Source organism: Balaenoptera acutorostrata, chromosome 3 (assembly GCF_949987535.1).
Source record: "Balaenoptera acutorostrata chromosome 3, mBalAcu1.1, whole genome shotgun sequence".
Classification (NCBI taxonomy): domain Eukaryota; kingdom Metazoa; phylum Chordata; class Mammalia; order Artiodactyla; family Balaenopteridae; genus Balaenoptera; species Balaenoptera acutorostrata.
The window spans coordinates 102,139,042-102,211,130 of NC_080066.1; the positions used below are offsets into that span (position 1 = coordinate 102,139,042).

General features: G+C 41.0%; 2 protein-coding genes across 3 annotated transcripts; one reads left to right on the top strand and one right to left on the bottom strand.

The window, feature by feature from the left end:
- The first annotated feature begins 7,436 nt into the window (after positions 1-7,436).
- Positions 7,437-20,035, top strand: GREM1 (gremlin 1, DAN family BMP antagonist). 2 transcript variants are annotated; one of them, XM_057541911.1, is made up of 2 exons: positions 7,437-7,582; positions 16,142-20,035. In XM_057541911.1, the coding sequence occupies exon 2, from the start codon at positions 16,143-16,145 to the stop codon at positions 16,695-16,697; it is 555 nt and encodes a 184-aa protein (XP_057397894.1). In that variant the 5' UTR covers positions 7,437-7,582; position 16,142; the 3' UTR covers positions 16,698-20,035. The 2 variants fall into 2 exon arrangements, with proteins under 2 accessions (XP_057397894.1, XP_028021809.1); XM_028166008.2 differs by lacking the exon at positions 7,437-7,582 and adding an exon at positions 11,562-11,644.
- Positions 20,036-66,280: 46,245 nt separating this feature from the next.
- Positions 66,281-68,836, bottom strand: LOC130707598 (nucleolin-like). The gene has a single exon (XM_057542904.1). It carries the CDS (start codon positions 68,699-68,701, stop codon positions 66,572-66,574), a length of 2,130 nt encoding a protein of 709 aa, XP_057398887.1. The 5' UTR covers positions 68,702-68,836; the 3' UTR covers positions 66,281-66,571.
- Between the last annotated feature and the right edge of the window lie 3,253 nt (positions 68,837-72,089).

The following is a 72,089-nucleotide window of genomic DNA, read 5'->3' on the forward strand; positions in this document are numbered from 1 at the left end:
ATAGTCTTTAAGAGCCTGTGCTCAGCCCTGCACTTCCCTACAACATGGTGGGCCTGTGGGCAGGTAGACACATGCCCCTGGGAGATCCTGAGATCCCCTCACCACTCAGGCTGATGGGGCAACCGGTCACCAGGAAACCTCTGGGAGATCATCTGCAAGCCAGTACCTGGGGACACACTGCCATGTTGTCCAGTCCAAAGTATGTCCTCTGTATTTTTCTCTTTCTTGTCACACAGACAAGTAACATGGAATCTAGAAACCAACATTATAGGCCAGGCTGCCTAATCTCCTTGGAAGTTTCCTGCTCCTGCCATGGCCTTCAATATAGGGGAAATGCAGTTTGGAGATGTCCTTTCACATTCTGGATGTGAGGATAAAGGAATTTCTCTTCCCATTGGTTTCTTCCTTCTCTGATCCTCTTTCCAAAGGCACCACATTTCTCTAGAGAGTGTGTCCCAAATACCTTATGTCTACGAAGCTTTACAAACATCAATAGACAAACGGTTAGTTTATATAAAGCACACATGTATTACTCTGACATAAGCAGCGAGGAGCCCACAGTTTACATTTTTTGTCTTTCTTTTAAAAAGGAATGAGAAATCATATTCCAGATGATCCAACCTTTTAAGCTAGGGAGGGAAGGAGTGAAGAAGTTACCATGACTTAAAAGAGATTTAAATTTGAACGCTTTGTGAGCCAAGTGCAAACTGACATATGAGCTTCTATTGATCTTTAGATGGGAAAAGTAGGTCTTGAATTTAGTTTCCTACCTCCAGCTTGGCGCTTCTCTGCCCTGAGCAGACCCCCAGACACTGAGCTTATTGATGAGCTCCTAATTTTAAAAACAGACTGATACTGTCTGGCACTAATAACAATCATAATTGCAGTAAAGCAGTTTTCATACGAAACCCCAAGAAGACAGGGCATATCTGAGTTTTCAATGACCACGTGTTCAGAATTTTTTATAAGTAAAGTCATGTAGAATCTAACTCATATTTCTCATATATATGTTCATATCTTACATAACCAATGTCTTGACAATACCAGCTATTGAATTATTTAAATCGCTTGGTATTTAGGGTGCTGTTTTTTGGAGTGATCATGGTGTTTGAATACCAGCTCTGACACAGTGTGCAGTGTAGACTCTTAACTACACAGTGTATGGTGTGGAAGGTAAGTGGAGGGGGCCTAGGAATCAGCCGGCTGTGAATATTTCCTCTGCCTCATACAGCTGTGTGCCCTTGAGACAGTTACACAACCTCTCTGGACACCGGTTTCCTCACTTTCAAAGAGAGCAAATAATAGAAGCAACTTCAGAGGACTGTAATAAAGATTAAATTAGATCATGTATGTAAAGCCTAGTGTTCGGTACATGTTAAGTAGTTAATAAAAGTCAACTTTAAGATATACACACACATACACACACTTTATATCACTGGAAGTAAATCCATATATGTATATATGTATTGTGTGTGTGTGTGTGTGTGTGTTGTATATGTGTAAACAGTGGTTTGGGGGAGGTTGTGAGCTTATGGAAAATTTCTTTGTATTTTCTCTATTTTCCAAGTTTTCTAGGATGAGTTTATAATATACTTGTAATGTTATAAACTCTTTTTTTTTTCAATGTAATGAACCAGAACAAGTGACTTATTAGGACAGTTATAGCAAGAGCAAAATCAGGTATATGTTTCCATGCCTTAAAAAAAGATAAATCTTAAAACATAGTTCCTAGTAAATAGCAGAGATCTTGAGGGAACAAAGGCTGCAAGTGAATTAAATGAGCCAAAAGTAAAAGAAGGAACAGGGCAGTGCAAGACAATGGGGTAAAACCCGGAGAACTTCAGTTTAATAAGCACCTTCAGTAGATCTTCTCCAAGGCGCCAGCATTTAAAATTTGCAGTAGAATGAGCTTTTCTTGGGAAGTGTACCCAAAAAAAGATTTAGAAAATGAAGACCCACAGCAGTTCAAACAGTAAGGGAAAGCAGGAAATCAATAACTGATTAAAATCCCGTCCAGTTTTTTCCAAGAGGGAGGTCACGTCAAAGAGCTCAAAACAAATAGAAACTTTTCAGACTTAACAAGTCACCTAGTCTGCACACAAAGATGGGAGCCTAATTTTCAGCAGGTTCCGTTATATTCTGGCACCGGGGATGTGAATTTTTGCTGAGATACATTTCTGTCTCTGCCTTTGTCTTGTTTCACTCCCATGTCTCTGCCGGCAGACCTCGGCCGGGGAGCTTCAGCCTCTCCTGTTACATGTTCAGGCATCTTCTGGCCTCTTTTTCTCAAGTTCTGTCACTGCAGTGAAAACATCCTGAGGGTTGTAAGTTTTGGTTTAAACTGATTCTTAGGACACAGGCAGAAGAGCGCCAGAAGGGTTTTCTGTTCTGCTTGAGCCCCTCTGTGGGGTATTTATACCATTCACCGGTTTTACCAAAAATAGAAGTCACTGTGCCATTTACTGGAATGGGATTGCTTCTTTTCATTTCTTTTTCTTTACTTTCCCTTTCTTTTCTTTCTCTCCCTCCCCCTCCTCCCTTCCTTCCTCTGTTTCTTTCTCCCTTTCTCCATGCCTCCCTCCCTCCCTTTCTTCCTTTCCCCTCTGCAAGTACTCATTTAGTAGCTTTATCAACCACCTACTATGTGGCATCCATTGTGTTATGCATTGTGAAATTAAGACTCATAAGACACGACCCATGCTGATATTATACTTTCACTGTCTTGGTTGAGCTCCCAATTGAACTCTAATATCCATACAGACACCACTGTTTATTACGTGTCTGTTACATGTCTGGCACTTTCATGGAGCTTATTTTACTTAGTTCCATCATCCACCCAGAGGTAGGTATTATTCCCATTCTTGTAACACAGATGATTGAATTTAGGTAGAGGCTTTAAATATCTAACCCAGGGACACTCGGTTCCTATGAGGAGGAGTCGGGACATTCTGATTTTTCTGATTCCCAGTTCAGTGTGTTTTCCACTGTGCCTACATATTGACTGGGAAGGACTTTTATGCTTTCGCCTTTTATATACTGCACTGCACGTGTAATGTGCACAATAAATACTTGTTTAGAATTAGGTCCAAACTGTATTAAAATGTGCATGCTTCAGCCTTTCATATGCTTGCATCTGGCAGCATTGTTCAGAATTTTCACACGCATTTTTTTATATACAGACAACTGGTAAACGTTTTACTGCTTATGTGTAGAGAGCAAGGTGACTAGTCAGGAGTTGACCCTCAGACAGATCTGCAGACATACAGACCCCAGTAAGGGCTTGTATGTGTTCTGAAAGCCTGCCTACCTTGATTAGAGCTGGTTACAGAGCACACTCAGGAAGGAAAACTCCTCAGCGCCCAAATGAGCATCAAAATCACTCTTGAAATCACGATAGAAAGATCAGATCCTTTTTTTTTTAACTTTGAGAAATTTTTAAAAATAACCAAAATGTAAAGAGAATAATCTAACAAATATCCACATACCCCCACCCAGAGAGGAAAATTGTCAACATTTTGTCATATTAGTTTCAAGATTTTTTTAAAAATAAAATTTTCAAAAGCATTATAAAATTGCAATCTCTTTTGTCTTCTATCCCCAGTCCAACCCCATCCCCTACTCCATGCTGGTGGGCACCGTCAAGGGTCTGGTTTCCAATCCACTATTTATGTATTTACATGAACACATATGTCTCCATAAACAATTTATACTATTGTTTTATATGTTTATTATAAAATATACATAATGGTGTCATACTGCTTGTATCATTTTACAACTTGCTTTTTTTTTTCAAATATCACTAAGTTTTTGAGCTGTGTGTTGAAACAGAAGACTCTAGTCCATTCCTTTTAGTAACTGTATAGCATTTTATTATATAAATAAAATAATTTCTTATGCCTTCTCCTACTCCTGTTAATTGGCACTAAGATTGTTATAAACAAACCACAATAGAAGTGCTCACACAAGTTTCTATCCTTCATACATGCGCTCAAATTCTTATAAGGTGTTTGCCTAGAAGTGGAATGGCTAGATGGTATACTAGGTACATGTTTAATTTTATCACATTTTGACAAATTACTCTCTGAAATGGTTGTATCAATTCACAGTCTCATTGTCAATGCATTTAATTACCTGCTTCTCCATACTCTTTTCAATGCTGGATACGGACAGACTTAAATCTTTGCTAATCTGCTTGATAAGCAAGGGTACCTTCTTATTTCTGTTTGCATTTCACTATTTACTAGTATAATCTAGCACCTTTTCATGTTTATTGGCTATTCAGGTTTCTTCTTCTGTGAAATACCTGGTTATGTGCTTTGCCAACTCCTACAGAGTTATTTGAGGAGTTTTTTTCTTGTTAATTTATAAGAGGAATCCATTTTGGATACGAATCATTTAACTGTTATTTGACCATTGCAAATATCTTTTTCTTTAATCATTGTCAAGTTCATTATCACATTTTTTTTTTTTAAAGAGGGCCATACAAGGTCAGTTCCAAATGGGTAAAGATCTTTATTCTTTTTTTAAGTCAATGCAAGATGGCATACATGGTCTCTGCAATTGAGGGAACAGGCATAAATAGGTTTTGCAGATCTAAGCAAAAACTTCCCTACAAAGGCCTTCAAATTTCTTCTCCAGATCTTGAGAGTAGCCCCCTTTTAGCATCTTGTGAGTTAGATGGAGAGAAACACTTTTTATATTTAGATAGGAGAGCAAAACAAGAGAAACGGACTTTCGTTTTACAAGCCAGTAGCACCAACACTTCTCACAAGAGCCTCAAATTAATTTGAAAGTGGTTTCTGTAAGTGAAATTTATAATTTAGTGATTATTGTTTAGGCATCTCAGATTTCAAATTTTAAGTTTGCCTACATGGAGTCATTCTACTTCTTCCCTCTCTTACTAAGAGCAGGTTTCAATTATGTAATTATGGTTAAAGAGGTCTGAAGAGTTTTTACTCTTATGCCTTCATCCTGAGTGGATAATGGTTTGCAATGACTGGTTGAGAGCTGTGGAAACACAAATGTGAGGCAGAAAGCTTGATAAATATTTACCAACATACTAGACTATAAACGGCGAGACGAGGGCCCGTCTTTACCATCTGCATGATAGTTATATCCCCAGCCTTGGCTCAGCTGATAATCTTACCGAGTGAGCATGTGCTGAATATTCCCAATCTACAGCTAGTTATTGAATCCCAATTCTGTGTTAGATACTTCTGTATTCTATATACTCGTGTAATCAAAGTGACCAAGATTGACAAAGTGCCCACCTTCATGAAGCTTACATTCTAGTGGCAGGGAGAGATAAGTGACAATGAAGAAAAAAGATGCAGTGAAATGGGGCAGGAGTTGTGGGCTGGTGGGATGGGGGTCAGGATGTTTCTATTGTAGGGAGTGTGGTCTGAGAAGCCTCCTGAGGAGGGATCCTAATGATGAACAACATTTACTAGATAGAGATGGTGAGAAAAAGATGGGATATATAAAACCACAGGGTCGGGGCTCTTAAACAATTACTTCCAATGTAGGAGGTAAGCTCTTGTCTCCTTGTATTTTTATTTGGAGCAGTTCATGTGAGTTTTGGAAAAAAAACATGACTAAAGCGTTGATTTTAGATTAGAAGGAGTTAATGAATTTGTAAAATATGCTTCCTTTTCTTTGGCGGAATAGTTTACACAGGGAGAGAACAGCTGGCTCCTAGGACTTGGTGGTGCACTTTGGCTGGGCTGTTAACTGCGTAAGTATTTTGTGTATCTCTGACTGTGTATCTCTCCTGCAGCCCACTTGACCAAGATAAGTCTTTGAACCCTACTGAATGTTTGCATCTCGCAGGCAACTACAAACTATGGCTCACGGGATGATTTAACAAAAAATTATTGAAAACATTTAAAGTGCAGCACTGAGTTCATGGATAGAAACCACTGTTTGCACAAACAAAACATTCAGATGATGAAGATTCTCTAGATATTGATTTAATGCAGGCTTCCTTCTTGTTTGATTTATTTTGAAAAATCGATTTCAAGTTCCTAGCAGTATCTAGTAGAAGTTCAGTATTTCTTGCCCCCTCCCCCTAATGCCTGCCTAGAGAGAAAAACAAAAACAAAAACAAAACAGAAAAACACACTGTTCGGGGGTTTTGTTTTGTTTTCTTAAGCCAAATACTTAAATCACGAATGTCTCATAAGTACCTTTTGATGGCTTTCATTGCCTTGTTTATTTTGCTGTGGTCAGTACAAACACCTTCAAATTTCCTTCTGTAACAGATGTTTTTCAAAGTCATCATTTGACCTCGCTGATGGAGCTGGTCTGCAGACCTTGCAGCCGAGTTGATTTTTGCATGGGCGCTAACTTCGACACACAAAACTTTACAGCCTCTTTGAGGAACCAATTTCCAAGCTAAGAGAACAAATTAAAGTGTTCGCTCATCTCTCAAAAATATTTCTGCGCTTGGTATGTTCCCACTCTTATCGGGTTCTCAGGAATGAACACAGAATGTGACATGGGTTTTTCACATACGTTAAGTTCTTGTCTTCCATTTCTGGGAAGTTATTTCCTCGTCTGAGGTTTTGTTTTCTTGATTTATTAAACTTTAACATGCTACGGAAAACCTCTTCTCTCCCAGCGACTGTTCTCTCCCTTTTAAAAACGGCTCAGGAATGGAAAGCTTGACTTTCCATTTTAGATTTTTTAGGGTCCTTTTAGTTTTCTGCCCCCCGTTACTCCCTTCTGTACACTCACACCCGAGGCCGCCGGCATCTGAGCTGAAAGAACCCGTGGCGGGCGAGGACAGGAGGGTGTCATGTTGGCGACAGGCTCCTGCTGGCGGCCGGCGAGCCCGCCGGGGTTAACGGGGGCGCAGGGGTCAGCGCCCTCGAAGTTGGGGGCCTCGGGCGGAGCCGCACCAGAGCCGCGGCGACCGCTCAACCAGAGCGCCCTGCAGTCCAGCTCCCTCCACGGGAAAAGGATCGCCTAATTGGTCGCGATCCCACGGAGGTCTTGCTCTTCCCGGAGCAGTCTCCGGGACCGAGAGCGTCGCCGGGCCGACGCAGGCGGAGCGGAGCCGGCGAGAGGAAAAGCCCAGGCCTGGGGCAGAGGAGGAATGAGGGGCCGGGAGCCGGGGGGATTTCCTCCCGCGCTTCCCCCTCCAACGGGAGCGGAAAATGTGATTTGCTGTGCATTCCAGGCGCGGTTCCCTGGGGTGACCTCTCCCAGCCGGCCCGGGCGGGGGGAGCAGACAAAGAGGCGAGGCAGGCGGAGAGGGGACCCCGCGGGGAGGCAGGAGGGGTGCGGGGGGCGGGGGCAGTACCGGGAAAGGGGGCGGATAGCGGGTCCCGCGGCGGCGGCGGCGCCTGGCCAATGGAGAGGCGCGGCCCCGGGCGCCGCGCTCCGCCGCCGGCATTTAAACGGGAGACGGAGCGATGCCCCGCACTCGGTGCGCCCTCCGCGGACCGGGCGACCTCGTGTGCAGCAAGAGCGGCGCTCTCCGTCCCGCTGACCCCGCGCCGAGCCCGGGCGGCTCGTGCCGCGGCAGCACACCGCGCCACGCGTCGAGAGCGCAGGCCCCGAAGGCCCGCAGCATTGACAGGTGAGCGCGGAGGCGCGGGCGTGCGTGCGTGTGTGTGTGTGTGTGTGTGTGTGTGTGTGTGTAAGGGTCGGCAAACGACTGCCGCGTCCCGCACCGTGCAGACTTGCCGTAGGCCGAGGCCCCGCGATCCCTGGGGTGAACCCTGAAGAACCATCGCGGGGTCTTTCGTGCCAGGGTCTTGGCTGCCATGACCTCACCTTGCGCGGTCTGCAGGGCAAGACTGGGAAAGAGGATGTCAAAAGCAAGAGCCCCGCATCCCACTTCCACCTCCCGGAGCTCCGCTAATACGCTCCTGGTGTGTTCGGCAGCCGCGCTTGCCAGTCGCGCCCGCTGGGTGAGGGCGCAGAGTCCGTGAGTCCAGAGCGCAGGAGAAGAGGGATAACGGGAGAGCGGGAGCCGTGAGGCGCTGCGGGGACCTGCAGCTCGACCGCAAACGCCGGGGCAGGTTGCAATGAGAAGTTCCCATTTGTTTGAGGCGGGGCGCTGGGTCTGGGGACTTCGGGGCGCGCACGTCGGAGGGCCGTGAGGGATCCTGCCGTGAGGTGGTGGAGCCTGAGAATCAGCGATGCATTTGCCTATCCCCAAGATGGAGACTCGTGCACCAGCGGAGCTGCGGAGTTCCGCCGTGGCGGAAACCCAAGGGTCAGGTAACTGGACAGCTGCAGTGAGATGCGCGGTCCCGGACGCCTAGTCCCGCGAGTCCGCGGTGCTCACATAGCAAACACCGCACACACTGACTGCGCGCTCGTGCGCGCTGTTTCCTCTTCTAGGCTTCTCCCTGCCCCATGCGCTTCTCGGCTGAACCGCGGACGTCCGGGCGATGGGCAGTGACAACCTGCCGGGTCCCACTTGTGCGGGTACCCCTTAATTTGTGTCCGAGAGGCCCCTGCCTGCACCTCGCCGCGCCTTCCTAGAGACGGACTAGGCGGGACAGGCGGCGGGAGGCTGGTCCCCGGGCTTGGACGCCCAGGTCATCCCTCGTCCTCCCCCGCCACTTTGCTGACCCCTCTGCAGCTCACGGAGCAAGGCCGGGGGGCGGTGGGGTGTCGGGGCCGTCACCTTGCCGGCCGGAGTTATTTGTAGATTTCTGGCTTAGGAAGAACAGACGCGCCACCGCTCTGGCTTGGCATTGTCTTCGGATCCCAGCTCTGCCTTGGGGGCGCCCCAGCCTGGCGTTTCCCCGCGCAGGGCTCTGGTGACGGCCCCCCGGGCGAGGCAGGGGGCAGACAGGAGCCTCTCCAGTGAAGCCCTTCCAGCGCGCCCAGAGCTGGCTCGAAGGGGTTCCCCGGTCAAATCTGGGTGCTGCTTTCTCCTCTTTTAGACAGAAATATAGCCTCGAAGTTAGGGGTTAAAAATCTCTTCTTAAATGTTACAAGGGCAGAGAGGCGACCATCGGTAGGTAATTGGATCTCCCGCTGGAAAGAGCAGATCCAAGCGGTGTGCGCGTCTGTTTATGTTCCCCTTCGAGATGGTGCCAGGACACGAGTTGATTAAAACAATCTATTGTGTTAAGTGGGTCACCAGGGATTTAAGCTGTCCCAGGGACCCCAGAGTAGTGGCTTCCCTTTGGCTGTACACACAAGTTAAATAAATAGCGGAGAAGAGGTTAAGATAACCCTGAACCCAGGGTGAGGAGTCTTCTTTCACCCCAGGGCTTTCCACTTTCCAGCACCCTCTTTTTCTTTCTTTCTTTCTTTCCTCCTTTCTTTCTTTCTTTCTTTCTTTCTTTCTTTCTTTCTTTCTTTCTTTCTTCCTTCCTTCCTTCCTTCCTTCCTTCCTTCCTTGCTTCCTTCCTTCCTTCCTTCCCTTCTTTCTCTCTCTCTCTGCCTCTCTTTCTGGGATGCAGCACTTGAAAGGATGGACTTTTCAAAGCAAGGAGGAAAAGAAGAATATTAAAAAAAAAACTACAGATTCTCATCTCCTCCCCGGCACACTGCATCCTACAGTAGTAGGTGATTTGATTACCATCACTGGGTAAATTGCACACTCCAAATTGTTAGTATTAACCAATTATTTAAGGGCTCTTTAGAACTTAGTTGCTGTGTGTAGGGATGTGTGTGTGTGTTTAACCCCCAGGTCGTTGTAGGAATTAAAGTGTTTTGTAAACTTTGTAATTTCACAGGTTTCCTATTTTCTTAAAAGTTCGTTTTGAGTGAAATGTGTTGGTAACCCATGCACGATCTATGGGAAATCCAAGTTGGCTAACATAGACTTATGTGAATGGTTACACAGGGGAGAATAGAAACCTATCACATGCTCACCTCTCTGAATGAGAGCTGCCTGCCTTGTCTTCTGAACTGAAGCCCTAATCTTAAGGTTTAAGTGTGAAAAGTGATACAATGCCACGAAATTTTATGCCACAAACCCTGCTCCCAAGAAATGCTTGTCAGCAGCAAAGCTGTGGAGCAGCAAAGCTGTGCAGAATAGAGCGTGTAGGACAGACGGGAAAACCTAAACCTTTTATGTAAAAGGAGTGGGGGAGGTAGGGGAGGTGACTGTAGCATCCAACTGAAAGCACAAATCAGGCCAGTGTTATCAGCCTATGTCTTACATCTGCAAGGAATTGTCTTTAGTTTTAACATATGCTCTTAGAAATACAAAGTACAACAATAATTCCTGGGACCAGAAAGGTTTTTTTTTTTCTTTACATGTGAACAAAATAGAGAATTATTTGAGTCACAATATTGTTCAAATTTGATTGCATTAGAAACAAGTCCATGTGTCCCTTATTAAATACCATGCTGAGTGTCCATAGAATAGAGGTTAAGGACATGTGTTTGGGGGCTAGGGAGAATGGGGCACAAACCCTGGCTTTCCCGTGAGGGGCTGTGTGACCTTGGACAAATTCCTAACTTTTCAGAGTCTGGATTCCCTGATCGGTAAAAGGAAGATGATATTATCTACCTCATATTTTGTTGTGAAAAATCAATTATAAAATTCAGTCAGAATTGAGCATAATGCCTGGCATAGGGTTTAAAAAATAGAGGTGGCTCTTAGTGGTGGTATTGGGAGAGGCAGTAACATTATAGGACATCAGCGTGTACCACAAGGTGGTTCTGAAATGAAATCACAAATCCCACTCACACAGGGACCAACACACATCTTTCACTACGATATAGAACCTATGACTTGACCGACTCTCAATAGTGCCGCTCAGTGAACATTTAACATTTATTACTTTCTAACTTGTGTCCTGTTGACCACAAGAATTGTATACCATCATTAACTTCACCAAAAAATCTTCGGATGAGCCTAGAGAGCTCCTGAGATACTTAACTACTAAGTGGTCTCCTCCCTGCCCTATATGATGTTGGGCCCCAGCCTGACTTAGCCTGAATGGTCTCCAGAATAGGGAGGTTACAGTTAGGGTACTTGCAATACATACAGGATGAGACTTTGTCCTCTACTAGTTTGCCTTTGGTGCAAATTGTCTGAAAACAAAAAAAAAAATCAACGCAGTATATTCTTAAGAGCTTCTCTGCTCAATTTCTAAAATTTGACTATCTTTTTAAAAATTAAAGATCCAATTTAAAAACAACCTTTGCCCTTCTCAAAGATTTAGTTCTGAGAAATAGGAATAGGGTCTTCTAAAACCTGGCCTGCACTTAGAGCCTGTGCTGTCACTTCCATTATTTTTTTAATACCGGGGAATAATTTGATGTCATGCCTGTTGAATAGCTTTCTAAAATTCAGTTCATCAGGAGGAATTGATCAGCCACAGACATCTGGCTTGCTGATCCTTGTCTCCTCACTGTTTATCCCACTCAGCACTCCATTTAACTGAATACAAGCAGGTTGGTTAGCTAAAATGAGAAATACGGCAAGAAGAGTGCTGAAAGGAGCTGGCCTAAACTTTCCCAAAGACATCGAGAATATTAGAAACAGGTTACACATAACACTTTTATTTCTGATCCCCCAGAATTACATGATTGTGTTCTTACAGCCTGGCGAAGATTGGAATAAATCACCATGACCTGCACAGGACAGAGGTGGCTGATATGGCTTATCTTTGTGCAGATGTTTGCTGTTGATCACTTGGGGCAACCTGAAGGAAAGCATCAGGTAGAGGAGACATGCTTTGAGAGTATCTATGTCCTCTGGGACAAATGGATTAGAGGGGAGAACAGTGGTAAAGGAAAAAAAAAAGGTAGGGGTGGGTGGGTCTTGCTGGTGGGAGACAGTTGCAGAGAAACTCATCATGAAAATATGATCACATTAGTTGGAGAAGCAGAAATACATTAAGGGGAAGTTGAGGTAGCATTTGAAAAGAATATTGTCTGCAAAGGAGAATAAAGGGAGGTCTTTGTGGGTGTCTGATGCACTCTGGGTCCATGAGATGCAGCTTTAATTTAATAATGTGAGTGGGTCATTTCATGAATGCAAATTACCAGAAATGTTTTCAGCTCTTGTTTGGATATGGATGATAATTCATAAGACCTAAATCTGGATTAGCCTTTGGATTCATTTTTGATAACGAGGCACTCTGCTAGGTGTTGATGGGAAAAAGAATTATCCTCAAGGAATTTACATTTTCTTGGTTTCCTCCACGTCTGTGATATTTACAGAGTGCAAATTATTTGGTGGCAATACAATTGGGGTTTCAAGAACACAACCGCCCTGTTTCGTTCAATGAGTGATCAAGATCATTTTGGTGTGGAGGAGGTTGGGTGATTGACCACAGTGACTTGACAGAGCCCTGGTTCTAGTACCAGTTACAGGTCTCATCCTCCTTCCTCTGACTTGTGTGGGATATGCAAGAGTCCTTCAGAGCACTTTGTTCTCTAAGAAGCTGAGGTCTCTGTTGACTGAGATTCCTAAGGTTGTTTTTTCCCTCTCTCCAAATAACCAGTTATAAGATTTAAGAACTCAAAAGCTGAAGATATTTAAAGAGTAGGGCTTTTTGAAAATGAAAAGCCATTTCATAATATTTTTCACACCTAATAAATTTTGAGAAAAATTTACTTTTCTTAAAAAGTCTGTCACTCTAGACCCCTTTTTCTCATGGGGTTTGCACACTCCCGTAGGAACAGGAAGTCAGTCCAAATTAAAACAGAAAAGCACAGTTGACTAATTTTGAATGTACTGCTTTATTGTTGGTTTCTTCCAGAGTGAATACAATGACTTTTTTTTTTAACATCTTTATTGGAGTATAATTGCTTTACAGTGGTGTGTTAGTTTCTGCTTTATAACAAAGTGAATCAGTTATACATATACATATGTTCCCATATCTCTTCCCTCTTGCGTCTCCCTTCCTCCCACCCTCCCTATCCCACCCCTCTAGGTGGTCACAGAGCACCGAGCTGATCTCCCTGTGCTATGTGGCTGCTTCCCACTAGCCATCTATTTTACATTTGGTAGTGTATATATGTCCATGCCACTCTCTCTCTAAAAAAAAAAAAAAAAAAAATGGTTCTGAAGAACCTAGGGACAGGACTGGAAAAAAGATGCAGACATAGAGAATGGACTTGAGGACACGGGGAGGGGGAAGGGTAAGCTGGGACGAAGAGAATACAATGGCTTTAATTGGAAATATAAACCCTATGGTGTTCTCCATGGGACCAGGTAAAAAGAAGTGGGTATTTGGAGTTTTTTTGGAAAAAGGAAGAGAAGTATTAAGAAGCTCCCTAGGCTAGACTCTGCTGATCTTCAGCATGTGTGAAGGCATTTTAAATGCAAAGAACAGAAACTCTGTTGGTCAGTGTGTTCCATGACAATCATTCATTGAACAAAAGAGCATCTACTCTGCCAGGCATGGAGGAAGAGGTGATGAATAAGCCCTTATGACTCTCAGACTCGGTATTTATTTAATGACGGATGGGAAATGCCAGATAGGGAAAGCTGAGTATAAAGAAGGTCCTAAGTGGTGTAGAGAAAGAAAATTGCATTTTTTTGGATAGATGTTTGTGGGTATGGCTGGCCCCATGACTTGAACCTCTCCCATGCAGTCAATATACCTTCCCAGTCAAGTCTCAGATTGGCCTCTGTGATGTTGGCTCTGCAATCTTGCTCTGGAGGCTTGGATTGTTCTGGAGGCCATTTTTAGGAGGGATGGGGAAGATGGTGGATGGAGGCCTAGGGCTGTCTTATGTGTTCCTCTTGGAAATGGGCAGAGACTGAATTTTAGTTTAGATCCTGGCCCGGAATTGAATAAAAACAGAAACTTGTGAAAGCTTCTTGAATTCACAATATGTTTGCCCAGGAGACTGGACTGTCCTGGCTCAAGTTGTCCTGCTCTCTGGAGAAAATCAGCAGTGTTTTATAACTGGGCTTTCCTCATGAGCGATGTTTTAAAGACAAAACAAGGAAATTAATTTTTTGCTGTTGTTGAGGCAAAAAAATGCTCTGTTTAAAGAACAAAGATGCTGTAACATAAACTGACAAAAGCCAGGGAGTCTACAGTCAGAGCAGGAGCTAAATGTCACATTATCAGCTCCAAACTTGAACTTGCCCAAAAGTATTAGGTTAATGTTTAAAAGATGGTGCCATTTAAGGATATTTTGAATTTAATATTTAATTATCTTAATTTGACATTATCCTTAGGGTTGCATGGTCTTTACTCACAGGGGCTGCCCTTTAGAGAATGTAGATTCCACCCTGCCTTTGTCTTTGAAAGGTAACTGCCCCAGCTACTAATACCAACTTGGATTGTTCCTTGGGGACCACGGTGAGGTTACTATTAAATTGCATTTAGTGGTTATCATGTGTCACACTGCTGGACAGAAGGGAGCAGGGACCTGGGTGCTTCACAGCTGTGTCCTCGGGTTCGGAACTGTGGTGGGCGTGGAAGACAGGGGAAACCTCTGGATTCAGGTCAGACTTGGTGTGATGGCCTGAGGAGGGAGGCTGTGAATTTGAAACTGCACTCATTGAGAAGAAAATCCCTCCACATTTTCACAACTCCCTCTGTGCCCCGTGGCTGCAGGTGCTACAGGTCTTGCTGCTCAAAGCTTGTTAGAAAGGCAGACCTACTGAATGATAATCTGCATTTTAACAATATCCCCAGGTGACTGTCTGCACACTCAGGTTTGAGAAGCGCTGTCCCAGGAGAATCTTAAGACTCTGATGCTTCTCTCTTGCACCCTCTTTCGAAAAATAAGCTCCTCCTCCTCCTCTATCTGCCCCACCTTCCCTGAATATCCTGCTTTAGAATAGTCCTCCTTTCTCTGATTTACATTCCTCACTCCTTTCACTTTGTTCTCTCTCCATCCTTGCTTTCCGGTTTTTTTGTCAGTTTTCCCTTTGCCTCCACTCCCCTTATTTAATTTTTTTTGGCCATTGTTCATATGCCATTGTTCCTACTGACCCATATCTAACTCCAGACCCATCCACAATAATTCATTATCATTAACTTATTCAGCATGTCTGTGGCCCTTGCTAATGTAAATATTTGCACATACCTGTTCTCTTGTGTCCATTTTCTACCTTCTAAATTTTATATACACACACACACACACATATGTGAAGGACGTATTTCATTATTTTAAAAGTAGAACAGTGTGTATCATAGTATTAAGAATGATATAATGAATAACTGTGCCCAGTTTAAAAATGAGAATGAGTGATCCAGGAATCTTATGAATTACGTGATCTTTCTGGTAAAGTAATTTGTTCTGTCTGCAGTACCACCATATTTAGTTAGTTCTCTAATTGCTTTCAGTTTTACATCAGTTTTGATCTGAACAACATATCTGGGGATATGAGGTGTTTGTATCTTTGCTTAAATAAAGTCATTTATTGAAAAGTAAAGTGAAATTTTCTCAAGGTCAGAAAGCAAGCTGTTATCCTAGGACTTCGACTAGAAGCTGAGTCTTGACTTTTCGTCTAGTGCTTTTCCTGTGAAGGATTCTCCCTCCGTCTGGTCTCCACACATCTCCTTCCGATGCCTGATAACACCGAACATCTCATAAGCATCCAACCAAGCGAACTCAGGAAGGGCTCAGGCCAGTCAGGGAGAAAGAGTGAGACCCTTTCCTGTCAGATGAGCCCTCTGGCTGGCGAGGCTACTTCATCTATTTACATAGTAGGAACTTACCAAGTATTGTCAAGTACGAGAATGAATAACTATATATAAAATAAACAACAAGGACCCCAACTACATTCAATATCTTGTAATAACCTATAATGGAAAAGAATCTGAAAAAGAATAAATATATATAACTGTATCACTGTGCTGTACACCTGAAACGAACACATTATAAATCAACTATACTTCAATTAAAAGAAAAAAAGAATGAATCCAGTTCAGTGACCATAGTACAAAGTCAAACGTAGTTGGTGTCAGAGGCCAGGAAGCAATTCCCCTGGGAGGACAAGTGACAGAGTTCACATCTTGGCTTATTCACTGGCTGACCCTGGGCAAGCTATTCCATGGCTTAATGGCCCAGAGGGTAACGAGAATAACAGTACCTAATGCACGGAGACACCGTGAGAGGAAATGAAATCGTTTACGTCAAGTGTTTAGCAAGTGCCTGATAAAACATTAGCTGTTTTACGAATGTTTTCCTGAATTCTCTCTTCCATTTTTCATGCCTCTCCTCTCTGTGTCTCCCCCCCCTTTAGCATGAGCCGTACGGCCTACACTGTGGGAGCCCTGCTTCTCCTCTTGGGGACCCTGCTGCCGGCTGCTGAAGGGAAGAAGAAGGGGTCCCAAGGGGCCATCCCCCCGCCAGACAAGGCCCAGCACAATGACTCGGAACAGACTCAGTCTCCCCAGCAGCCTGGCTCCAGGAACCGGGGGCGGGGCCAGGGGCGGGGCACTGCCGTGCCTGGGGAGGAAGTGCTGGAGTCCAGCCAGGAGGCCCTGCATGTGACCGAGCGCAAATACCTAAAGCGAGACTGGTGCAAAACCCAGCCGCTGAAGCAGACCATCCACGAGGAGGGCTGCAACAGCCGCACCATCATCAACCGTTTCTGCTACGGCCAGTGCAACTCCTTCTACATCCCCAGGCACATCCGGAAGGAGGAAGGCTCCTTTCAGTCTTGCTCCTTCTGCAAGCCCAAGAAGTTCACCACCATGATGGTCACGCTCAACTGCCCCGAACTACAGCCACCCACCAAGAAGAAGAGGGTCACTCGTGTCAAGCAGTGTCGTTGCATATCCATCGATTTGGATTAAGCCGGCCCTACCCAGCCTGTCCTTGGGGTGCAGCCCCCAGAACCAGACCTAAATCAACCTGATTCTTACTTGGCTTAAATCTAGAGGCGAGAAGAACCACCAGCTGCCTCCTGCCAGGAGCCTGCTAGTGCGTAGTTTGTGTGCATGAGTGTGCGTGGGTCCCTGTGGGTGTTTGCAGACACCAGAGGAAACACAGTCTCTGCTAGAGGACACTTCCTATTATGTAAACGTATCTGCTTCCATGCGGGATGGTACAGAAAGCCCACACCACCTGAGGCACATTCGGAGGGGCAGGGTTGTGGTCGGGTTCTGCCTTGGTCTTCCATGTGCCCTCCTGGGGACCAGAACCTCCCTTCAGAATGAATGTTAATGGAAGAGGCTACTCTGAGGGCAAGAGACCTGTTTTAGTGCTGCCTTGGCCTTAGAAAGGATATTTCAACCCGTGCTTGCTTTCCCCCTTCCTCTTCCCTGTCACAGACCATCCCTTCTTAGGATCTCAGTGACTATTTCCGTCTAATCCCCTACCTGCCAGAGGTTCTAAAGTAACTCGCTTGACCACAGATGCAAATGTTTCCTATTTGGGGAAGACCTTTCAGACTCTCTCGGGGAGGCTGGTAGGGCAGGAAGGTTAGAGGATTGAGAGAAGGGAGAGATCGCAGGTGAGCACAAGTTGGCCCAGCAAAATTCAGGAGGGAGATGTGCAGAGCCTGGAAAGGCCAACCCCCAAACACAGTGAGACCCATGCTTTAGCAAGTTTTTTCCTGGTATTTAAAGAACCCAAGGGAACAGAGGAGAAATGAAATTGCCAAAAAAAATCATTAACTTTGTGAGTCACTGTGACTGTCGAAATTAGCTGTAACCCAATACCAAACTTAAAACATAAACATTGACCACTCCTATTTTCAGAACCAAGGGAGTGAGCGAAACCAAAACAGCCCCTTCTGCTTTGCCCCTCAGATGGACAAAAGATGTAGTTCAGAAACCCCCCCACAGGAATAGGAAAAAGACAAAACCCTTATAAGCAGAAGGTCTTATTATCTTTCCTTTCGGCTGGGGTATAAACCTCTTTCCCAGTTCATTATTCCTGTGTCATGTTTCTGAGAGCCACAACCCTGTATTGTAAAGATTTTGCCTCTGCTGAATGTACCTGACAGTGAAGGACCAGGCTAAGATAAGAGAGTTTAGGCCTGCTCCTTTTTAGAAAGAAGTATATTTGGGGTCTTTTTGTTTTAACCATCTATAAGAGATTGAGCTGGAGAGTAAGGAAAGGAAGGAGATTGCCTCTGGCTAAGGAGTAGTCAAAAGTCAGGGAGGACATGTAAGGGATACACCAGCCCTTCTTCCTTTGCCCTTGAAGGGTCTAATGGGAACCCCCAGTTAAGAAATCAGAGTATTTGTGTGCATTAGCTGTCCTACAGCTGGTAGGATTTATGTAACATTGTAACCATTTGGAAACTACTGTTCCCTGATTAAACTTAGGTTATTTGCAATGCGTATTTAGTATTTATCTGATGGCCAAAGCACAGGGTGGGTGAACCTTCCTGCATTTTGGATTTGGACAACTTGCTCTCTTCAAGCCTGAGGTTTTATATGTAAACCACCCCACACCCCCGATACTCTTTTTGCCTTGCATCCTCTCAGTCTCACCAGCCAAGTCATGTGGAACATGAGAAACAAACACCATAGACTTGTGTTTCAGTTGCCCATGAAGGCTCCAGCATTCAAAGAACCAGTGCAACTAAAGAGGCTGCTTTTATTTTATTTTTGTTTTGGTCCAGTGCTCTCCCTACTAACAAATAAATAGGAACCATACTTTGAGGCAGAAGTCATCTTGAACACCCGAAATATTGGGTCTAGTTTTAAAACTTTGAAATTCACTACTGATGATTCTACACTAGGCAAATTTGTGCAAACACATAGTCTGTGCATGTCACATACACCGTACGCCCCTGCCCTAAATCCTTGTGTCATCCACGCCCTCCCAACAATAAAACACAGAATGGATTTAATTAAGCATGCAAATGCTAAGCTAGAATTTTGAGGGTGGGGGAGAGGAAAAAGGGGAAGGAGCTGAAAATATAAAACCACACTAGAGAGGAAGAATGACACTCAGAACCAGCAGACACCGAATCTCTCTTGTTCTAACTCTGCCACAAGCATGCAGTTTTGTTAAAAAGAGATGACTTCAGTTGGCAGCAGGAATCTTCTTTTAGTAGCTTGTACCACAGTCTTGCATGTAAGTTGGATTTGGCTTAAGTAAAGAGAATTTCCTCAAAATGAGCTTCACTGGGATAATCAGCAGCATAACTGCCCTAAAAGCACAGCACTAGCCAAAGAGGGAAATGTCTGCTTTTCTTATTGTGCCTACATTAAGACTAGCCCAAGTCCCGTGTGTCTTCCAACATTTATTGAAAGTGCCATATCTGTTACATATTGTATTGGAGTCACCGATGATGTAATGATATGTTTTTTTCATTACTATAGTAGAATTTTTTATGGCAAGATATTTGTGATCTAGATCTTTCCTATTAAAATAATGCCAAACACCAAATATGAATTTTATGATGTACACTTTGTGCTTGGCATTAAAAGAGAAAAACACATCCTGCAAGTCTGTAAGTTGTTTTTTGTTATTGTAGTTCTGCAAAGTTAAAAATGTAAGTGAAAAATCTGGAGGAAAGGATAATTTCCACTGTGTGGAATGTGAATAGTTAATCAAAAAGTTATGGTTATTTAATGTAATTATTAACTCAAATCCTTTGGTCACTGTGATTTCAAGCATGTTTTTTTCTCCTTTATATGACTTCCTCTGAGTTGAGCAAAGAAGAGGCTGGCGCATTGTATATTGTTGGAGGATTTTATCAGAGGGAAACAAAATCTTGACACATCTGAACGTGTGTTACAGAGTCAAGACCTGAGCTTTTATTTTTTTAATTGAATGTTCCTTAAAGGTTAACTGAGGCAATTTAAGAAAGATCTTAAATGTTATTTTGGAAGAATTAAAATGTGTGTATACAAACAAATAGCAGATAATAATGAATAGTTCACAAGTTCCTTTAAGGAGAAAATCTAAAATAAAAAATGTATGTACAGAACATTTATAAATCACCAGTTAATGCTGAAGAGTGAAAGTAGTTCTACTGATTTGTCATTCTCAATATATTTAATATCAACTGCATTATGTATTATGTCTGCTTTGATCATTTAAAACAACAAATTTATGAAGACTATGATTGGGGTCCTTTGCTGTCTATGAGGATGAGAGGGGATGTGATAGTCTCATAAAAGCTAATTGGGTTGAAAGCAACGTTTTATGAATCCGTAACTAGAATTTAATTCCACCCCAATAATGTTCTATATAACCTTTCCCAAAGAGCAATCAATAAATTGAACCTCTTCTCTGTTTGCATGTGTGTGTGTGTGTGTGTGTGTGTGTGTTTCACTGGTAATGTTCACAGGGCAGGGCTGGGGCAGGGATTCACTTGTCATGGGAAGGGAGGTAGAAAACAGATCATGAGATCTCTTGTGATCTGAAAGGAAATTTATTTTCTCCACTCAGACCTTCCAGGTCCCACTTGATTTCAGGAGGACACTTCAGGCCATGGCAATTAGAGGCAGGGGAAATCTGGTGAGCAGTGGAAAGTACCAGCCTCTTCCCCAGAGCTAGAAAGAAGTTAGAATGCTTCTGAGAAACCTTCAGATAGTGGAAGAATTGTCACACTGGAAAGATAATAGCTTTATTTTGAGGTGTTCTAGGGAAAAGGGGGAGAAAGATTTGGGCTCAATAGAAGAGCTTAATGATGAGAGTGATTCGGCAATGCAATGAGTTGCCTTTGAGATGATCAACTCCCTGTCCTTGGAAATATTAAAACGTATGCTAGATATCATTTGATAGGGATTTGCAGTATTGTGACTTATTGTCCTGGATATGCAATTGAATGAGTGGATTTCTGAGGTCCCTTTCTACTCAGATGTACAATACAGGGTTTATACTAGGTATTGGTACTCTGCCAGTGATAATGAAAGTGCCAGCAACTATATATAGAGTGCTTATGCCAGACACTGTCAAGGATTTTATTTTGTTTTCCACTTAATTTTCATAGTGACTCAACGATATGTATACCATTATCATCACTGCTAGGAGGTAGTGAACTCATAAGTCTTACTGCAGTAGCTGTGAGCTTCAACACTATGGAAAATTGTGAGATTTTCATCTTATCAGTTTGTTCTTTTTAAGGATAGAATGCAGCAGTCTAAAAATAGATCCAACTCTTGCTTATTTCATCTAATGATGAAGGGCACCCTGAGTTTGTAGATGGCGTCATCAGGAGCCCCAGCTCTGAAGCATTCAAAGCCTCTTTGCCACCTCTCTTTCTGTCATGGCCTCCTTGGACTTGGAGGGGAAAGAAGGCAGCAAGGACCAAGGACACAGTGCCCTCAGAAAAGCCACACTCACACCTAGGAGGTAATGGCTGGACAGGGTTTGAAAAGGTAGTGGGATTGGAAACAAATGCGTTCTAGGTGTCAAAAAAAGTATGTAATAAGACATCAGCAAAAATGTGGGAGTGAGGAGTTTTGAAAATGTTTTCCTCCATAAAAGCAATGAGAAACTGGCAAAAATGTTTCGAACTCTGGAAATTAACCTAAGGCTTGCAGCAGTCTGAGAAGCATTTATTGAAGAAAAAGCTGAATCTCTGTAACAACAGTGAGCACTGTTGATACTGTAACTTGCCCTATTCTCATCGCCCTCTCCAGTTCCATAGAAGACTTGAAAACCAACAGCTGGCAACTATAGTGAATACCAGCAATCTGGCAGCCACTGGAACAGGTAGAATGGGATTGGAGTTCTTTCAAAGCCAAATACCAGAGAATTGTAATTATTTGACCTGTCAGGCCCTGAAGGCCCCCCCCCCTCTGCCCTTTGCAAAGGTATCTTTACTTGACCTAATTGGAAACTGCCAAGTGTGAAAAGCCCTGTTGAAAACAGAGGCAATTGATTATTTTTGTGGCTGCCTGAGGCAGTAGATAGCAGTTGGGGCAAGCCATAGGCTAAACAAAAAGCTTAAAAGGAGACTACAGAATGAAATTTTGGGGGGGAACTTTGAAAAGCTTCAACATATTACTGGGAATCTAGAAAGCCAAATCAGGTATAGGGCTGTGTCCATGCCCAGGGCTTTCAATATGATCAGGAAGAATCTGAGAAGGCCCTACGCTCTTACCTCAGGCTGACCTTGAGGCTCTGCATAGGCAGAAAGCAAAGGCTAAGGCAGAGTTGTCGACTGCTTGGCTGAGTGTTGAAGGTGTGCCCCAACATGAACACAGAGCCCCTCAGCAAAGACTGGAAGACTTACTCGTTCCAAGTGTTTAAGGAAATTACTGTTCAACTATTAGCTGACCACTAAGCTAGCCAAGCAGAGACTTCAGTGGCCACGTACAACAAAAAATACAGACTTTACATAATTAGTTCAGAAAAGTTGCCAAACAAAAAAACAAATAGCAACAAACAGCAGCAACAACAAATCCTAGGGAGAGGGAGAGAGGCTGATTTTAAGAGTCACCACATCATATTACTTAAAATGCCCACCTTTCAACAGAACATTGAGACATGCCAAAAAAAAAAAAAATCCAAGAAAGTATGGCCCATACACAGGAAAAACAAACAAACAAACAAACAAAAAACAAAGAAGCTGTCCCCTAGGAAGCCCAGACATTAGACAGACAAAAACTTCAAGTCTACGGTTTAAATATGTTCAAGAACTAAGAAAAACCATTTCTAAAGAATTTAAAAAAATAGAATAAAATCTCACCAAATCCTGAATATCAGTAAAGAGTAGAAATCATAAAAAAGAGCCAAATAGAAATTTTAAAGTTGAAAAGTATTGTAAGTGAAATAAAAATTGTACTGGAGGGGCTGAACAGCAGATTTGAGCAGGTAAAAGAAAATTGAGAAACCTTTACCTAGACTGATGAGAGACAGAGAGAGAGAGGGAGAGAGAGAGAGAAGAGGGAGAGAAGAAAACAATAAAATCAGGAATAAAAAAGGGAACAGTACTATGAAACTTACAAAAATAAAAAGGACTATAAGAATACCATAAACAATTGTATGCCAACAAGTTAGAAACTTTGATAAAACGGACAAATTCCTAGTCTTTTAAGCCTTACTCCTCTCTCTTCCTCTTCTGTCCCACATCTGAGCAAGCTGATAAGAAAGCCCAGGTTCTCTTCCATTTACCACTGATGAGATGATTGAACTATACAAGGGCCCCTCTCCTCCAGGTGGGAACCCTCATCCCAGCATCATTTGTTAACCATCATAAAAACTGCAAGTCAGTTTCCTTTCCCTGCTCTCTTAAGCCATTTTCAGACCAGGTTGGGAGGCCTGCCCTGCTCTCCACAGAAAGCCTCATTATGTGAGTAATAAATCTTTTCATATACTCTTGGGGTGTTTGTGGTGTCATCCGTCTGAACCAAACTTTGGGTAAGGGTCTACTCTGTTTATACAGGTGTTCACAACACCTAGAAACACACAAACTCCTGAAACTGACTCAAGAGAAAACAGATATTTGAATAGAACTATCACAAATAAAGAGATTGAATTCATATTCAAAAAGCTTTGCACAAAGAAAACCCTAAGACCATATGGCTTCACTGGTGAATTTTACCAAATATTTAAAGAATTAATACCAATTCTTTATAACCTCTTCTAAGAAAATAGAAACACTTTCTACCTCATCCTTTGAGACCAGTATTACCATGAAAACCAAAACCAGACAAAACATCATAAAAGAAAACTATAGACAAATATCACTTATAAACATAGATGCAGAAGTCCTCAGCAAAATACTGAGTAACTGAATCCAGCAACATATACAAAGGATTATACACCATGCTCAAGTGAGATTTGCCCAGGAATGTTAGGTTAGTTTAATCATAAATCAATGCAATATGACATATTAATAGAATATAGGAAAAAACCACAATCATATGGAAAAATCACTTGACAAAATCCAACACCCTTTCATGATACAATCACTCAACACACTAGAAATAAAAGGGCATTTCCACAACCTGAAAAAGGGCATGTATGAAAAACCAACAACTAACATTACTTAAAGGTGAAAGAAAGGCTGAAAACTTTCCCCATTAAGATATCTTTACCACTTCTTTTCAATATTGTACTGGAGGCTCTAGCAGGGTAATTAGGCAAGTAAGGGAAAATAAAGTCATCCAGACTAAAAAGGAAGAAGTAAAACTATTTCTATTTTCAGATGACATGATCTTATATGTAGAAATCCTAAGGAATTCACAAAAAAAGTATTAGTGCTGTCTTAGTCTATTCAGGCTACTATAACAAAATACCACAGATTAGGTAGCTTATGAACATCAAACGTAACTTCTCACAGTTTGGGAGGCTGGGAACCCAAGATCAGGGTGCTACATTGGTCAGCTGAGGGCTTGCTTTCAGGTCCTAGACTTCTCGTGTGTCCTCACATGGTGAAAGGGGCTAGGGATATTTCTGGAGCCCCTTTTATAAGGCACTAATCTCATTCATGAGGGTCCCACCCTCATGAATTAAGCACCTCCCAAAGGCCCCACCTACTAATTCCATTATCTTTGGTGAGGTTAGGATTTCAATGTACGAATTTGGGGGGACACAAACATTCAGACCATAGCAAAAGCTAATATCAAAGTTGCAGGATACAAGATCAATATTCAAAAATTAATTGTACTCTATACACTAGCAGTGAAAAATCTGAAACAGAATTTTAAAAAATTCCATTTGCAATAGCATCAAAAGAACAAAATACACAGGAATAAATTTAACAAAGGAAGTATAATAAAACTATAAAACACTGTTTGAAGAATTTAAGGAACACCTAAATAAACAGAAAGACACTTTGTGTTCATGAATTAGAAGAATTAATATTGCTCTACAGATTTCACACAATCTCTATCAAAATCCTTAACTGGCTTCTTTGCAGAAATTAACAAGCTAATCCTAAGATTTATATGAAAATGCAAGGGACCCAGAATAGCCAAAATATTCTTGAAAAAGGACAAAGTTAAAGGACTCACACTTCCTGATTTCAAAATTTACAATAAAGAATTGCTGTAGGGGCTTCCCTGGTGGCGCAGTGGTTGAGAATCTGCCTGCCAGTGCAGGGGACATGGGTTCGAGCCCTGGTCTGGGAAGATCCCACATGCCGCGGAGCAACTAGGCCTGTGAGCCACAATTACTGAGCCTGCGCGTCTGGAGCCTGTGCTCCGCAACAAGAGAGGCCGCGATAATGAGAGGCCCGCGCACCACGATGAAGAGTGGCCCCCACTTGCCACAACTAGAGAAAGCCCTCGCACAGAAACGAAGACCCAACACAGCCATAAATAAATAAATTAATTAAATAAATAAAAATAAAATAAAATAAAATAAAAGAATTGCTATAAGGCGAACACTCTTTTAACGGCCATTAGGTTAAGAAATATAATTTTTCCAGTCTCTCCAGAAGCTCTTCTATGCCCCAGCTCAATTTTACCATTTTTTCACACCATAATAATAATCACTCTCCTAACTTTTACAGTAATTTCTTTGCATATCTTTAGTTTTGTCACCAAATTGTGAATCCCTAAACTCTACAGTTTAGTCTGGTTGCAAACATTTAAGTGGGAAAAGATAAAAGCCTAAATTACAGCAGTGCTAAACCCCTTCCTATGATCTTAATGGTGATTACCAAGTAGAGGATTACCAATGTTCACTTCCTGTTGCACCAACAAGTTTACTGGGAAAAAAGGTTAAAATAATTGGATGTATCAAGGTATTTAAAATAATTATTCTCCCAGAAAAATGATACAGATGAACTTATTTGCAATGCAGAAATAGAGACACAGATGTAGAGAACAAACGTATGGATACCAAGGGGGGAATGGGGGGTGGGATGAATTGGGAGATTGGGGTTGACATACATATACTACTATGTATAAAACAGATAATGAGAACCTACCGTAGCACAGGGAACTCTACTCAATGCTCTGTGGTGACCTAAATGGTATGGAAATCCAAAAAAGAGGGGATATATGTATACGTATAGCTGATTCACTTTGCGGTACAGCAGAAGCTAACACAACATTGTAAAGCAACTATACTCCAATAAAAATTAATAAAAAACAAAAACAAACAAAAAATAATAAAATAATTATTCTCACTGTTCCCTATCATCATAAAAACAAGGCTTAGATTCTGATGCTCACAAAAGTACTCTACCGTCTTCCATGCTTATGATCAAAACCACCTTCTCTATCCTATTTATCACTAAACGCATGTAGCATGAGTCCATTGGAAATGAGCTTCACTGCCATCCAGACAATCCATTACACAACTGTCAATACTGATCCCTTGAATGTAGAAGTTTATACTATGCACAATGACAGCAGAAGTTTAAATATGGGAATAGCTTTTAAGTAGATACCTATTGTTTGTTACTTCTTTCATCTCTTTTCCTTAATTTTTTTTAGAACTATCCTTCCCTCATTCCATGTGGCGCCATCCAGGCTTCTAATCACTGTATCTTTTTTCCCTGATCCCTCTCTAGGCATAGGGGTGACATAAGGCCACAGCAGAAAATCAGAATACTCATTCCACTTGGCCACCATGATTGGCTTTAGAAATGGGCTTGAAACTCAAGCTGAGTCCGTAGACTCTTCCTTAAGATTTGAATATGAGGGCTGGGAGATCTATTTCCTCTTCTAGGATCACAAGTCATAATAAGCCTGTAGAACAAAATCTGTTGACAGCCATCTTTCCCAAGTGTATGGATAAAACTTTCTGAAGAATGAAGCTTCTACACAGAAAAGTAGAGCCAAAAGATGAACAAAATGTCTTGATGACAGATTTTCTTTCCCCTGGATCAAGCTATGCTGGAAGTTAGGCCAACCTCTGAGTCATTTCATATTAGTTATATATTGCTCTGTAACAAATTATGCCAAAACTTAGTAACTTAAAACAACAAACATTTACTATCTCACACATGTTCAGATAGGGATCTGGGAGTGACTAAGCTGGGTGTATCTGGCTCAAAATCTTTCATGAGTTTGCAGTCAAGGTGTCAGCAGGGGCTACAGTCATCTAAAGGCTGGCCGGTGCTGGAGAATCCACCTCCAATATGGCTCACCCCCATGGCTGTTGGCTGGAGGCCTCAGCTCCTCACAATGTGGACTTCTCTTCATGACATGGGAGCTGGCTTCCTTCAGCAAAATAATCTAAGAGAAAGCAACAGGGAAGCCACCATACCTTTCATGACATAGCCTCCAAAGTCACATACCTTTACTTTTATTTTATTCTATTAGTCAGAAACAAGTCACTAAGTTTGCCCACATTCAAGAGGAGGGTTTTTAGGCTTCAACTTTTCAAGGGAGAAGTATCAAAGAGTTTAAAAACCAGCACACTTGCAGTTACATAAATAAATAAATTCCTCTTTTTGGCTTAGATTGTATTGGACATATGTCACTTAAAACCCAAAGAGTCCTGATCAACATCTATATCTGCATCACTAAGAAAGTTTTAGATTTTATAATCTATTGCTTTTACTCTAGTGAATTGATCTCTCATGATCTATTGCAATCAGAGCAGTGTTACTTTTGCTGTCTTACATATGTATCATCAGTAGCAACAAAACTAGTCTACAGAAGGTGAGACCTTAACATATATCAGAGGTAACTTACTTTCTAGCAGGCCCAGAGCATGGCCTTCTTGATAGGATCCAATATTTAGTGCCATGGAGCGACCTGTTACACTGCCTTTCAATTCCTCTCCAAATCTCAAACTCAGGTATCCTCTTTGCAGATCAAAATTTTGAAATCAATTTTCATTTAGAAGAACAAAAGGCCTAATTAGCACTTGTTCACCTTGAAGTTTTCAATTTAAGGGCCCAGAAAGAGAATATTAATGTTGAAGATTCTAAATATTACATTTTTGAAAATTTATGCCAGTAGAGCGAAGTAAAGGATGCTTTGAACAGAAGGGACCGTAAACCATGGAAAAGAAATTGTCCCTTGAATTACATTTACAAACTAGTTGACTAGAAAAATTATTATAAATTTTAAAAATTAATTCTTGTTTTTATTAAATATATCAGTGAGTGTTCTTGGTTATAAACAACAGAATCCAGTCTAGGTAGTTTAATCAGAAAAAAGTATATTAAAAGTTATTAGATAGCTCACAGAACCTCTTGAGAGGGGGCAAGAATCTTGTTTGGATGTTACATAAGAATATAAAATCCAGAAATGAGCTAGCCATGGACAATGTCCAACACACCATGGGGCTATTGTAGGAAAACCCCACTGGTTTGCCTACTATTCACTTTTTATGTCACTAGGGACACATGTAGAAACTGCAACCCAGCTGCCCAAGAACCCAAGGACTCCCTCTCTGGGCTTGACAGAAGTTATGAGTCTCTATGAATGGTTGCTGACTCAGGTTGGTTGCTTCTGCCTACAAGTCTAGTGTAGTGTGTCTGCTCATTGGGACCTAGGGCAAATTATTAACTTCCTGGGAGTCTGGGAAGTACAAGTGTTTAGCTTTCTATGCTCTATAGTACAGTAGGCAATCTAAAAGGATACTGGAATAGGTGTCAAAGTAATTCATAAACACAGGGGTGGAAAAAAACCCAGATTTTAAAGGCTTCTAATGAAAGACATCAGTCTCTTGTCCCATCTCTCCTACCTGACTCTCCTCAGTCTCATCTTCAGGATCAACTGTTTTCAATTCTTTTTGTCTGTTTCTTCTGCCATTGCATCCATTTTTCCCGTTTCTTATTTTATTTTTATGTATTGTCTGTCAACAAAGTGTTGTGGGAAAGAATCCTTAGCTCATTCATTGTTCACTTTGCTCACTCTATCCTATCAATACAATTATATCACAAATTTTGTTTACATCAATAATCAGAGTTCACATTGTTATGACAATTATTATTTATTGCTGAATTACTTTTCCTTGTCCAACTTTTTGATCCTAGAATTATTTGATCATTTTTCATTCACTAGGTATTCATATATATATGTGTATATATTCTTATCCTTATTTTTATATACTCCATTAGTTTTTTATATGTCTATAATACTGATTTTTAGGTGTTCAAATATTCCAAAGAGGGACTTCCCTGGTGGTGCAGTGGTAAAGAATCTGCCTGCCAGTGCAGGGGACAGGGGTTCGAGCCCTGGTCCGGGAAGATCCCACATGCCATGGAGCAACTAAGCCCGTGCGCCACAACTACTGAGCCCACGTGCCACAACTACTGAAGCCCGCGTGCCTAGAGCCCGTGCTCTGCAAAAAGAGAAGCCACCACAATGAGAGGCCCTTGCACTGCAACGAAGAGTAGCCCCCGCTCGCTGCAACAAGAGAAAGCCCATGCAGCAATGAAGACCCAACACAGCCAGAAAGGAAGAAAGAAAGAAAGGAAGAAAATAAAAATATTCCATAGAATACATTAGTTCCATTTTGTTCACTGAAGAACTCCCTTTCAGGACTCTCTACTTAACATTCTTAAGTGTGGACTGGTTATTCTTTATTTGAGAGTTCTCTGAGTGCTTGTACATTTTTAAATGTCTCTGGTTTCTCCTCCCTTGATTTATAGAGTTAATGAGCATAAAATTTTAAGGCCCTCAGAATTTTTAAGGCATTCCTCCATTGTGTTCTATGTTCTGCCATGCTTTTAAGAAGCTCAAAGGAATTCTAATTTTTCTCTCTGGAAACTATTAGGGATTTCATCTCTTGTGTTCTAAAAATTCACAATGATGTGCTTTGATGTTGAGTTTCTTCTTAATTTTTTTTTAAATTTTATTTTTATTTATTTATTTTTGGCTTTGTTGCTGCACGCAGGCTTTCTCTAGTTGCGGCGAGCGGGGGCTACTCTTTGTTGCGGTGCATGGGCTTCTCATTGTGGTGGCTTCTTTTGTTGTGGAGCATGGGCTCTAGGCATGAGGGCTTCAGTAGTTGTGGCACGTGGGCTCAGAAGTTGCAACGCGGGCTTTAGAGCGCAGGCTCAGTTGTTGTGGCACATGGGCTTAGTTGCTCCACAGCATGTGGGATCTTCCCAGACCAGGGATCAAACCCATGTCCCCTGCATTGGCAGGCAGATTCTTAACCACTGCACCACCAGGGAAATCCCTCTTCTTAATTTTGATAGGCATTCCATAAATCCTTTTAATCTACAGAATCATGTCCTTCAGTTTTGGGACATTTTCCTGTATTATTTCTTTATAAATTTCTCCATGTCTTTTCTCTGGTCTCTCTTTCTAGAAATACTATTCGTCAGATATTAGACATCCTAGACCAATCCTCTTAGTTTCTTATATTTTCACTTCTATTTCCAAAGCTTTTTTAGTGATTTCCTGAATGCACTATTACAACTCTTCTGTGGGAAGCAGATTTGTAAGTGGCCCCTACCATGTTTTAAGTCATTCCCCCAGGAAAACCATATTCAGATCTTTACATGGTACCCTCTTCTTCAGTGTGGCTGGGTCCTGGAACTTGATTCTAATCAATGGAATATGACAAGGGGAATGGGATCCATGTGATCATCATGTGAATGTGATTGCATAAAAGTGTAGCTCCCATCTTTCTAGGATCTTTCTCTTTCTCCATTGGTGGCTTTGACGAGGCAAGCTGCCATGAATCCTACAGCTGCAAGGAAATGAATTTTGCAGACTACTTGAAGGAGCTTAGAATTGGATCCTTCCCTGGTCAAGCTTCTGATAAGAACCTAGTTCTGGCTGATACATTTATTATTGTCTTGTGAGACCCTCAGCAGAGGACAGAGCTAAGCTGTGCCCAGACTCCTGACCCACAGAACCTGTGAGTTAATAAATGTGTGTTGCTTTTATGCCATTGAGTTTTTGGTAATTTGTTTTGCAGCATAAAAAATATATTTTTTCCTATGAGTTTTAATTTGGGTTATTATATTCATCATCTCTAAAGGCTCTCTTTTGCTTGTTGTCCTTCTCTCTCTCTCTTTTTAAGAAATATCCTGTTTCTGTTTCATGGATGTGATATCTTTTTCCTTTGTCAATTTTTTTCCTCTTCTCTCTATTGTCTCTGTTTAACTCTGCCTTTTGGGGTGTGTGTGTGTGTGTGTGTGTGTGTGTGTGTGTGTGTGTGTTTAATTTCTGGCTTTTCTAAGATGTTGGGGATCCTTAGTGGTGTTTCATATTTAAGAGTGACACTCTGATAAGCTGATGAGAAGATCTGTGTGTGGGAAGGATCATTAAATTGGTATCCTTAACTGTGAAGAAATCTACTGGTGAGGCAACCTTTACGTTGGGGGAACTCCCAGTTGTCAGTATTTAATGATCTTTTCTCTGGGGCCATTCAGTTTTCCCAAAGAAGGCCCTACTACCATCCTTTTTGGACACTACTAGTCTTCTGTGAGGGTGGGAGAAAAAGGATGGGTGTGTTCTTTGTTTAGCATGACGACTTTCATTTATTTCTCTTCTTTTTAGCTCTATGGCTCATTCCAGTCTTTAGTTGTCCTGAATTCAGAGGTTTCCAGGTTATTTTCTTAAAAGAATAAGCCTTTTTTAATGGTCAAGTTAGGTTATGTGAGGTTACAGTTGCCTGGTGTAACCTGGTGTTCCAGTTATCTCTTTTTGTAGGAAAAACCACTCTAAGGCTTAGTGGCTTACTTTTTAAACTTATTATCTCTTATAGTTCTATGAGTTGACTGAATTCAGCTGAGCAATTCTTAATTGGGGTAGAGGTTTCTCATGCTGGCCAGATAGCACTTGGGGCTGGAATCATCTGAAGGCTCAAGTGGGGTAAATGCCGCCAAATGACTCACTAAGATGTTTGGCAGTGGATGCTGGCTACAGCTGGAAGCTTAGTTTCAAATGATCCCTTCATTAGTCTTAGGCATCTGAGAACATAGCGGCTGGGTTCCAAGAGCAAGTGTTCCAAGAAAAAGAAGGAGCAAGCTGACAGTTTCCTAAGGTTGGGCCTGAAAACCTATATAGTGTCACTCCCACCATATTCAATTGGTCACACTAGACTTGCCCAGATTCAGGCAAGGGGATGACCCTACCTCTGGATGAATGAAGTGTCAAATAATTTGTGACCATCTTTAACCTACCACACCTGACTTTCCTGGCTGGGAAAGGACATGGGGGTTCAGCCCTTCTGCGTATAGACTTAGACTCAATCTCCTTGTGTCCAGCTTTGCAACTCACTGTGACATCTCTCTTCTGCTGCATCTTGCTTCTGAGCCTTGATTCTCTCAGGATTTTTAAGTCAGTTTGAAGTTTCTTCCATTGTACTGTCAATGTTCACTGTCCTGTCTGCCGCCCATTTCCTAAAAATTTTACTGAAATCACTCAATTGCTATTGTTATTTTTTCTCATTCTTTGGTCTTGTATGTTCATAGTCTTTATAGTTTTTGCTTTCATTTTAGTGGGGTTCCACAAGAAAGAAACGATAAATCATGTGGTACATTTTTCTGAGTCCAACAAAAATTTATACCCCTTGTTACTTGATAACAAGTTGACTTTGTAGAGTGCTTTAAAATTTTATTTAAAAAATTTTTTTAAAATAAATTTATTTATTTATTTGGCTGCATTGGGTCTTCATTGCTGCATGTGGGCTTTCTCTAGTTACGGTGAGCAGGGGCTACTCTTCGTTGCAGTGCACGGGCTTCTCATTGTGGTGGCTTCTCTTGTTGTGGAGCATGGGCTCTAGGCACATGGGCTTCAGTAGTTGTGGCACGTGGGCTCAGTAATGGTGGCTGGCAGGCTCTAGAGTGCAGGCTCAGTAGTTGTGGTGCATGGACTTAGTTGCTCCGCGGCATGTGGGATTTTCCCGGACCAAGGCTTGAACCCATGTCCCCTGCATTGGCAGGCGGATTCTTAACCACTGCACCACCAGGGAAGTCCCTGCTTTAAAATTTTAAAATGCACTTTTGCATACATCATTTTGTCTGATCCTCATTAATTTTGAAAGAAAGGCAGGAAAGATATTTAAATGATCTCTGTTTTAGAGGTGAACAAGCTGAAATCGGAGACACAAAATGATTTGTACAATGTTGCACATGTGATTTGCTTTCATTTAAATCCTCTAGGGAAATATTCTGGAATTAAGTCTAAAGGACAAGGACAAGTCAAAGAAAATAAAACTTGTCTTTCTTTTTATTTGAGGGGGAGGATGCTGTGCATGGAATTCAGAAAAACTACAATTTGTATGGCATTGGAGCGGCCACGTCACAATCTGGAATTTTTATATAAATGGGTAGTGGTGGTGGGGTGGGTCAGGAACCTATTTAGTAACAAACTAGGAAGATTTTGACGACCTAACTCAGCTTCCTACTCAGGCTACGCTGGTGATTCTGTTCACTTGATCCACATGCTGGGATGTGAGAATTTTTTCCCACATCCCTTTGCAGGAGCCCATTCTGGCTGTTCTTAGGGTAGTGACTGCGTTTCAAAGAGGAAGACCCTATAATATCTCCCAGGCATACTACAAAGGAAATATAAGTCAGCAGACAGTTGGATCTGGATCTGGGCCAGGATAACTCGACTCTTCTTGTAGAAGGTGCCATGGGATGTCTAGTGATGGCAGGTGATGGAAGAAGTGGGTCCCCTCAGCTTTACGTCTTGTCTGAAAGACGATAACCATGCTAATAAATTTAGTGCCACATTCTTTACAGTGTGCTCATCCGACCCCTAGAATAAGGCCATAAACCATAATGGGGTCCATGATGCTTTCAATTATTAGACATTCATTTCTGCTCTTCAATTTTTTTCTCTGCTGCCCAAATTTGGCTTTATTGATGTGCTTTCTGGAGGCATGGGAGAGGGCAGGGGTGGAAAAAAGAGTCCACTTTTTAGAAATCTGAGAGAAATTATATGTCTATCAATATAAAACCTAGGCTCCCTTATGGGGGAAGGCATAACATTTTGTCATTGTATCCACAATAAATACATAGATATAGCATAATGAACAGAGCCTATTTGTGGGCATTCCTGAGTCTTTTCAGAGCCATAGGCTATTTTATGTTATCAACACTCTAATTAAGAGAAGCATTACATTTTTCTTTTGGTAGATAGAAGTTAGGATTTGTGTAACCCTATGTCTCAGGCTTTTCTGAGAGCAGGAAGGCATCCAGAAAAGAGTTTATGGGATGTGGCACTGAGCCCCAGAGAGAGGCTGACTTTGTTAGGAAAAAAGGAAAAAGAACAGAAGTCGGTGTTAAAAAGAAGACACTTTATTTGGGTTTCTTGCCCTGACACTCAGCCCTGAAAAATTCCCTTTCCAGTTGTCTGAAGCATGGCTGGAAAGGTTAGTTTCTTCCTTGCTGGTCTCTCCCTCTACATTTTATTAAACATTTCAACTCTTCACTGCCTTTCTAGACACATTATCAAAACTTGAAGACCAGACCCATAACAAGATCTCACCTCTGATGCTCACTCATGATTCAAAGGAAACTGGGCACTACTCTCAAAACGGAATTAAAGAATCTTTAATGTTAATGAAATACTAAATGTAAAAATTGTAATTCCAGCTCCCTTCGGAAATTGAAGACCCTTAGACATCCTACTCTGAGAGCTTGTCATGCAATAAAATTAAAATTTCCCCATCCATTCTTACCTCTCACCCAAGATTCTGTTTGTGAATGACAGTCTTTCATGAGCAAAAAAACTCCAAAAAGTAAAAAACAAAACACAAACAAAAAAACAGGCATACTTAGTGAAAAATGAAGAAAAATTATGGAAGAGAATCATGTCTCTTGGAGAAGATTATCAGGCTAGGATTATGCCAAATTTCTTGGTGATTCTCTTTTTTTAACTTTTGGTTGGCTGAGAACATTTCACCTGAAAGATTGGCGTAGGGGAGAATAGATGAGAAGAGAAGGCTTAGGTAATAAGTGAAGACAAAATTTTGGTTTGGTTTGTAAGTTTCCAGAAGGCCCTTAATGGATAAGACTAAAATTAGTAGAATGAAATTGGGTGGAAGGGAAATATACAAAGGACTGAGTAATATCAAGCAATCTGTGGGGATCCTTCAGTAGAAACCTTGTCCATTATATTGGAAAGTGACTGAACCATGTTAGTAGTGAAGAATGCTGCTGGGAGCTTTGTGTGATGTCCCCAGTACAGAATTCCTATTGCCATTTCTGCAGTTGTCTCTAGACTCTAGGGGGGTAAGGAACAGGTGAGGAGAGAGAGGGTGGTGTTGAGGCACGGGGCAACTGGAAAATGTTCTTAATTGTGGTGCTTACTTCTTTGCTTGCTCCCCTCTGAAACAATCTGGGGGAAAAATACCCTGCATTTGTCTTATTTACTCATGACCAGAAATGAAATTAGAGCCATGTACTGACTGAAGTGTGAAGAGTTCCTAGTTTTGAATATTAATGATGGCCTTTAAATTGCTGTAATTCCCTCATCAATGCTACAAGGAAGATCTTATTCATGTAATTTAGAACCAAATCATGTATAGAATTTAGACAGACACTAAGTAAATTGCTAGACAAAGAGCACAGTTGACATTTCTTTCAAAACTGTTATTATGAAAAATTTATGGTATGACAAATCTATGCTTTTATAACCAAAATGGAGGGAAAATAAGCACATAAGTTTTCAACTAAACATTCTGTGACTCAGTTCTAAACTGTGATAGGGCAAAACAGATTCGAATAATCTAACATGGATGTACATCCTCAATTTTGAAGTTAGCTTTGCAAATCCGAAAGTTCTAGCTTTGGGGGAGGGGGCTGGGCCACGTGATGACAACATGGCCATGGCTTTGAGCTCTTGAAGGCCTCACACGTGACCAGAAAGGCATAGGGTGGAACTTATCAGTACATTTTTAGATGATCCTGTGGAACTTGTTTCATTTCAAAAGTATCAGGAGGTTTGTCTGATTCACCGAACATGTTTCCCTGGGAGCTAAAAAAGCCCTGTTCTCTAGACCCTGAAATGGAGAGAGTAGATGAATCTAGTGATTGGTAGGTAACATGATCTGCCTTTTGTAGCAAGCCAGAAGCCAGATGTCCCCTCCCCTTTGATCTGAATAACACTTTAGGCTGCAGACAATAAGATTGGTTTTAAATTTATTGTCTCTTTGATTTCTGCATTCTAATGCTTTTTAAATTCTTTACACAAGACAGGGCTATATATAGGCAACTGGGGTGGTTCAATGGAGGCCAAAAAAATGCCAGTAGCTTTTGAGAAGTGCTGGGCAGAGCCTCGTGCATATTTTTCTGCAAGGAAACAAAGATGATTTACTTGAGGGTAGGAACTTTTTTCTTTTCCAGTCGTTTTACTCCAAAAGGAAGTTTCCCACCCCTGGTCCCAGCCAGATCTGTGAAAAAGTTCCTTGCAGAACTCTCCTCTTAGTAAAGCACTAAAGCAGAAGAATCCAATTTAAGCGAAGGAACCTAAATCAGAATGTCTTCCTTCTCTAAGCCCTCCGTGACCTTCACCCCGGTTAATGATTTATTCCTGCCCTTGGCGATGCAGCCTGTTGTGAGGGAGTCAGCTGAGGCCACGAGCTCGATTTCATTAGTCCTGTTGAGGGTGGAGATGCAAATGTCTGAATCCAACCTCATCCCCTGAGAAGAGTTAAATGGCATTTGGGAATCTTCTTCAATTAAGCTTAAGTGAGCAATGCTGACCAGGCACTCAATCAAATGGGTAAAACCATTGGTCCACTTCCTACCCTGAAGCGGATTAAACCAGACAACTGGCCCAAGAAGTCAGCCTGTTCTGGGAAGAGCACCAGGAGAATGGTAGGAAAAGGGGTTCACGTCTCCACATGTTTGCATTGCAGCTTTGTGACCTTGAGTAAGTCATGGCTTCTCTTCGTCTCCGTTTTCTGAGCTAAAAGGCTGAAGGCATTCCTGAAAGCCTCATTACTAGTCTGAGGCAAAGGTGAAACGGAGGCCGAGATCTCGCGATACGTTCTCCAGCGCTCTGTCTTCCGGGTAAGACTAGCCCAGCCTCGCTGCCTGTCGGTCGAGAGGAGGAGAGCGGGTTTTGTCTGTAAGAAGACTTTGCAAATAGATTCAATCATTACAGCAAAATTCTGACCCTTCTCCCCAAGAATCCCCTGTGAACTTCTCCGGGAAGAAGGGACCAGCCATGGAAGCACTCAGTGCCGTGAGGACTAAGAAAACATCGAACGCTGGTTTCCCCTGCGTTCTGAGATGCAGCTCACCTTTGCAGCGTGGGAGCAGAGGCCCGGAGGCTCTCCTTTGTGTCAACAGATCCATCAGATTTTCCAGGCTGTTTTCAGTCAATTCCTTGGATATCAGGTATTAAGGTGGAAAGCACTTTTTTCTCCTTTATGGTTATGAAATATGAACGACGGCCACAGCTGAAGCTTTTAAGTCTGATGGGGATGGCTCCCTAGAGAGGCTCTTAACAAACCTAAACGATAGTCAGGAGGGGCTGTGAGGTTGGAAAAGCACTTTAAAAAAAATCTATGAAGTCAGCAACTGCTGGATTATATCCTAATAGGTAAACCTGAAGATAGATTCAGGATCAGTCATGGAAGTGTTGATGTTGCTGGATTTGCTCATGTTTTAAAGAGAGGTCTCTTAACGTGACTGCTTCAAGGTGTTCTTTCAGACCTGGGGTCCACCTGTCTCTTCTTACACTTTTGTCCTTTTTCAGAAAACTTAGAATTCTTTCTATCTGAATGAAGTCTTCCAATGTGTTGAATGAATGCCAAACCTGTTCTAATTACATGATCTAATTACTTTAGATGGCCCAAGAAAGAACCATATAGGGACCATGGAATTTTATCCCGAAGGCCCAGAACCTAAATTTGTACTCGATATCTGAGAGCCCCAGTTCTTCCCTCTGACTTCCAGTCTGGCAGATAGAATTGGGTGCTCTCCACGATGAGGTCTGATCTGCAGGTGACATGGTGCTGTGGGCAGGGAAGCTGGGTGCTACTTGAATTCTGCATGAGGGAGAGATCACTGCTGGGAATTGAGGTTTATAGTTCAGTATGGCCTGTCCAGTCCTGGAATTCAAATGCACACGAGATTGCAAAGGAGCCTGGAAATTCCATTGTCATGCCTTGTCCTTGCCCCAATCAACACATGAGGAAGGTAGCCAGGTGGCACCATTAAATTGAGATCACCTGATGTCCATAGATAGCATGGGGATATTTAAACATGAAATTTAAAGTGTAAAGAGTATTCCAGTTCTACTGTCTTACAGTGTATAGCAACTTGTTCTTTTCTAAAGTGCTACCGTCTGATATCATTTGATTCCCATAACTTTGTGAGGTAGGGAGGTGAATGCACATTCGGCAGATTGAGAGATCAAGATTCTAAAAGGTCCGGTGACTTGCCTAAAGTCATAGAGCAGAGTTGTGACAGGAACCCAGCCTCACAATGCCTAATTTAGCGCTTTTGAACATTTTCACTAGTTTATTTTTGCCACAGAGTTGGATCTGTGTTAGCCTCCGAGGCTCCCTGGATTGGAATGACATTGTGGCTTCTGTGTTTTGGTTTGGTTTGGTTCTTTTTACGATTTCCTTTCTTTATCATATACATACAGAGAAACACACAAAACAAAGTTAAGTTTATTGAGTCATTAGAAAACAAAGACCTCTGTAACACTGCCAGCCTCCTGGAGTCCTTCTGTGAGTGCTACCTGGGGCAGCTGCATAGGCATGAGATAGCATTCTGGGCTTAGCGGGGCTCCACACTTGGCTGAATGCTCTGCTGTCACTGTTGTGAAATTCTTAGTAATTTATGAACAAGTGACCCTATGTTTTCATTTTGCACTGGGCCTGTTAATTATGTATCCGGTCATGCGCCTACCCAAGTATGACCCCTCCCCCAAAGTAACCGTTATCCTTACTTTGATGGGATGACTCTTCTCTATAGTTTATTACCACAGTATGCATATGTAAACATTATGGTTTAGTTTACGTGTTTTTGAAATTTATATAAATAGAACAGTATGGTATATTATTTTGCATGTATGGCTTCTTTCAGTCAACCTTGTTTGTGAGTCTTATCCATGTTGTTTGTAGCTGTCGTTCATTCAGTCTCATTGCTATATAATATTCTGACATATGATTATATATCACAGTTTTTAATTTATTCTACTTTTGATGGAAATTTGAGTTTTTATCCCCCAATTTGGGCTATTATGAATAAGGCTGCTATAAACATTGCTGTGTGTGTATCTTCTTACAAAAGTACATTCACTTCTGTTGGGCATTTACCTAAGATGAAATGTCTAGGTCAGAAAGTATGTTTGTTCAGCTGTAGCAGATAATGCCAAACTTTCTAAAGTAGCTGTCTCAATTTACATTCTCTCCAACAGTATAAGAGAGCTTCCTTGCTCTTCATTCTCATCAACAATGGGTATTGTCTGTCTTCTTAATTTCAACCATTCTGGTGGCTATATTAAATCACAGTGATAGCTCATTGTGATTTTAATTTGGACTTCCCTGATCAGTAATGAGGTTGAGTATCTTCTTTTCGAAAATGTATTGGCCACTTGGATATCCTCTTTTGTCTAGTTTCTTACTGATTCTTGTATTATATTATTTGGGGTCTTTTCATATGAATTTATCGTAGGAGGTCATTATGTATTCTGGGTGGGAGTCCTTTATCAGAAATATGTACTGCAGCTGTCTTCTCCCAGTCTGCCTAAAAGTAGGTATTGAAACCGTGGGTCAAGTCCATTTTACCTGCCTTCACTAATCAAGGTAGTTTTAAGACTTGCATGTCCTCCAGGCAGCACGTAGCCTAAATAAGATGTTTGCCCAAGTTAGTTTCTAGGAACTTGGAGTCTCAGCTGCATCTAGTTTGAGCTGAGCTGGTTAAGACTGGATGGGACCACCTATCCTCCAACTGGGCATGTGCCAGTGTCCGCTTGGTGACCTTTTGCACGTGCAGAGGCCTGTAGCTTAGTTATACCTGGGCAGAATGACAATTACCTTTTTTCCAATCACCTTTCCCCACGCTCCCCATTGCCCAGATCGTCCTGCTTCCTGATTGGTTATCCCATAAATACCCCAGCCCCTTGCCTTCGGGGAGGTGGATTTGAAATTTGTTTTCCCATTTCCTTGCGAATAAACCCTCTCCTGTTGTAAACCTCCGTGTCTCAGTGTTTTGTCTTGCTGTGCATGGAGAAAGACAGACCTGGTTTGGTAAGAAATTTGGCAAGCTAGTCAGGAGGTAAGTCCAGATGGACATTTTGCCCGTGGTTTGTCAGCCCCTTGCTGGTATCGGGAGCCTGTGGATGAGGCCAAGCAGCTGCCTGGTCTCTTTGTTCCAGGGACTATCCTTTGGATTTCCCCAGTGAGGTGCCGTTGACCTTGGGTGCTTAGCTTTGTTTTACAGCAAGAGAGATGGATTTTGGGTTTCTGGGTTTGGAAGAGTCTTTGGATGAGTAACTTTGTTCAAATGCACCTGTGCCTAGATTGTTTTTGCAATCCTGATCAGACTGTGGGTTGGAGGTCCACCTGGTGGGATTTTGGCAGACAACATAAAAGGTATGTTGAGGTACTCTGTACGTGGGGTAAAGGCCTGCAGCTCTGGTTTTTGGTTTTGGTTTGGGCTTATTTGCCCATGACCATCTATGTCTGATTATCTTGTGTTAAGAATTGGCTATTGGGGATATAGATTCTTGGTGCCTGGAGCAAGGACCCTTAGAAAGATTTTGTTGCTGTGACCACGTGGAAGCAAAGCCCCTTCAAAATGGGAAAGTTTAATTTTATTCCCCCTTGCAGCCCTCTAGGCTGCATTCTCCAAAACTGGGTGACTTTCAGTTATGCCACCTTTTCCTTTTGCATGGTTATATATATATGTATATATATATAATTTTTTTTTTGTATCACTGCATGGCCACAATATCATTTAGACTCTGGAGGAAAATACCCTGAAAGTGGATCCTTATATTACAGTACAGTTTTGCAACTAGACTTATTTTGTAAATGAGAAGAAAAATGGGATGAAATATCTTATGAACAGTCTTCTATGTTATTAGAATAAATCTGTTTTGCTTGATTCTAATGAAATGGAGGATGACTTGCTGGTAATTCAGTCCAGCACTTCGACTGTTCCCCCTCCACCCATATGTGATAGTTCTGCTGCTCCTTCACTGCCCCGTTCCTTAGCCACAGCCTCAGGCTCGTCGCCTTGCCCCCGGCCTCTGAGGATCGAAAAATAGGAATGGTCTTACCCACTCAAAGCTGCCAGGGCACTCAAGCTGGCCAGGGAGTTAACTAAACTCAGGTGGGGCAATATCCACGAAGGCAAGTCACACACACTGGGGGTATGAATGCTGAGACTGGGCAGCCCATGAGATCGATCTGGGTCCACATCCCTTTTTCAACTTTGGGTTTATTTAATTAGGAGAACAATATGCTGACTTACAGAGATGACCCACAGAGAATGGAACATCTTTTTTGATCGATTTTTGCAACCCACAACCCAACCTGGGCAGATGTTCAGAATTCATTAAATACCCTCCTCACTTCAGAAGAATGTAGAATGGTGCTGAATAAAGCTCGGGAGGAGGCATATTGGTTTCCTGCAGAAGCCTCTGGCAACCCCAGTATGGGCTGCTGCAAGCGTAGCTGTACCAACAGCGGATCCGAGTTGGGATGTAATGCTGGGGACAGGCCAACACTTGAACGCAATCGAGATTACCTTCTCGCGGGATGGTGAAGAAGGGTGCAGAAACCAGGAAGCCTTAATAAAATACAGGGGGCAAAACAGAAACCAAATGAGGATCCTTCAGAATTTCTAGAAAGAGTCTTTAATTAATTTATTTATTTTATTTATTTTTGCTGTGTTGGGTCTTCGTTTCTGTGCGAGGGACTTCTCCAGTTGTGGCAAGCGGAGGCCACTCTTCATCGCGGTGCGCGGGCCTCTCACTATCGCGGCCTCTCTTGTTGCGGAGCACAGGCTCCAGACGCGCAGGCTCAGCAATTGTGGCTCACGGGCCCAGCTGCTCTGCGGCATGTGGGATCCTCCCAGACCAGGGCTCGAACCCGTGTCTCCTGCATTGGCAGGCAGATTCTCAACCACTCCACCACTAGGGAAGCCCTAGAAAGAGTCTTTAAAACCTATAGGCTATATACAGATACAGACCCCGAGGCCCCAGAGAATTTAAAGATGGTTGATGACTTTTATTGGTCAGAACACCCCTGATACACAGAAGAAACTGCAAAAGGTGGAAGGGGCTTTAGGAAGCCCCTGTCTCAGCTTGTTAAAATTGCCTTCAAAGTTTTTAATGTCAGGGATAAGGTTCAGGAGAAAAGGGAACAGCAAAGAACGGAAATACAGGCCGCTTTGCTGGCTGATTCCTTAACACAAGGAAGAGCCAGACCAAATCGAGGACTCCCACGAGGTGCTTGGCAAAAGGTGGGAGGCCCCAAGCCCCAAATTTCCACTCAAACACGGCACCAGATAGTGGGACCCCACCAATGTGCATATTGTGAGCAGGAGGAATGCTGGAAAAGAGACCGTACCAAGTAAGACTCTTGAAGGTAAACGAGAGGCCTGAGCTGAGAATGACAGTGACCTCTTGGTCATTCCTAGGACCGGGCCCAGGGGCTCCTCTAAATCCTACCAAGTCCATCAGTAGCTTCCATGCAGAACCCCAGGTGACTATGACAGTGGGAAATCAACTTTTAGATTTTCTGGTTGGTATGGGGACCGTTTACTAGGCTTTAGATACCTGGTTTTCTAAACTTCGTTCTTTGTTCAGACACTATGGCGTGTCTGAAGAAACCTGGAAAAACCTTTTTTCCAGCCACTAGACTGTCAGATGGGGAAAACCCATCTGAAGCATAGCTTTTTATACAATGCCCCATTTCCCTTCTGGGAGGAGATTTACTAAGTAAGTGCCTAGGTTACCTTTGCACCTGGACAAACGGACATTAAAGTATCACCAGAGCAGGCTTGAGCAGTGCAGACTCTATTGCTCCAACCCCAAAAAGAACAGCTTGCAACCATTCTGGAAGAGATACTGCAGAAGGTGAGTCTGGAGGTATGGGCGGATGGGAGGTCAGGAACAGCAAAGACGGCTATGCCTTTACAGGTTAGGCACTGCCTTGGGGTGGTTTGTACACGACTTAAGAGCAATTGATCAGATTTTTAGAAATTTCATGTAAAAATTTTTCTAAAAATCTTATATTTGTATTTGTATGGAAATATGTATGGAAATATGTTAATATAAATGTTTCAGACATTAAAAAAAAAAAAGAGCAATTGATCAAATAGTAGAAGATAAGATATTCATCCAGTAGTCCCTAATCATACACTCTGCTCGCTACTCTGTCCGGAGATTTTTGTGGGTTTACCATATTGGATTTGAAGGATGTCTTTTTTGTATACCCTTGAGTTTTGAATCCCAAGAGTTTTTTGCTTTTGAATGTGAAGATCTAGGTACAAGTTAAACAGTACTGCTGAACAGCACTTCCTCAGGGGTTTAAAAGTTTCCCCACAGTATTTGGAGAAATGCTGGCAAAAGGCTTGAGGGACCCTCAATCAAACAAGAGAGCCCTGATCAGTATGTAGATGATACTTTGATTACCAGTAAAACAAAGGACACCTCAGACCAGAGTACGGTTTAACTTTGAACTTTTGGCTGAACAAGGCTAAAAGGTGTCCAAGGAGAAGGCACAGATCTTTCAGCCCTCAGTTAATATTTGGGTTTTGAACTCTCACAAGGATGGAGACCAAATCCCTGACAGAAGGGAAACTCTAGTCAGGGGTAGAGTTTTCACTACCAAGATAAAATTATGGGGAGTCCTGGAAATGGCTGGGTTCTGCCCCATTTGGATCACCATCTTCGGACTCATAGCAAAACCCCTTTCAGAAGCTCTTAAAGGAGGAGACAGTGAACCTCTAGAATGAAATCGTGGAAGGATAAACATCTAGAAGACCAGCTCCATCCTCGTTGGACTGGACTTTATGAGGAACATGATGAAAAATGAAAATCATGCTGCAGAAAAACCACGACTGAGATCATCCAAATCTTGGCTGTTTCCAGGACCCTAACACTGACTTGTCCAAGAGGGCAAGAGAACCCCTAACAGATCTTAAGTTGCTTTTCGGAAAGAAACCACAAGAAAGAAACTAAGGTGAATGGGATTCTGCAGTGTTTTTTTTTTCAGTAAAGTAAAATTCTTCAGAAGGCAATTCAAATAACTTGTTAGGCTACCAGAATTATTTCTTTTGTTAGGCTTTGTTTCTAACTTCCCAGGCTTGGAAGGACAACTCAATAATTAGGATTTCTCAAATTTTGGCAAAAGCAGGTAATCCCTCTAGCTGTGGGATATGTCATCCAAAACATTTTTCTGTATTTGATCATTCTGACGCTTTGATTGTGCCTGTCATTAATTTTTTGAACATTCCTTACTTGACTATGTCTTCAGATGTAACATATCGGGTTAGGCTAATTGGCAGAATTGCCTGTCGCCCGTTTTTTCTTCACTAAGCAGAAATTTGATTCTATCCTTGTGTCCTCAGATAAAACAATAATCCTGGTGTCTACCCCATCAAGGTTCTACTTGGTCAGGATATTGTAGAAGCCGTACTTAGGCTAGGAAAACTATGTCCCTTCCGTATTTAATACCTAAGTATTTCAGCCAAACAGAGTGATTGAGACACTCCAATATGTAAATAGGTAAAATGCTGATCCCTGGCTTGACCCTGTAAAGTTTAACAATATGTCCTGTATTCTGTGTGCTCCCTCAGGGTACATCTTTGTCTGTGGTTTCGATTACCAATCTTGGGCCTGTGCCTTTACAACTGGCACAAAGGTGGTATTTGTTTATTGGGATCGAAATGTTAACTTGAAACCGGGAACAAGAGAATATTCTCAAATGAGTTCTAAACAGTTCCATTCCTCAATGACTGTTGGGTCTATGCCCCTACACCCAGAGCAGTCACCCTGCTTTCCTCAAGATTGAGGAATGACCAAAAGATACCCAAACCATGGGTCAAATCCATTTCACCTTCACTAATCAAGGTAATAATAAGACTTGCATGTCCTGCAAGCAGCATGTAGCCTAAACAGTAAGATGTTTGCCTGACTTATTTTCCAGGAACGTGGAGTCTAAGCGGCATCTAGTTCAAGCTGAGCTGGTTAATTCTGGATAGGACCACCAACCCTCCAACTGGGCATGCGCAAGTGTCCACTTAGTGACCTCTTGAATGTGCAGAGGCCCATAGCTTAGTTATGCCTGCACAGAATGACGATTACTGCACCTTTTTCTAATCACCTATCCCCACGCTCTCCACACCTCAGACCTCCCTGCTTTGTTATTGGTTACCCTGTAAATACCCGGAACCACCTGCCTTCGGGGAGGTGGATTTGGGATTTGTTCTCCTGTTTCCTGGCTTGACTGCCTTGCAAATAAACTCTTCTTGCTGCAAACCTCCGTGTCTCAGTGTTTTGGCTTGCTGTGTGTCGGGTAAGACAAACCTGGTTTGGTAAAAATACCTTTTTTTTTTTTTTTTTAAACATCTTTATTGAAGTATAATTGCTTTACAATGGTGTGTTAGTTTCTGCTTTATAACAAAGTGAATCAGTTATACATATACATATGTTCCCATATCTCTTCCCTCTTGCATCTCCCTCCCTCCCACCCTCCCTATCCCACCCCTCTAGGTGGTCACAAAGCACCGAGCTGATCTCCCTGTGCTATGCGGCTGCTTCCCACTAGCTATCTATTTTACATTTGGTAGTGTATATATGTCCATGACACTCTCTCACCCTGTCACATCTCACCCCTCCACCTCCCCTATCCTCAAGTCCATTCTCTAGTAGGTCTGTGTCTTTATTCCCATCTAGCCACTAGGTTCTTCATGACCTTTTTTTTCCCCCTTAGATTCCATATATATGTGTTAGCATACTGTATTTGTTTTTCTCTTTCTGACTTACTTCACTCTGTATGACAGACTCTAACTCCATCCACCTCATTACAAATACCTCCATTTCATTTCTTTTTATGGCTGAGTAATATTCCATTGTATATATGTGCCACATCTTCTTTATCCATTCATCCGATGATGGACACTTAGGTTGCTTCCATGTCCTGGCTATTGTAAATAGAGCTGCAATGAACATTTTGGTACATGACTCTGTTTGAATTATGGTTTTCTCAGGGTATATGCCCAGTAGTGGGATTGCTGGGTCGTATGGTAGTTCTATTTTTAGTTTTTTAAGGAACCTCCATACTGTTCTCCATAGTGACTGTATCAATTTACATTCCCACCAACAGTGCAAGAGTGTTCCCTTTTCTCCACACCCTCTCCAGCATTTATTGTTTCTAGATTTTTTGATGATGGCCATTCTGACCAGTGTGAGATGATACCTCATTGTAGTTTTGATTTGCATTTCTCTAATGATTAATGATGTAGAGCATTCTTTCATGTGTCTGTTGGCCATCTGTATATCTTCTTTGGAGAAATGTCTATTTAGGTCTTCTGCCCATTTTTGGATTGGGTTGTTTGCTTTTTTGTTATTGAGCTGCATGAGCTGCTTGTAAATCTTGGAGATTAATCCTTTGTCATTTGCTTCATTTGCAAATATTTTCTCCCATTCTGAGGGTTGTCTTTTGGTCTTGTTTATGGTTTCCTTTGCTGTGCAAAAGCTTTTAAGTTTCATTAGGTCCCATTTGTTTATTTGTGTTTTTATTTCCATTTCTCTAGGAGCTGGGTCAAAAAGGATCTTGCTGTGATGTATGTCATAGAGTGTTCTGCCTATGTTTTCCTCTAAGAGTTTGATAGTGTCTGGCTTTACACTTAGGTCTTTAATCCATTTTGAGTTTATTTTTGTGTATGGTGTCAGGGAGTGTTCTAATTTCATACTTTTACATGTAGCTGTCCAATTTTCCCAGCACCACTTATTGAAGAGGCTGTCTTTTCTCCACTGTATATGCTTGCCTCCTTTATCAAAAATAAGGTGACCATATGTGCGTGGGTTTATCTCTGGGCTTTCTATCCTGTTCCATTGATCTATATTTCTGTTTTTGTGCCAGTACCAAACTGTCTTGATTACTGTAGCTTTGTAATATAGTCTGAAGTCAGGGAGCCTGATTCCTCCAGCTCCATTTTTCTTTCTCAGGATTGCTTTGGCTATTCGGGGTCTTTTGTGTCTCCATACAAATTGTGAAATTTTTTGTTCTAGTTCTGTGAAAAATGCCAGTGGTAGTTTGATAGGGATTGCATTGAATCTGTAGATTGCTTTGGGTAGTAGAGTCATTTTCACAATGTTGATTCTTCCAATCCAAGAACATGGTATATCTCTCCATCTATTTGTACCATCTTTAACTTCTTTCATCAGTGTCCTATAATTTTCTGCATACAGGTCTTTTGTCTCCTTAGGTAGGTTTATTCCTACATATTTTATTCTTTTTGTTGCAATGGTAAACGGGAGTGTTTCCTTCATTTCACTTTCAGATTTTTCATCATTAGTATATAGGAATGCAAGAGATTTCTGTGCATTAATTTTGTATCCTGCTACTTTACCAAATTCATTGATTAGCTCTAGGAGTTTTCTGGTGGCAGTTTTAGGATTCTGTATGTATAGTATCATGTCATCTGCAAACAGTGACAGCTTTACTTCTTCTTTTCCGATTTGGATTCCTTTTATTTCTTTTTCTTCTCTGATTGCTGTGGCTAACACTTCCAAAACTATCTTGAATAATAGTGGTGAGAGTGGGCAACCTTGTCTTGTTCCTGATCTTAGTGGAAATGGTTTCAGTTTTTCACCATTGAGGACAATGTTGGCTGTGGGTTTGTCATATATGGCCTTTATTATGTTGAGGAAAGTTTCCTCTATGCCTACTTTCTGCAGGGCTTTTATCATAAATGGGTGTTGAATTTTGTCAAAAGCTTTCTCTGCATCTATTGAGATGATCATATGGTTTTTCTCCTTCAATTTGTTAATATGATGTATCACGTTGATTGATTTGCGTATATTGAAGAATCCTTGCATTCCTGGAATAAACCCCACTTGATCATGGTGTATAATCCTTTTAATGTGCTGTTGGATTCTGTTTGCTAGTATTTTGTTGAGGATTTTTGCATCTATGTTCATCAGTGATATTGGCCTGTAGTTTTCTTTCTTTGTGACATCTTTGTCTGGTTTTGGTATCAGGGTGATGGTGGCCTCGTAGAATGAGTTGGGGAGTGTTCCTCCCTCTGCAATATTTTGGAAGACTTTGAGAAGGATAGGTGTTAGGTCTTCTCTAAATGTTTGATAGAATTCGCCTGTGAAGCCATCTGGTCCTGGGCTTTTGTTTGTTGGAAGATTTTTAAACACAGTTTCAATTTCAGTGCTTGTGGTTGGTCTGTTCACATTTTCTATTTCTTCCTGGTTCAGTCTCGGCAGGTTGTGCTTTTCTAAGAATCTGTCCATTTCTTCCAGGTTGTCCATTTTATTGGCATAGTGTTGCTTGTAGTAATCTCTCATGATCGTTTGTATTTCTGCAGTGTCAGTGGTTACTTCTCCTTTTTCATTTCTAATTCTATTGATTTGAGTCTTCTCCCTTTTTTTCTTGATGAGTCTGCCTAATGGTTTATCAATTTTGTTTATCTTCTCGAAGAACCAGCTTTTACTTTCATTGATTTTTCCTATTGTTTCCTTCATTTCTTTTTCATTTATTTCTGATCTGATCTTTATGATTTCTTTCCTTCTGCTAGCTTTGGGGTTTTTTTGCTCTTCTTTCTCTAATTGCTTTAGGTGCAAGGTTAGGTTGTTTATTCGAGATGTTTCCTGTTTCTTGATGTAGGCTTGTATTGCTATAAACTTCCCTCTTAGAACTGCTTTTGCTGCATCCCATAGGTTTGGGTCGTCGTGTCTCCATTGTCGTTTGTTTCTAGGTATTTTTTGATTTCCCTTTTGATTTCTTCAGTGATCACTTCGTTATTAAGTAGTGTATTGTGTAGCCTCCATGTGTTTGTATTTTTTACAGATCTTTTCCTGTAATTGATATCTAGTCTCATAGCATTGTGGTCGGAAAAGATACTTGATACGATTTCAATTTTCTTAAATTTACCAAGGCTTGATTTGTGACCCAAGATATGATCTATCCTGGAGAATGTTCCATGAGCACTTGAGAAAAATGTGTATTCTGTTGTTTTTGGGTGGAATGTCCTATAAATATCAATTAAGTCCGTCTTGTTTAATGTATCATTTAAAGCTTGTGTTTCCTTATTTATTTTCATTTTGAATGATCTCTCCATTGGTGAAAGTGGGGTGTTAAAGTCCCCTACTATGATTGTGTTACTGTCGATTTCCCCTTTTATGGCTGTTAGTATTTGCCTTATGTATTGAGGTGCTCCTATGTTGGGTGCATAAATATTTACAATTGTTATACCTTCCTCTTGGATCGATCCCTTGATCATTATATAGTGTCTTTCTTTGTCTCTTGTAATAGTCTTTATTTTAAAGTCTCTTTTGTCTGATATGAGAATTGCTACTCCAGCTTTCTTTTGATTTCCATTTGCATGGAATATCTTTTTCCATCCCCTCACTTTCAGTCTGTATGTGTCTCTAGGTCTGAAGTGGGTCTCTTGTAGACAGCATATATATGGGTCTTGTTTTTTGTATCCATTCAGCCAGTCTGTGTCTTTTGGTGGGAGGATTTAATCCATTTACATTTAAGGTAATTATCGATATGTATGTTCCTATTCCCATTTTCTTAAATATTTTGGGTTTGTTATTGTAGGTGTTTTCCTTCTGTTGTGTTTCTTGCCTAGAGAAGTTCCTTTAGCATTTGTTGTAAAGCTGGTTTGGTGGTGCTGAACTCTCTCAGCTTTTGCTTGTCTGTAAAGGTTTTAATTTCTCCATCAAATCTGAATGAGATCCTTGCTGGGTAGAGTAACCTTGGTTGTAGGTTTTTCTCCTTCATGACTTTAAGTATATCCTGCCACTCCCTTCTGGCTTGCAGAGTTTCTGCTGAAAGATCAGCTGTTAACCTTATGGGGATTCCCTTGTGTGTTATTTGTTGTTTTTCCCTTGCTGCTTTTAATATGTTTTCTTTATATTTAATTTTTGACAGTTTGATTAATATGTGTCTTGGCGTGTTTCTCCTTGGATTTATCCTGTATGGGACTTTCTGTGCTTCCAGGACTTGATTAACTATTTCCTTTCCCATATTAGGGAAGTTTTCAACTATAATCTCTTCAAATATTTTCTCAGTCCCTTTCTTTTTCTCTTCTTCTTCTGGGACCCCGATAATTCGAATGTTGGTGCGTTTAATGTTGTCCCAGAGGTCTCTGAGACTGTCCTCAATTGTTTTCATTCTTTTTTCTTTATCCTGCTCTGCAGTAGTTATTTCCACCATTTTATCTTCCAGGTCACTTATCCGTTCTTCTGCCTCAGTTATTCTGCTATTGATCCCATCTAGAGTATTTTTAATTTCATTTATTGTGTTTTTTCATCATTGCTTGGTTCCTCTTTAGTTCTTCTACGTCCTTGTTAAATGTTTCTTGCATTTTGTCTATTCTATTTCCAAGATTTTGGATCATCCTTACTATCATTATTCTAAATTCTTTTTCAGGTAGGCTACCTATTTCCTCTTCATTTGTTAGGTCTGGTGTGTTTTGACTCTGCTCCTTCATCTGCTGTGTGTTTTTCTGTCGTCTCATTTTGCTTATCTTACTGTGTTTGGGGTCTCCTTTTAACTGGCTGCAGGTTTGTAGTTCCCGTTGTTTTTGGTATCTGTCCCCAGTGGCTAAGGTTGGTTCAGTGGGTTGTGTAGGCTTCCTGGTGGAGGGGACTAGTGCCTGTGTTCTGGTGGATGAGGCTGGATCTTGTCTTTCTGGTGGGCACGTCTACATCTGGTGGTGTATTTTGGGGTGTCTGTGGCCTTATTATGATTTTAGGCAGCCTCTCTGCTAATGGATGGGGATGTGTTCCTGTCTTGCTAGTTGTTTGGCATAGGGTGTCCAGCACTGTAGATTGCTGGTTGTTGAGTGAAGCTGGGTCTTGATGTTGAGATGGAGATCTCTGAGAGATTTTCGCCGTTTGGTATTACATGGAGCTGGGAGGTCTCTTGTGGACCAGTGTCCTGAAGTTGGGTCTCCCACCTCAGAGGCACAGCCCTGATGCCTGGCTGGAGCACCAAGAGCCTTTCATCCACACGGCTCAGAATAAAAGGGAGAAAAAAATAGAAAGAAAGAAAGAAAGAGGATAAAATAAAATAAAATAAAGCTATTATAATAAAAAATAAGAAAAAAAATTATTAAGAATAAATGTATTCAGAAAAATTTTTTTTAATTTTAAAAAATAGATTTATTAATTTTTTATAATAAAAATAAGAAAAAAGTTATTAAGAAAAAAATTTATTAAGAAAAAATTTTTAATTTTTTAAAACAAAAAATATGAAAAAACTTATTAAAATTTTTTTTTAATTTCTAAAAAATAGAAAATAAGGAAAAAATTATTAAGAAAACATTTATTAGGAAAAAAAATTTTTTTAAGTAAAAAAAAAAAAACTAAAAAATAAACGGACAGACCTAACCCTAGGACTAATGGTGAAAGCAAAGCTATACAGACAAAATCTCACCCAGAAGCATACACATATACACTCACAAAAAAAGGAAAAGGGGAAAAATTAATATATCCTGCTCCCAAAGTCCACCTCTTGAATTTGGGATGATTCGTTGTCTATTCAGGTATTCACCAGATGCAGGCACATGAAGTTGTTTGTGGAGCTTTAATCCGCTGCTTCTGAGGCTGCTGGGAGAGATTTCCCTTTCTCTTCTTTGTTCGCACAGCTCCCGGGGTTCAGCTTTGGATTTGGACCCGCCTCTGCATGTAGGTTGCCTGAGGGCATCCGTTCCCTGCCCAGACAGAACGGGGTTAAAGGAGCAGCTGCTTCAGGGGCTCTGGCTCACTCAGGCCGGGGGGAGGGAGGGGTACGGATGCGGGACGAGCCTGCGGCGGCAGAGGCCGGCATGACGTTGCACCAGCCTGAGGCATGCCCTGCGTTCTCCCGGGGAAGTTGTCCCTGGATCACGGGACCCTGGCAGTGGCGGGCTGCACCGGCTCCCGGGAGGGGCGGTGTGGAGAGTGACCTGTGCTCACACACAGGCTTCTTGGTGGCGGCAGCAGCAACCTTAGCGTCTCCTGCCCGTCTCTGGGGTCCGCGCTGATAACCGCGGCTCGCGCCTGTCTCTGGGGTCCGCGCTGTTAGCCGCGGCTCGCGCCGGTCTCTGGAGCTCGTTTAGGTGGCGCTCTGAATCCCCTCTCCTTGTGTGCCGTGAAACAAAGAGGTAAGAAAAAGTCTCTTGCCTCTTCGGCGGCTGCAGACTTTTTCTTGGGCTCCCTCCCGGCTAGCTGTGGTGCGCTAACCCCTTCAGGCTGTGTTCACGCTGCCAGCCCCAGTCCTCTCCCTGCGATCCGACCGAAGCCCGAGCCTCAGCTCCCAGCCCCCGCCCTCCCCGGTGGGTGAGCATACAAGCCTCTCGGGCTGGTGAGTGCTGCTCGGCGCCAAGCCTCTGTGCGGGAGTCTCTCCGCTTTGCCCTCCGCATCCCTGTGGCTGCGCTCTCCTCCGTGGCTCCGAAGCTTCCCCCCTCTGCCACCCGCAGTCTCTGCCCGCGAAGGGGCTTCCTAGTGTGTGGAAACCTTTCCTCCTTCACAGCTCCCTCCCACTGGTGCAGGTCCCGTCCCTATTCTTTTGTCTCTGTTATTTCTTTTTTCTTTTGCCCTACCCAAGTACGTGGGGATTTTCTTGCCTTTTGGGAGGTCTGACGTCTTCTGCCAGCGTTCAGTGGGTGTTCTGTAGGAGCAGTTCCACGTGTAGATGTATTTCTACTGTATCTGTGGGAAGGAAGGTGATCTCTGCGTCTTACTCTTCCGCCATCTTGCCCCCCCTCCTAAAGATCAAACAATACCTTCTGATGAACAGGAGCTCTTAGTTTTAACGTAGTAAAATTTATCAGTCTTGATGATTGGTAATTCTTTTGTGCACTGTTTAAAAATCTTTGCCCAAATCATGAAGATAGATTTCTAAAAGCTTGACTGCTTCTCCTTTAACATTTAGATCTACAAGAGATCTGCAGTTGATACTTGTGAATATTATTAGCAAGAGGTCAAGTTCTCTTTCCTATATAAATACACCACTATCTCAGCACCCTTTATTGCAAACATCCTTTTCCCACTTCTTTGGAGTGCTACCTGTGTCACAGATCATGTGTCCATATATGGGTCTGTTTGGGGCTCTATGCTACTTTTCTGTTTATCCTTGTACCAATACCACACACTGTGATATCTATAGTTTCGAATTTTTGTATCTGAGGACTTTTTAAAATACCTTCTCTTCAAAAGTTTCTTGACACTTTGCCTTTACATTCAAATAGTAGAATCAGCTTGTCAAGTTTCACAATGAATGGGATTGCATTGAATCTGTTAATGAGTTAATGAGTGAATTGACAACCTAAAATATTCTATGCATAAATATGCTTACCTCTATTTGTTTAGATCTTTACTCACAATAGTAATAATTGTGCAGAGGTTGTACAGATACTTTGTTAAGTTTGTTCCTTGGTGCTTGGTATTTTGTTATGCTATTGCAAATGGTATCTTTTAAAGTTGTGTATTTATCAGCAACAAATTTTATATAAAATAGATTTACCTTGTATCCAAAAACTTTATATGATTATTCTAGTAACTTGTCTATAGATAATTTTGGAATATATATGTACTTATATATGTAAATTTTATTTCTTCCATCCTAATTTCTACAATTTTCACATTTTAATTTTCTTACATTATTGTACTGCTTAGGTTCTTCATCCTGTATAAACATGATTAGAGATGATAGTAGCATTCTTGTCCTGTTCTCAATATCAAAGGGGAAAGCTTTCAACATTTTACCATTAAGTATGTTTGCTTAGATTTTTAAAAATATATAGGTCTTTATCAGATTTAGAAAGCTCTATTGTATTCTACTTCGGTAAGAGTTTTAAAATTTGGATTTCATCAAATGCTTTTGCATGAATTGAGGTGATCATTATTCCCCTTTATTCTGTTACTGTGGTGAATTAAATTGCTTGATTCTGCGCCCCGCCCCCCACAATATTAACTAACCACAGCATTTCTAGAATAAACCCAATTTAGTCATAGTATGTTTTTATATATTAGTTGGATCCAGGTTGCTAAAATTATTAAGAATTTTTAGAGCAAAGGTTATGCCTGAGAATCACCTGTAATTGTCCTTTGTATGCCTTTATTATATTTCAGTATCAAGTTTATTTTGTCATTATTTTGCATTTTCCTCTGTTCACTGAGGTACAGTTGATTTACAATGGATAAATTTCAGTATACAACTTAGTGATTCACAGTTTTTAAAAATTATACTCCATTTATAGTTATCATAAAACTTTGGCTATATTCCCTGTGCTGTACTACATCCTTGCAATTTATACACAGTTTGTACCTCTTAATCCCCTATCATGCCCCTCCCCCTTCCCTCTCACCACTGGTAAACACTAGTTTCCTATATCCGTAAGTCTGTTTTATACTCACTAATCTCTTAGATTCCACATAAGTAATTGTGTCTTCTGTCTGATTCATTTCACTAAGTATATTCTCTAGCTCCATCCACATTGCTGCAAATGTCAGTATTTCATTCTTTTTTATGGCTGAGTAGTATTCCGTTGTACACACACACACCCCGCCCACCTTTATCTGTTTAACTGTTGATGGACACTTGGATTGCTCCCATATCCTGGCTATTGTAAATAATGCTGCTGTGAACATTGGGGTGCATGTATCTATTCAAATTAGTGTTTTCATTTTCTTTGGATATATACCCAGGAGTGGAATTGCTGGATCATATGGTAGTTTGATTTTTAGATTTTTTGAGGGATAGCCATACTGTTTTCCACAGTGGCTGCACCAGTTTATATTCCCACAAGTATATAAAGGTTCCCTTTCCTCCACATCCTCACCAACATTTGTTACTTGGGGTATTTTTGATAGCCATTCTGCCAGGTATGAGGTGATATCTCATTGTGGTTTTTTCTTTTTTTAAATATGTAGCTTAATTAACCAGTACTACAATATATTTCATAGCAGCGCCTTTTTTTTTTAAATTTATTTTTATTTATGGCTGTGTTGGGTCTTTGCTTCTGTGCGAGGGCTTTCTCTAGTTGCAGCAAGTGGGGGCCACTCTTCATCGCGGTGCGTGGGCCTCTCACTATCGCGGCCTCTCTTGTTGTGGAGCACAGGCTCCAGACACGCAGGCTCAGTAATTGTGGCTCACGGGCCCAGCTGCTCCGCGGCATGTGGGATCTTCCCAGACCAGGGCTCGAACCCGTGTCCCCTGCATTGGCAGGCAGATTCTCAACCACTGTGCCACCAGGGAAGCCTCTCATTGTGGTTTTGATTTGCATTTCTCTGATTAGTGATGTTGAGCATCTTTTCATGTGCCTGTTGGACATCTGTATGTTGTCTTTTGAAAAATATCTATTCAGGTCTTCTGCCCATTTTTTTCTCATGTCTTTTTGATGTTGAGTTTTATGGGCTGTTGATAAAATTTGGACATTAACCCCTTATAGGTCATATCATTTACAAATATTTTCTCCTAGTCAGTAGATTGTCTTTTGATGTTGTTGATGGTTTTCTTTGCTGTGCAAAAGTTCTTAAGTTTAATTAGGTCCCATTTGGTGTATTTTGCTTGTTTCCTCTGCCTTAGGAGACATGCAAAAAGATGTTGCTATGATTTATGTTAGACTGTTCTGCCTATGTTCACTTCAAGGAGTTTTATGATTTCCAGTCTCTAAGACTTTAATCTGTTTTGAGTTTATTTTGGTATATGCTATGAGGGAATATTCTAATTTTTTCTACATGTGGATGTCCAGTTTTCCCAGCACTGCCTACTGAAGAGACTGTCTCTTCTCCCCTGTATATTCTTGCCTCCTTTGTTGTAGATTGACCATAAGTACATGGGTTTATTTCTTAACTCTCTAGTCTGTTCCGTTGATCTGTGTCTTTGTGCCAGTACCACAGTTTTGATTACAGTAGCTTTGTAGTATAGTTTTATGTCAGGGAGCATGATACCTCCAGCTCTGTTCTTCTACCTCAAAATTGTTTTGGCATTTGTGGCCTTTTGTGTTCCATACAAATTTAAAAATTCTTTGTTCTAGTTCTGTGAAAAATGCCATTGCTACTTTGATATGGATTGCATTGAATCTTTAGATTTTCTTGGGTAGTATGGTCATTTTAAAAATATTAATTCTTGCAATCCATGAACCCAATATCTTTCCATCTATTTGAAGATGACAGTTTCTTTCATCAGTGTCTTAGTTTTCTGAGTACAGGTCTTTTACCTCCTTAGGTTTATTCCTAGGTATTTTATTCTTTTTGATTCAGTGGTAAATGAGATTGTTTCCTTAATTTCTCTTTCTGATAGTTCGTTGTCAGTGTACAGAGATGCAACAGATTTCTGTATATTTTGTATCCTGTAACTTTACCAAATTCATCAGGATCTAGTAGTTTTTTGGTAGCATCTTTAGGATTTTCTATGTATAGTATTACATCATCTGTAAACAGTGATAGTTTTACTTCTTTCCAATTTAGATTATTTTTCTTGACTGATTTCTATGGCTGGAACTTTGAATACCATGTAGAATAAAAGTGGCAAGAGTAGGCATCCTTGTCTTGTTCCTGATCCTAGAGGAAATCCTTCCAGCTTTTCACTGAGTATGATGTTAGCTGTGGGCTGGTCATATATGGCCTTTATTGTGTTAAGGTATATTCCCTTTGTGCCCACTTTCTGGAGAGTTATCATAAATGGATGTTGAATTTTGTCAAAAGCTTCTTTGCATCTGTTGAGATCATATGGTTTTTATTCCATTTTTTAAGTGGTGTATCACATTGATTTGCAGATATCGAACCATACTTGCATTCCTGGGAAAAAACCCCACTTGATTGTGGTGTATGATCTTTTCAATGGATTGTTGGATTTGGTTTGCTAACATTTTGTTGACAATTTTTGCATTTATGTTTATCAGTGATGTTGGCCTGTAATTTTCTTTCTTTGTGATATCTTTGTCTGGATTTGGTGTCAGGGTGATGCTGGCCTCATAGAATGAGTTTGGAAGTGTTCCTTCTTCTGCAGCATTTTGGAATATTTTCTCCTAAATGTTTGGTAGAAATCACCTGTGAAGCCATCTGGTCCAGGAGTTTTGTTTGGGAGTTTTAAAATTACTGATTCAATTACTCTACTGGTAATTGGCCTGTTCATATTTTCTATTTCTACCTGGTTCAGTCTTGGGAGAATATACATTTCTAGGAATTTGTTCACTTCATATATATATATTTTGTTTGGATGATCTGTCCATTGATATAAATGGGGAGTTGAAGTTCCCTACTACTGTGTTACTGACAATTTCTCCCTTTATGTCAATATTTGCTTTATGTATTAAGGCGCTCCTGTGTTGGGTGCATATATATTTTAAATTGTTGCCTCTTGGATTTATCCCTTGATCATTATGTAATGTACTTTTTGTCTCTTAAAACAGTCTGTCTTTAAAGTCTATTTTGTCTGATACAAGTATTGCTACCCTGGCTTTCTTTGGATTTCCATTAGCATGGAAGACCTTTATCCATTCCCTCAATTTCTGTCTGTTTTTAAATCTGAAGGGGTCACTTGTAGGCAGCATATATATGGGTCTTGTTTTTGTATCCATTTAGCCACTCTGTCTTTTGATTAGAGCATTTAATCCATTTACATTTAAAGTAATATGTATGTTCTTATTGACATTTTGTTAATTGTTTTGGGTTTGTTGCAGTGTTTTTGTTCCTTTTCTTCTCTTCCCTTGTGACTTGATGACTCTTTAGTGTTATGTTTGTATTCCTTTCTCTTTAGTGTTTATCTATCATAGATTTTTGGTTTGTGGTTACCATGAGGTTTATATAAAGCCATCTGTATACATGATGTAAGTTGCCAAGCTCTTAATTTCAAATGCATTGAAACAAACAACCTGCATTTTTTAAACAACCCTGCATTTGTACTCTTCCTCTCACAGTTACTGTTTTTTTTAAATTTTATTTTATTTTATTTATTTATTATTATTATTTTTTGGCTCTGTTGGGTCTTCATTTCTGTGCGAGAGCTTTCTCTAGTTGTGGCAAGTGGGGGCCACTCTTCATCGCAGTGCGCGGGCCTCTCATTATTGCGGCCTCTCTTGTTGCGGAGCACAGGCTCCAGACACGCAGGCTCAGTAATTGTGGCTCACGGGCCTAGTTGCTCCGCGGCATGTGGGATCTTCCCAGACCAGGGCTCGAACCTGTGTTCCCTGCATTGGCAGGCAGATTCTCAACCACTGCGCCACCAGGGAAGCCCCACAGTTACTGTTTTTTGACATCATATTTTATATCTAATTGTTTGGTGTATCACTTAACTGCTTACTGTGGATATAGATGACTTTAATACTTTGTTTTAACCTTCCTACTAACTTTGTACATGCTTGGCTTTTCTACCTTTACTGTATATTTGCCTTCACCAATGAGCTATTTCCTTTTGTAATTCTCATGTTTCTGTTGGGACCTCTTTTTGCTTAGAGAAGTCTGTTTAACCTTTCTTACAAAACTGGTTTGATGGTACTGAACTCAGCTTTTGGTTGTCAGTAAAACTTCTGATCTCTCCAACAGATCTGAATGAGAACCTTGCTGAGTAAAGTATTCTTGGTTATAGGTTTTTCCTTTTCATCACTAAGTATATCATGCCACTTCCTTCTGGCCTGCAGAGTTTCTGCTGAAATGTCATATGAACACCTTACGGGAATTCTTTTGTATGTAACTTGTTTTCCCCTTGCTGCTTTTAATATTTTTTTTATCTTTGATTTTTGCCATTTTATTTTTTATTTATTTTTTTAATTTTTATTTTATATTGGAGTATTGTTGATTTACAATGCTGTGTTAATTTCAGGTGTACAGCAAAGTGATTTAGTCATACATATACGTATACCTATTCTTTTTCATATTTTTTTCCCATGTAGGTTATTACAGAGTATTGAGTAGAGTTCCCTGTGCTATATAGTAGGTCCCTGTTGATTATCTATTTTAGATATAGTAGTGTGTATATGTTAATACCAACCTCCTAATTTATCCCTCCCCCCTTACTCCTTTTGTAACCGTAAGTTTGTTTTCTAAGTCTGCGTGTCTATTTCTGTTTTGTAAATAAGTTCATTTGTATCATTTTTTTGATTCCACATGTAAGTGATATCATATGATATTTGTCTTTGTCTGACTTACTTCACTTAGAATGACAATCTCGAGGTCCATCCGTGTTGCTGCAAGTGGCATTACTGCATTATTTTTATAGCTGAGTAATATTCCATTGTATATATATATATAATGGCTGAGTCATATTCCATTGTATATGTATATACCACATCTTCTTTATCCATTCTTCTATCGATGGACATTTAGGTTGCTTCCATGTCTTGGCTATTGTAAATAGTGCTGCAATGAGCATTGGGGTGCATGTATCTTTTCAAAGTATGGTTTTCTTTGGATATATGCCCAATAGTGGGATTGCTGGATCAAATGGTAGCTCTCTTTTTAGTTTTGTAAGGAATCTCCATACTGTTCTCCACAGTGGCTACACCAGTTTACATTCCCACCAACAGTGTAGGAGGGTTCCCTTTTCTCCACACCCTCTCGAGCATTTATTGTTTATAGACTTTTTGATGATGGCCATTCTGACCAGTAGGAGGTGATACCTCATTGTAGTTTTGAGTTGCATTTCTCTAATAACTAGTGATGTTGAGCATCTTTTCATGTGCTTTTTGACCATCTATATGTCTTCTTGGAGAAATGTATATTTAGATCTTCTGCCCATTTTTTGATTGGGTTGTTTGTTTTTTTGATGTTGAGTTGCATGAGCTGTTTGTATATTCTGGAGATTAATCCCTTATCGATTGCATCATTTGCAGCAGTTTCTGCCATTCTGTGAGTTGTCTTTTTGTCTTGTTTATGGTTTCCTTTGCTGTGCAAAAGCTTTAAAGTTTATTTGTTTGATTTTATTTTCATTACTCTAGGAGGTGGATCCAAAAAGATATTGCTGCGATTTATGTCAAAGATTGTTCTGCCTATATTTTCCACTAAGAGTTTTGTAGTATCCAGTCTTACATTTAGGTCTTTAATCCATTTTGAGTTTATTTTTGTATATGGTGTTAGGGAGTGTTCTAATTTCATTCTTTTACATGTGGCTGTCCAGATTTCCCAGCACCATTTATTGAAGAGACTGTCTTTTCTCCATTGTATATTCTTGCCTCCTTGTCATAGATTAATTGACCATAGGTGCATGGGTTTATCTCTGTTCCATTGATCTATATTTCTGTTTTTGTGCTAGTACCATACTGTTTTGATTACTGTGGCTTTATAGTATAGTCTGGAGTCAGGGAGCCTGATTCCTCCAGCTCCATTTTTCTTTCTCAAGATTGCTTTGGCTGTTCAGGGTCTTTTGTGTTTCCATACAAATTGTGAAATTTTTTGTTCTAGTTCTGTGAAAAATGCCAGTGGTAGTTTGATAGGGATTGCGTTGAATCTGTAGATTGCTTTGGGTAGTATAGTCATTTTCACAGTGTTGATTCTTCCAATCCAAGAACATGGTATATTTCTCCATCTGTTTGTATCATCTTTAATTTCTTTCATCAGTGTCTTATAGTTTTCTGCATACAGGTCTTTTGTCTTCTTAGGTAGGTTTATTCCTAGGTATTTTATTCTTTTTGTTGCAATGGTAAATGGGAGTGTTTCCTTCATTTCTCTTTCAGATTTTTCATCATTAGTGTATAGCAATGCAAGAGATTTCTGTGCATTAATTTTGTATCCTGCTACTTTGCCAAATTCATTGATTAGTCCTAGTAGTTTTCTGGTGGCATCTTTAGGATTCTCTATGTATAGTATCATGTCATCTGCAAACAGTGACAGTTTTACTTCTTCTTTTATGATTTGGATTCCTTTTATTTCTTTTTCTTCTCTGATTACTGTGGCTAAAGCTTCCAAAACTATGTTGAATAATAGTGGTGAGAGTGGGCAACCTTGTCTTTTTCCTGATCTTAGTGGAAATGGTTTCAGTTTTTCACCATTGAGAATGATGTTGGCTGTGGGTTTGTCATATATGGCCTTTATTATGTTGAGGTAAGTTCCCACTTTGCCTGCTTTCTGGAGGGTTTTTATCATAAATAGGTGTTGAATTTTGTCGAAAGCTTTTTTTGCATCTGTTGAGAAGATCATATGGTTTTTATCCTTCAATTTGTTAATATGGCTTATTACATTGATTGATTTGCATATACTGAAGAATCTTTGCATTCCTGGGATAAACCCCACTTGAGCATGCTGTATGATCCTTTTAATGTGCTGTTGGATTCTGTTTGCTAGTATTTTGTTGAGGATTTTTGCATCTATGTTCATCAGTGATATTGGCCTGTAGTTTTCTTTCTTTGTGACATCTTTGTCTGGTTTTGTTATCATGGTGATCGTGGCCTCGTAGAATGAGTTTAGGAGTGTTCCTCCCTATGCTATATTTTGGAAGAGTTTGAGAAGGATAGGTGTTAGCTCTTCTCTAAATCTTTGATAGAATTTGCCTGTGAAGCCATCTGGTCCTGGGCTTTTGTTTGTTGGAAGATTTTTAATCACAGTCTCAACTTCAGTGTTTGTGATATGTCTGTTTATATTTTCTACTTCTTCCTGGTTCAGTCTCAGAAGGTTGTGCTTTTCTAAGAATTTGTCCATTTCTTCCAGGTTGTCCATTTTATTGGCATATAGTTGCTTGTAGTAATCTCTCATGATCCTTTGTATTTCTGCAGTGTCAGTGGTTACTTCTCCTTTTTCATTTCTAATTCTGTTGATTTGAGTCTTTTCCCTTTTTTTCTTGATGAGTCTGGCTAATGGTTTATCAATTTTGTTTATATTGTTAAAGAACCAGCTTTTAGTTTTATTGATCTTTGCTATTGTTTCCTTCATTTCTTTTTCATTTATTTCTGATCTGATCTTTATGATTTCTTTCCTTCTGCTAACTTTGGGTTTTCTTGTTCTTCTTTCTCTAATTGCTTTAGGTGTAAGGTTAAGTTGTTTATTTGAGATGTTTTTGTTTCTTGAGGTAGGATTGTATTGCTATAAACTTCCCTCTTAGAACTGCTTTTGCTGCATCCCATAGGTTTTGGGTTGTCGTGTTTACATTGTCATTTGTTTCTAGGTATTTTTTAATTTCCTCTTTGATTTCTTCAGTGATCTCTTGGTTATTTAGTAACATATTGTTTAGCCTCCATGTGTTTGTATTTTTTACAGATATTTTTCCTGTAATTGATATCTAGTCTCATAGCGTTGTGGTCGGAAAAGATACTTGATACGATTTCAATTTTCTTAAATTTACTGAGGCTTGATTTGTGACCCAAGATATGATCTATCCTGGAGAATGTTCCATGAGCACTTGAGAAGAAAGTGTATTCTGTTGTTTTTGGATGGAATGTCCAAATATCAATTAAGTCCGTCTTGTTTAATGTATCATTTAAAGCTTGTGTTTCCTTATTTATTTTCATTTTGAATGATCTGTCTATTGGTGAAAGTGGGGTGTTAAAGTCCCCTACTATGATTGTGTTACTGTCAATTTCCCCTTTTATGGCTGTTAGCATTTGCCTTATGTATTGAGGTGCTCCTATGTTGGGTGCATAAATATTTACAATTGTTATATCTTCTTCTTGGATTGATCCCTTGATCATTATGTAGTGTCCTTCTTTGTCTCTTGTAATAGTCTTTATTTTAAAGTCTCTTTTGTCTTATATGAGAATTGCTACTCCAGCTTTCTTTTGATTTCCATTTGCATGGAATATCTGTTTCCATCCCCTCACTTTCAGTCTGTATGTGTCCCTAGGTCTGAAGTGGGTCTCTTGTAGACAGCATATATATGGGTCTTGTTTTTGTATCCATTCAGCCAGTCTGTGTCTTTTGGTTGGGTTTGAGCATTTAATCCATTTACATTTAAGGTAATTATCGATATCTATGTTCCTATTAGCATTTTCTTAATTGTTTTGTGTTTGTTATTGTAGGTCTTTTCCTTCTCTTGTGTTTCCTGCCTAGAGAAGAACCTTTAGCATTTGTTGTAAAGCTGGTTTGGTGGTGCTGAATTCTCTTAGCTTTTTCTTGTCTGTAAAGGTTTTAATTTGTCCATTGAATCTGAATGAGATCCTTGCTGGGTAGAGTAATCTTGGTTGTAGGTTTTTCCCTTTTATCACTTTAAATATGTCCTGCCACTCCGTTCTGGCTTGCAGAGTTTGTGCTGAAAGATCAGCTGTTAACCTTATGGGGATTCCCTTGTGTGTTATTTGTTGTTTTTCCCTTGCTGTTTTTAATATGTTTTGTTTTTAATTTTTGATTGTTTGATTAATATGTGTCTTGGTGTGTTTCTCCTTGGATTTATCCTGTATGGGACTCTCTGTGCTTCCTGGACTTGATTAACTATTTCCTTTCCCATATTAGGGAAGTTTTCAACTATAATCTCTTCAAATATTTTCTCAGTCCCTTTCTTTTTCTCTTCTTCTTCTGGGACCCCTATAATTCGAATGTTGGTGCATTTAATGTTGTCCCTGAGGTCTCTGAGACTGTCCTCAATTCTTTTCATTCTTTTTTCTTTACTCTGTTGTGTGGTAGTTATTTCCACCATTTTATCTTCTAGGTCACTTACCGTTCTTCTGCCTCAGTTATTCTGCTATTGATTCCTTCTACAGAATTTTTAATTTCATTTATTTTCTTGTTCATCATTGTTCATTTGCTCTTTAGTTCTTCTAGATCCTTGTTAAACCTTTCTTATATTTTCTCCATTCTATTTCCAAGATATTGGATCATCTTTACTATCATTACTCTGAATTCTTTTTCAGGTAGACTGCCTGTTTCCTCTTCATTTGTTTGGTCTGGTGGGTCTTTACCTTGCTCCTTCATCTGCTGTGGATTTCTCTGTCCTCTCATTTTGCTTAACTTACTGTGTTTGGGGTCTCCTTTTCGCAGGCTGCAGGTTTGTCGTTCCTGTTGTTTTTGGTGTCTGCCCCCAGTGGGTAAGGTTGGTTCAGTGGGTTGTGTAGGCTTCCTGGTGGAGGGGACTAGTGCCTGTGTTCTGGTGGATGAGGCTGGATCTTATCTTCCTGGTGGGCAGGACCGCATCCGGTGGTGTGTTTTGGGGTGTCTGTGAACTTATTATGATTTCAGGCAGTCTCTCTGCTAATGGGTGGCGTTGTGTTCCTCTCTTGCTAGTTGTTTGGCATGGGGTGTCCAGCACTGGAACTTGCTGGTCGTTGAGTGGAGCTGGGTCTTAGCATTGAGACGGAGATCTCTGGGAGAGCTCTTGCCGATTGATATTATGTGGGGCCAGGAGGTCTCTGGTGGACCAATGTCTGAACTCGGCTCTCCCACCTCAGAGGCTCAGGCCTGACACCCAGGTGGAGCACCAAGGCCCTGTCAGCCACACGGCCAGGTATGTGGGGAGTTTCTTGCCTTTTGGGACGTCTGAGGTCTTCTGCCAGCGTTCAGTAGGTGTTCTGTAGGAGCTGTTCCACATGTAGATGTATTTTTGATGTATTTGTGGGAGGAAGGTGATCTCCATGTCTTACCCTTCCACCATCTTGAAGGTCCCCCCCCTATATCTCTTTTTCTGGGACCCCTATAATGTAAATGTTAGTATGCTTCATGTTGTCCCAGAGATTTCTTAAACTGTCCTTATTTCTTTTCTTTTTGTTCAGGAATAGTGATTTCCACTACTGCCTCCCAGCTTGCTGATAGAAAGGAATATATCATTTGGTCCATTAATACCTTCTAGTGTATGTTTCATTTCAATTATTCTTCATATGTTTGGTTCTTTATTTTCTAACTCTTTGTTTAAAAACTACTGACTTCTTGATCTGTGCATCTGGTCTTCTGAGTTCTTCAATAATCTTTCTTCTTCTGGGTTTTTCCCCTTGTTCCTTTGTTGTTTCTCTTGTTCCTCCATTGCCTCATTTTGCCTAACTTTTGTTTTTGTTTCTAGTTTTCTGATAGGTTGGTTACACTTCCCAACCTTGCAGAAATAGCCTTTGCAGGAGAGGACCTATATGTCCCAGCAGCGCATTCCTTTCTCATCACCAGACCTCTGTGTGCTAGGGCTGCCCTCTCTGGGGCTGCTTGGGTCCTTCTGCTGTGGTGGGCTGATGACTGTGGGTAGTCTGGTAGGCTTGGTTGGTCCCCTGGTCCAGTTGTTGCCATGCCTTAAATTTTGCAGAGGTTGCTGGCCATTTGCTGGCAGGGCCAGGATCACAAGGTGGCTGGCTATAGCACCCCAGGGCTAGTGCTGGTTCATGGGTGAGCAGAGTTGGGGTCCAGGAGAGCCATGGGCTGGTGCCCACCGATTTGTGGCTAAAGCCAGGTCCTGGGGCCTAGTGTCTGGCCACTGGCAAGCAGAACTGGGTCTTGGGGTTTAGGTGTAGGGCTCAGGGGACCCAGAGCTGGTGTTAATCTGCTGGTGGGTAGGGCTGATTCCTGGACATAGCTGCCTGCAGGGTCCAGGGTGTCCTGAAGCTTGTGTTGGCCTGCTGGTGGTTGGTCCCAGGGCTAGTGCTGGCTTGCTGGTGGGTGGGTTAGGTCTGCAAGCTGTGGGGCTACTGTTTCCTGGGGCCAGGCCCCTGCCCTGCTGCCTACAGGCTGTTGGGAAGGGGCAAGGCTGGGTTCTGAGGCTAATAGGCTAGAGGGAGGATTCCAGAGTGATGCTTCCCAGCACCAATGTCCACGTAGTAGAACAAGCTCCCCCAAATGGCTGCCACCAATGTCTGTGTCCCCTGGGCGAGCTTCGTTTCCCTCCTGCCTCTCCAGGAGGCTCTCAAAGATCAGCAGGTAGGTCTACTGGGGCTCATTTCAAATTACTACTGCTTTCCTGGGTCCCTAAATGTGTGAGGTTTTTGTGTGTACCCTTAAAGAGTGGAGTCTTTCTTTCAGCCCTCTGGGACTCCCAGAGTAATAAGCCCCACTGGCCTTCAAAGCCAAACATTCTGGAGGCTTGTCTTCCTGGTGTAGGACCCCTGGGCTGGGGAGCTCGATGTGGGGCTCAGACCCCTCACTCCTTGGAGAGAACCTCTGCAATTGTAACTTTCCTGTTTGTGGGTCACCTACCCGAGTATATAGGACTTGACTATACCATGAGTCAGCCCTTCCTAACTCATCTTGTTTGGGCTCTTTCTTTATATCTTTAGTTGTATAAGATCTTTTCTGGTAGGTTCTAGTCTTTTTCATGGGTGGTGGTTCTGTAAATAGTTATAATTTTGGTACGTCCTTGACCAGAGGTGAGCTCAGGGTCTTCTACTCTGTCATCCTGGTCAATCTTGGTCTTCTTTCTTTATTCCCTGGAAGACTGGTATTCTCCTTAATCTGTTGTTGCTAGTGAAAGCTTTGAGTTTGGACTTCTAATTATGTTCAATTTTTTTTAATTTTTTTTTTTTTTTTTTTTTTTCAGAGTTTAGGACTTTTAATTTGTCCCAAAGTTGCTAAAGCAAAAATCATGATAAAACATTCTGCTTTTCTTTATAACCCACCAACGCAAAAAAAACAAAAACAAAAACAAAAAACCAAAACCAAAAAACTCCGTAGGAAAAAAATGGTTTTGTACATGGGAGGAAACAATATAAATTCAAAACTTACAGATAAGGGTTAGCTCTATCACTCATCTCTTTAAAAAGTTTTTACGAATATCCAGTCAACACCAACAGGGTTATCTCCCTTGAAATGTTATCTATACGGATTTCCAAGTAGACCACAGGGCTGTATACTGTCTTGGAATGTCCTCAAGAAGGCTCCGTCATTGAGCAGGTAACAGAGTAAAAACCTCAGAGTCCTTTCTTTCAAATGGAAGAGGGAAAGACAGGCATAGAAGAAACTATTCAAATTTCGTCTTCTTTCCTTGTGGCTTGTGGTCTCCTCCTCCTCCTCTGCCTCCTCGGAAGCCTCCTCTCCCTCCAAAGCCTCCCCGGCCTCTGCCACCAAATCCACCTCTGCCACCTCTGCCACCACCTCTGCCACCGAAGCCACCTCTGCCTCCTCCTCGGCCACCGAAGCCACCTTCACCCTTAGGCTTGGCCCAATCCAAAGTAACTTTGTTTCCATCAATTTCACCATCTTCCATGGCCTCCTTGGCAGCTTTGGCCTCTTCCTCACTGTTGAAGTCTACAAAACCAAACCCCTTGGAGGATCCAGTCTCCCGGTCAGTGACTATCCTTGCACGAATAGAGCCGTCAAACGACTCCTTTAATGTCTCTTCTGTAGTATCCTCAGACAGACCTTTGACAAACAGAGTTTTGGATGGCTGGCTTCTTGCATTAGGTGATCCCCTGGGTCCTTGCAACTCCAGCCTGATGGCTCTGCCCTCAATTTCCCTTTTATTACATGAATTTAAAGCTTCTTTAGCATCTTCAAATGACGCAAATTCTATAAATGCATACCCTTTAGATTTGCCATTCTGGTTCTGGGGCACTTTGATAAACGTTGCCTTCTCAAATACTTCCTGAAGAGTTTCTTCCGTTGCACTATAGGAGAGGTTGCTTAAAACCAGGGTTTTTGATTCACCACTCCAAGTGCTATTCTTTCCACCTCTATAGTCTTGACTTTGACCTTTCTCTCCGGTATAGTACAAGGAAATGGATCGCCCATCTATCTCTGTTCCCTGCTTTTCTTCCAAGGTTTTCTCTGCATCAGCTTCTGTCTTAAATTCAATATAAGCAATCCCTTTACTCTTCCCATCCTTGCTGACTAATCTGATCTCCACAGCATCTTCAAACACTTCTTTTAATTCTTCCTGAGTAACTTTATAAGGAAGATTTTTAGCCAAAAGTGTTCTCGCATCTCGATCTTTCTTACTGTCTTTTCCCTTTGGTTTTTCTAGTTTAATTTCATTACCAAAGACTTTTAAACCAGTGAGTTCCAAGGCTTTTTCCAGGTCTTCAGCAGATTCAAAATCCACATAGCCAAACTTCCTAGACACACCAATTCTGACATCAACAACTGCAAGATCATTTTTAGCAAAAAGGTCACTGATACCCGTTTTCAATTCAGGAGCAGATTTACTGAAGTTCAGGTTTCCAACAAAAAGATTGAAAGATGTAGTTGGTTCTGTGGCTTCCACCTTCTGTTTCTTGGCTTCAGGAGCTGCTTTTTGTTTGGTCATTTCCTTCTTTCGTTTTCCAGGTGCTTCTTTGACAAGTTCTTCCTCCTCCTCCTCCTCCTCTTCCTCCTCCTCGTCATCCTCTTCCTCCTCCTCGTCTTCATCCTCCTCCTCCTCGTCATCCTCCTCATCCTCATCGTCATCCTCTTCATCTTCATCTTCAGCAGTGCTCTTTGCCTTCACAGGAGCAGCTTTTGCTGGAGCTTTCTTTCCTTTGGCTGGTGCAGTCTCCGTAGCTTCTTCTTCAGAGTCATCCTCGTCGTCCTCATCCTCCTCCTCGTCGTCTTCATCGTCATCTTCGTCCTCGTCATCCTCATCATCTGAGGCAGGAGCAGCAGCTGCTTTCATCACCGCTGGCTCGAATTCATCCTCCTCCTCCTCTTCATCATCCTCATCCTCCTCTTCACTGTCGTCTTCATCTTCCTCATCACTGTCTTCCTTCTTGGCATTCTTGCCGTTCTTTGCTCCCTTGGCTGGAGCGGCTGCTCCCTTCTTACCAGGGGTTGCTACCAATGCTTTGCCTGGTGTGGCTCCCTTTTTGCCAGGTGTTGCTACTGCTTTGGCAGGTGTAACCGTCTTCTTGGCTGGCGTAGCGGCTGTCTTTTTGCCAGGGGTGACAACTGCTTTCTTTGCCGGTGTGGCAACTGCAACCTTTTTTGTTGGGGAAACCATCATCTTCTTTGCTGGAGTTGTGGTAGCCTTTTTGCCTTTTTTCTCTTCTCCACTGCTATCATCCTCTTCATCTTCTGACATTTCCTCATCTTCACTATCTTCTTCTACCTCCTTTGGGGGAGGAGCCATTTTCTTGGGGTCACCTTGATTTTTACCGGCCTTTGCAAGCTTTACCATGATAGCTGCTATGACTGCGGAGTGTGTGGCGAGCGAGTGGCGCAGATGAGCCCAGAGGAAACGAAGCAACGTCGATGGCGGCCGCTGATCGCAGAGCTCGTACGTTTGGCTGCCAGCTAGAGCTCGAGACTGAGGCGAAAGCCAATTTTTTTTAATTTTAAAAATTCAGATATTTTATTCTCAGTTTTGGTTATTGGATATTAAATTTTCCATTTTACTTATGTTTTAAAATATATTGGTATAGTTTTTAAATAATTCTCTCAACTTCTACAGCCTCCATAGTGATATACCATGTCCCTTCTTTCGTTCTTGATATTGGTTACTTGTCTGTCCCTCTCTGATTTGATTCATTCAGTCTTGTCAAAAGTTTAAAAAGTTGATTAGACATTTTAAAGAATCAAATTTTGGCTTTAATATTTTAACCCTTTAAATTTTATTCACCATTTTCCTAATCTCTTGATGGATATTAGCTCATTAATATTCATCTGTCTGTTGTATTTAAAAGTTAAAATCTTAAATATGTATGTACTGATTTTGCTACAGTCCACAAGTTTTTTTCATGAAATTTTCAGCTGAAAATAGTTTCTAATTTCAATCATGATTTCTTTACCTGCTGGTTATTTAGAAGTGAATTTCTACATTGATGGAAATAAATATTCTAGCTTAATTTATTTTTCAGTTTGCATTCTCACAAAGTATATTCAGTAGATTCAGTACTTTTTGAAACTTGCCTTATGACCCAATACATCAATCAGTTTTTGAAAATGTTTTATTCAGATGTTATTTCTTCTGTGTTGTATCAGTTATTCCCACAACGTGTGAATTTGTCTATTTCTCCTTTCCTTTAAATATTCTGAGGCTGTGTCATTAGAGGAATAAAATTTAAAATTGTCTTATTTTCCTGGTAAGTCAAGCCTTTGATCATTGTGAAGTGTCCGTTTTAATCTACAGTAGTGCTCGTCACCTTAAAGTATCCTTTGAAGGATACTAATATAGCTTCATCAATTTTAGGGCAGGGCTTCTAGTGAAAGTTCTCATGTTTTTTTGAATACTGAATAGAGCATGTCCTTACTTTTTGGATTTTGTGGTTTTGCTTGAGAGATTAGCTGTCAGCCTAATTCCTCAAACTTTAAGTGATATATTTGTGCGCTTTAACATCCTTTGACTTTCACCCTTTCGGAATCCTTATATATCTTGTCAATAACTACAAGGGCTATTGTTTTTTTCCCAAGAAATTCAGCTGACAGAATTTAAATGGGGTAAATCTATTTATCCAATATAATTACTGATGTGAGTTTAAATCTACAGTAATACCCCCTCATCTGTGGTCCGACTTTTCCACAGTTTCAGTTACCCTCAGCACACCATGTTCAGAAAATATTAAACAGAAAGTTCCAGAAATAAGCAAATCATAAGTTTTAAATTTGGCACTGTTCTGAGTAGCACATTAATCTCACACTGTCCAGTTCCATTTTGCTCAGGATCTCCAACCATCAACGTTGTCATGGATCAGTGATCCAGGATCACCGGAAGCAGATGATGTTCCCTTTGACTTTTCACCCCACTTCACCTTATTTCATCCTGAGGGCATTGTATCATCTCACGTCATCACAAGAAGGGTAAGTATAGTACAGTAAGATATTTTGAGGGAGAAATAGACTACATTTGCATAATTTTTATCACAGTATATTATAACTTCGCTATTTTTATTATTGCTACTCTTACTGTGCCTAATTCATAAATTAAAATTTATCATAGGTGTGTAGAGGAAAAAACATCATGTGTATATAGGGCTTGGTCCTATCCATGGTTTCAGGCATCCACTGGGGGTCTTGGAACATATCCCCTGCAAATAAGGGGGGACTGTTGTACCATCCTACTGTAATGACCCTTTGGTTTTAATGCCTTTTTTCCTCTGGGTACTTTTAAGATTTAAAAAAATTTTCTGAAGTTTATTATGATGTGTCTAGGAATAGATTGCTTTTAATTTGTATTGCTTTGGTTTCTTAGACCTTCTTGGATCTGGTGGTTCATATTTTGAACTTTGGAAAATTCTGTCATTAACTCCAATATTGCTGTTACTTCTGTTCTTACTGTGTCCTCTACTTCTTCTTAGCTTATTGTCAGTGTTTCATCTCTGAGTTTTATTTTGAATATTTCTTTCTGACTTGCCTTCCAGTTCACCAATCCTCTATTAAATTACTTCTAATTTGCTATTAAACCCATCCATTTCATTCTTAATTGGGACTATTATATTTTTCAGTTCTAGTATTTTTTTTCTTCACCAATTCTGCTCTGTAATTTTTTGTGGTTTTCAGCTCCTTGGAAATGTTGGCCATCTTATTTTTACTTCTTGAACATACTAAGCTTATAGTCCCAATATCTGGAGCCTTTGCATATTTGCTTCTACTGACAGTTTTTCTGATTCTCATGCACGACTGTCTCCTCATAAGCTGTTTATCCTTGTGTCACAAGACTTTATTTTTAAAGTGGGTTTGTTTCTACAGATCTAGGATGATATTCTTCAGAAAGAATATATTCCAGGCACTCGACAGCACTAGCAATCTGGTGTTATCTTACCTTGGCACTATTGACATTTCAAGCTGGATAATTCTTCATTGTGAGAGCATGTCCTGTTTTACAGGATGTTTAGTAGTATCTTAGCCTCTTCCCACTAGACACCCATGACACTTCTTCCCAGTTAAAATGCCTCCAGATATTGCCAAATATCCCCTAGTACTTAAACCGCCATCTTAACCCCAAACAAGGGAATTTAATCAGGTTTAAACATAGTAGTCCCTGATCTCTACTTTTGTCCCCCTAATTAGAGTATTATCCCACTTTTACAGTTGTCTTCAGTGGAGACTAGATCCAAATTTGACATGGGGATGTATATGCACACACCCATTCCTGCTGCCTGGAGAGCACCCTGCCATATGTTTAGAATCCCTATACCCATAGTTGCAGGTAAGTCCTATCTGTACTGCATGGTTCTCACATGGGCCATTCTGCCACGTAATAGAGGCTCTTTTTCTTTGCCACACCAGGACCCTTTTTACTATGGAGACATTTATCTTGAAGTATGTTTTACAAATTGGTCTTCAGTTCTAAACTTTAATGACCAAAGCTCAAAGACTGAGTGTTGACTATAAATGCCCAGCCATTTTCACTCAAGGAGTGTTTCCTTCTTGGTATATTGTAGGTCTTGAAGACAAGGGCTTATAGGGTGCTTTCTACAATAGCTGCTCAAAGAATCCTAAACTCTTTGGGATTTATAACTGGGGATCTTAAAAAGCACCTAGTTCATGTTAACTATACTGTCATGGGATAACTAGAACTGAAGAAATGTGTCCCCTCTAGAGGAATGAGAAGGGCCAAAATGAATCCA

What these genes read in the sequence shown, in the direction of transcription:
- GREM1 (XM_057541911.1), top strand. Translation starts at nt 16,143, where the DNA reads ATGAGCCGTACGGCCTACACTGTGGGAGCCCTGCTTCTCCTCTTGGGG.
- LOC130707598 (XM_057542904.1), bottom strand. Translation starts at nt 68,701, where the DNA reads ATGGTAAAGCTTGCAAAGGCCGGTAAAAATCAAGGTGACCCCAAGAAA.